General features: G+C 35.2%; 5 protein-coding genes across 9 annotated transcripts in view; 1 reads left to right on the plus strand and 4 right to left on the minus strand.

The window, feature by feature from the left end:
* LOC108460369 (ubiquitin C-terminal hydrolase 12) overlaps nt 1-8,591 on the plus strand; it is a 16,289-nt gene extending 7,698 nt beyond the window's left edge. For 2 of the 5 annotated variants that reach the window (XM_053027156.1, XM_053027158.1), the window contains 13 exons: nt 28-138; nt 1,845-1,900; nt 1,985-2,162; nt 2,261-2,362; nt 2,464-2,535; nt 5,848-5,913; nt 6,072-6,137; nt 6,849-6,935; nt 7,078-7,194; nt 7,803-7,877; nt 7,992-8,075; nt 8,210-8,282; nt 8,487-8,591. In XM_053027156.1, the coding sequence (XP_052883116.1) occupies nt 28-138; nt 1,845-1,900; nt 1,985-2,162; nt 2,261-2,362; nt 2,464-2,535; nt 5,848-5,913; nt 6,072-6,137; nt 6,849-6,935; nt 7,078-7,194; nt 7,803-7,877; nt 7,992-8,075; nt 8,210-8,251 (1,056 nt within the window). In that variant the 3' untranslated portion in view covers nt 8,252-8,282; nt 8,487-8,591. Of the gene's footprint in view, nt 1-27; nt 139-1,844; nt 1,901-1,984; nt 2,163-2,260; nt 2,363-2,463; nt 2,536-5,847; nt 5,914-6,016; nt 6,140-6,848; nt 6,936-7,077; nt 7,195-7,802; nt 7,878-7,991; nt 8,076-8,209 lie in introns of those variants that run through there. The other 3 variants (XM_053027155.1, XM_053027157.1, XM_053027159.1) reach the window with 3 other exon arrangements.
* Nucleotides 3,351-5,561, minus strand: LOC128291778 (uncharacterized). The gene is made up of 2 exons (XM_053027160.1): nt 4,182-5,561; nt 3,351-3,831 (listed from the first exon to the last, which is right to left on the minus strand). Exons 1-2 carry the CDS (start codon nt 4,996-4,998, stop codon nt 3,797-3,799), a joined length of 852 nt encoding a protein of 283 aa, XP_052883120.1. The 5' UTR covers nt 4,999-5,561; the 3' UTR covers nt 3,351-3,796.
* Nucleotides 8,592-24,667: 16,076 nt separating the features above from the next.
* Nucleotides 24,668-25,835, minus strand: LOC108459215 (uncharacterized). The gene is made up of 3 exons (XM_017758567.1): nt 25,781-25,835; nt 25,230-25,724; nt 24,668-24,774 (listed from the first exon to the last, which is right to left on the minus strand). Exons 1-3 carry the CDS (start codon nt 25,833-25,835, stop codon nt 24,668-24,670), a joined length of 657 nt encoding a protein of 218 aa, XP_017614056.1.
* Nucleotides 25,836-51,060: 25,225 nt separating this feature from the next.
* Nucleotides 51,061-51,533, minus strand: LOC108459214 (uncharacterized). Its single transcript, XM_017758566.1, has 2 exons — nt 51,408-51,533; nt 51,061-51,300 (listed from the first exon to the last, which is right to left on the minus strand). The coding sequence occupies exons 1-2, from the start codon at nt 51,531-51,533 to the stop codon at nt 51,061-51,063; spliced, it is 366 nt and encodes a 121-aa protein (XP_017614055.1).
* Nucleotides 51,534-53,669: 2,136 nt separating this feature from the next.
* Nucleotides 53,670-54,449, minus strand: LOC108459212 (uncharacterized). Its single transcript, XM_017758564.1, has 3 exons — nt 54,419-54,449; nt 54,064-54,289; nt 53,670-53,883 (listed from the first exon to the last, which is right to left on the minus strand). Exons 1-3 carry the CDS (start codon nt 54,447-54,449, stop codon nt 53,670-53,672), a joined length of 471 nt encoding a protein of 156 aa, XP_017614053.1.
* Between the last annotated feature and the right edge of the window lie 17,640 nt (nt 54,450-72,089).

The raw sequence follows: 72,089 nt of genomic DNA on the forward strand, positions 1-72,089 counted from the left end.
TGCCAGTGACACTGTCCTTGCTTGCAGATTGAAGATGGGGATATCATATGCTTTCAGAAGTCTTCTCCAATTCAAAGTGAAGAAGCATGCCGGTGTCCAGATGTGCCTTCATTTCTGGAATATGTGCACAACCGCCAGGTATAGTCTGCTTAAACCTATTCATCTAATCTCTTTTTGATATTTTGCAGTTCATAGCTAACTGATTTTATTTTGGTAGGCTGATAGTGTTTTATTATACCCTGTGTCCTCATTTGTCTGAAGCAATAGAATTCCTCCATTTCCCCATTGGTATTAATTTATAGAACTGTAAATAAAGATTTAGAATCTAGTGCTTGAGAAAAAAAGAGATACCTGTACCCAGTTCTGTAATATTCTTTTAATTGATATGAGATCTTTCATTCTTTTAGGGTGTTAATTGATGAATAGATATTCCTTTGGTGTACTCCATTTCTTTCCCTGTTCACCAGTAGCTGCCACATGGAGTAATTAATAAACAAAATCTTTTAGGAATTATTAACTTGCCTCATTATAAGACAAGGAATGATATTCTACTTTTCTTCAAGCTTTATAACCTGGAGAAAGGAGAACTACAGTATCTAACTGCTACTGTTTATTTTGTATATCTTGTCTCCTCATACTTCTTGGCAATGCAATTTGTTCTTTTGCAGTTACACTGTGTTAACCATATCATATAAATGAAATCTAGAGGGCTTTGTAACAAAATCCAGTTTTTTTAGTAGAGTAAATACTTCTAACAATAAATACATAAATAAAAAAATCACCTTGGAAAGAACAATTTGCTAGTCCGAGTGAGAGATTAATGGAAATTATTCATGGTCGTTAATGTTTTGGAGGACGACCAACGAAATGAGAAATTATTGGAAAAAGATTGAAGGATAATTTTAGTTCGAAAATCAGAATTAATTTAAATGGGAAGCTAATTGAATCTGGATTATTAGTTTGTCAGGAAAAGTTCTCAATTTCAGCTCTGGCTTTGAACTCTTTTTTTCCAAGAAATCTTTGGTAGATAGTAGAAAATAGAAGTCTTCTCCCCTCTGCCGGGCCTGGTTCTTTCCCTATTAGTGATGCCCAGAAGAATTTCCGCACCATCCAATCTGCTTGCAATCATCTTGTGTTGATCATTTCTTTAATCTTAAATTTGCAATTTTTCTTTTACTTAATTTTACACTTCCATACATTTTCCATGTTTTTCTGATTGTTTTTCCAACCCCTATTATCTCTAAGAGAAATGTTCTATTTTGTTTTTTTACTAACAACTACAAACAAATTGTTTCCTTCATGGTGTGTTTTGGCTAAAAGGGATTTTATCATCTTTAAAAATATTAGTATTGAGGTCTTTGAAAACAGCATCTCTCACTAATTTTTTGCCTGTAATATAAGGAAAAAGTAAATTGATCTGTCTATACTTTCTTCAATTTTGGCTTATGGAGCCAGTCCTTTCTATCTCATTTTTCTAAGATGGTTAATGGAGTTTCATGGGCTAATACGGGAAGTAGGTAACACCAAAACTTTGTTTATTTTTTTTACATTACTTCATGTGGTCGCTCTTGGTGGTGAAAGCTGATGGAAATGGGGCACATTTATGAGGCAAAGGATATTAATGATCATAAAAGGAAAAGAAAAATGGTCTAACATGTCGAGAGTTGTTTATTTATTTAATTAGCTGGTTACCAAGAAAGTTAGTCAGTTTGATTCGTTCAAGACAAGAAACTTCTCAGAGGCATTTACTATTGTTAACATGATCTTTTTTTTCATACACAATTCAATTTGTGTATAGACTCTTTTAACTCGATAAGTTGCTTTTGTGATTTGATGTTACTTAGATTGTTCGTTTTCGATCATTGGAAAGACCAAAAGAAGATGATTTTTGTCTAGAGCTGTGAGTACTTCTGGTGCAAACTATTTTTCAGATTGATTATTTGCTGTCAGATACTTATACTTCAGTTTCTCTATAACATTCAAGGTCAAAGATACATACTTATGATGATGTTGTGGAAAGAGTGGCTTACAAAATTGGTCTGGATGATCCATCCAAAATCAGGCTCACATCTCACAACTGCTACTCTCAACAACCTAAGCCTCAACCTATTAAATACCGAGGAGTAGAGCATCTTTCAGAAATGTTGATCCACTATAACCAGGTAGCTCCCCTATGGGTTTGACATCTTGCTATGTTTGTTTCATTTATGCAAAAGATACTTTGACTGATATTTTTTTTTTTCTGTTTCTTCATTTACAGACTTCTGACATTTTGTATTATGAAGTTTTGGATATCCCTTTGCCAGAATTGCAAGGGCTGAAAAACCTGAAAGTTGCTTTCCATCATGCTACGAAGGATGAAGTAAGTATAGAATCTGTAGTTACTCCTTCCTATTTCCTCTTCTTTTAGGATCAATTGATATTTATGCACCTTCCTGTTATAATGCTTAGCATGATTTTCAGGTGGTAATTCACAATATTAGATTACCTAAACAGAGCACTGTAGGAGACGTGATTGATGAACTTAAGACAAAAGTAAGTTCTTGCTTCTAATTTTATATTCTAAATAATCGAAACTAAGAAGAGATGGATAGTGCTATTTGTGATGAGGAACTTGTGTGGTTCTGTTTTTGGAATGATTATTTGTTAAAAACAGGCTATTTCAATTATATTTTTCACAAGAAATTACATAAATATTTTTAGACATAGTGAGCCTAACTTAGGAAACTTTACACTAGGAAACATACTAATTTTAGGGATGCTGTACCTAAAAACAGCCCTAAAGTTAGGGATAAAATATTTACAGAATCCTATTTGATACACTCAAATATTCCTTAATTAGGAAACTGAAATCTGACACTCCCCCTCAAGCTGGGAAGTGGATATCATCCATTCTCAAATTGCTTACTAATTTCTGAAACAACTTCCCAGACAATCCTTTGGTAAGTATGTCTGCTAGTTGACCATCAGTGGACACAAATGGAGTGCAAATTAAGCCACTGTCCAGTTTTTCCTTTACAAAATGTCTGTCAACCTCAACGTGCTTCGTTCGATCATGTTGAACTGGATTATGTGCAATATTGATAGCAGACTTATTATCGTAATACAACTTCATTGGACCTTCTCCCAATATTGTTTAGGGACATTTTTTTGGAACAAAAGGGCTCTTGTAATAGCTAAAATGTGACCATTCTTTCTTTCGGCAACACCATTTTGTTGGGGTGTACTAACACAAGATGACTCATGTATAATGCCTCTTTCCAGGAAATATGTTGAGAGAAATTGATTGAAATAATCCTTGGCATTGTCTGACCTAAACCTTTTTATTTCAGCTCCAAATTGTGTTTTGATCATGTTGTAAAAGGTTGGAAAGACAGACTTTACATCAGATTTTTGTTTTAAAAGAAATATCCAAGACACACGAGTACAATCATCAATAAAGGATACAAACCACCGAGCCCCAAAAATAATTGAAATAGTGGATGGCCCCCAAACATCACTATGAATAAGAGTAAAAGGAGTGAAAGTTCTTTTACTGCTTACTGGAAAAGAGGTACGTTTATGTTTTGCAAGTTCACAGATATCACAATGAAATTTTTCAACAGCCAATCCTTTGAACAATGAAGGAAACATAATTTTAAGGACTCTAAATGATGGATGACCAAGGCGAAGGTGATAGAGCCAAATTTGGTCTTGATTGGTTTTAATAGATTCGGATATGAAAGATGAAGGTGAGGAATTCAGAGCACTAACTTCTCCACTGGATTCTTCAAGATAGTATAGGCCATTTACTTCCTTAGCATGTCCAATCATCCTCCTCGTATTCTGTTCCTGAAAAAGACATCGATTGTGATAGAAAACCACTTTACAGTTAGAGTCTTTGGTAATTCTTTGAATGGATAAAAGATTGGTAAATAGGTTTGGAACATGAAGGACATTTTTAAGAGTAAGGGTTTTGTTTATAACAATATCACCCTGACCAGCCACTGTGATCACAGAACCATCGGCTACTGTTATTTTTCTACTACTAGGGCAAGGTGTATATGAAACAAATTTTTGTGAGGAGTGGGTCATGTGGTCTGTAGCTCCTGAGTCAATGACCCAAGAACTTTTGGTGACTGTATCTGAGACTTTAGAATCTTGAGAAGAGGATATACCTGAAAAAGCCAAACTACAAGTACCTGTTGAAGAAGTTTTTTCCAATGATCCCAGCAAATTTTTTAACTTCTCAATTTCTTCTTTATTGAATTCAACAGGTGATTCCTGAGAATTATTTTTTCCATCCAGCTGTCTTGCTGTATATGCTCGTCCTTGTCCCTTTGGTTGTCCACCTTTTTCTGAAAAATTTTTATTTGTTGTTTGTGGCTTCCCATGGAGTTTCCAGCATCTTTCTTTAGTGTGACGGGCCTTTTTACAGTAGGTGCACCATACGGAATCCCTGTTAATAGGCTTTGTACGTTCTGTTTGTCTATTATCTTCACTATTTGGCTGCTCCAGGCCAAATCTCCTCTCACTTACAGCTTTTGTAACCAAGGCTGAACTATCCACTTGACTGTTCTCAACCATAACTCCTCTTCTTCCTTCCTCAGCACGAACAATTGCAATTGTCTCATTTAGTGATGGTAGTTCCTCTTTTCCAAGTACTTGAACTCTTACTGCATCAAACTCAACATTTAGTCCAGCAAGAAAATCATAAATTCGATCCTTTTCAACGAACCTTTTCAGGAGTGCTGCATGTTTACTGCACTTCATCTGAATGCACTGGTAATGATCCATCTCTTGCCATAAACTTTGCAACAGATTGGAATACTCCGTGATTGATCGACTTCCTTGCTTGGTAGATGAAATCTTAGTCTTGATTTCATAGATTTGAGCAGCATCTTGAACTTTAGAATAAGTCTGTTTCACAGCTTCCCATATTTCTTTGGATGTGTTAAGAAACATGCATGTATCACTGATTTCTGGCATCATAGAGTTCCATAACCAAGACATTACCATAGAGTCTTGTTCATCCCAAGCATCAAACTTAGGATCTCCTTCTTTAGGTCCAGTTCCGAGTAAGTGACTCAGTTTTCCTCTTCCCTTCAAGAACGTACGAACCAGTTGAGACCACTTCAGGTAATTTTTCCCATTTAGCCTGTAGGCTACTTGGATGTTCTGAAACTACTTGTTGGGTTTGAGTTGTTCACAGAAACTTCTGAGACATCCCCAGTGTTACTGATCTTGACAGTTTCAGTCATGTTTCGTTTGAACAAATTTTACAGGCTTGAGGGTTGGTTGGAATCAGGGAAAAAAATCGTCAGACAGAGAAAAAAAATCCCAAAAATCGGGCTAAAAAAGCTCTGATACCATGTTAAAAACAGGCTATTTCATTTATATTTTTCACAAGAAATTACATAAATATTTATAGACATAGTGAGCCTAACATAGGAAACTTTACACTAGGAAACATACTAATTCTAGGGATGCTGTACCTAAAAACAGCCTTAAAGTTAGGGATAAAATATTTACAGAATCCTATTTGATACACTCAAATATTCCTTAATTAGGAAACTGAAATCTGACATTATTTCCTATTTTGTCAAGAAATAACTTTTTTTCTAGCATCAAGTTATCATATAAAAAGTAACTATTGTACGAATATGCACTGAAACCAACCACAATCTTGCACATATTTCTTTATCATAAGTATGATGGATCCTTACAATGAAATATCTTGGTTTTTGTGTGTTAATTCATAATCTCCCCCTTCAAGGAGTTGTGTTTGGTAGTGTTTTCCTTATTAACTTCCCATGCAACTTGGAAGTTCATATTCAGTTAAAGCTGTGCTTTTCAATTCTGAAACAGGTGGAATTGTCACATCCAAATGCAGAGCTTAGACTGCTTGAAGTTTTCTATCACAAGATCTATAAGGTAGAAATTGGTCAATATTTGCTTGCTAGTTGTTGTAATTTCAGTTGTATGTACATATATAATTTTTATATGGTTGAATTTTAAGTGTTCTATGGAATGACAGATGCTGTAAACTTTTCTTATGTGACTCATGGTTCATGCACCTCATTTTTTTCCAGATCTTTCCACCTAGTGAAAAGATCGAGAACATAAATGACCAGTATTGGACATTGCGTGCAGAAGAGGCAAGTTTTCCTTTTTCCATCCCTTTTTAGCTGAAATTTCATGGCTAAATTGCCCTTCAACTACTGTTGCTTTTTAAGCACATATATAGAAGGGACTGCTCTTTATTGAGATTATAGGGGTATAGCTTTGGAAGTGGTTCATCAAAAGAAGTAACATACTCTATTGTTTCTACCTGAGTAGATGCAACTGGCAGTTTGTAATATTCTTACCTACATTCTAAAATGAAACAAGTAGAAAGGAAGAAATATATTTTTGTCTTTCCATTGTTTGTGTGGTAGAAAAGATGGAAAAATGGAAAAAACAAGTAATTTGCTTTTCAATCAATGCTTGATAAGTTGAAAAAGGAGAGGAAAGAAATAAAATTTTAGAAAATGCATAACTTTGTTAACTTAAATCTTACATTTTCTTTCCTCTTAACATTCCAAATTGGGATTTGTTTTTATTCATGGGGATGGAAAATGATCTTTGTTTTCTTTTCCCTCACTTTCCTTTCTTGCCCAACACTCTCAAAATCGATTTTCTTTTCTGTTTTTCATTCTCTTCTTTCCATCCATCCACTTTTCTGCTCTACCAAGCACCCTAAGAGTTTATTAATGACTAAATAAGCATCTCTGATATTTTATTATTGATGTCTGCAACATCTACTAATAGAACTAAAGTTTCTTTTCCTTTTCTTTTCTTTCTTTATTATCATTTTTATCAAATCTTAGATCCCAGAAGAAGAGAAGAACCTTGGTCCCAACGATCGTTTGATTCATGTATACCACTTCAAGAAAGAAACAGCCCAGAATCAGATGGTATTCAATATGAATGAACTGATAAATATGGATGATTTGTTTTGACTTTTTAAGATATATGGTGGAAAATGGCTATCTGTTTAATACAGTTTGGATGTTCTAGGAATTTATATTCTGTTTTTTCTTTTCCATTTCTTAACAGCAAATACAGAATTTTGGTGAGCCCTTTTTTTTAGTCATCCATGAAGGTGAAACTCTGGCTGAAGTTAAAGTGCAGATACAAAAGAAATTGCAGGTTCCAGATGAAGAGTTCTCCAAGGTATATCTTTATACATCTCTGCTATTCCATTCTTTTTTCCCTTTACTGCCATAACTTAAAAATTTAGAATTTATATCCTCTCACTTGCAGTTACACTTTTATGAAGGAAAAAAAATCTAGACTGGAGGTCGAACCAGTTGGACCTCGGATTTCCCGTTTAACTAGTTAATTGGCCAGTTCAACCATAAAGCAAATTAAAATATTAATTAAGAAAATTTCGTAAAATGTCATTATGCATATATGACTGACTACATGTATATAAGTATATTAACAACAATGTAGTGGTTCATATATGCACGATGACTATCTGTTGGGCTAAAAATGGAACAATTCCAAACATAAAAAATAATAAATTAAAGGTTCCGTTCTTTTGGTTTTTTCCTGGTTTATCCAGTTCCCGATTTCTCTATTTCTACTGGTTCATCAAATTGTGGTTAAACATATGAGGTTGAACTGCTGGATCAGCCAGTCTCTAGTTCAATTGGCCAGTCTGGTCTGATTTTTTTATCATTGCTTTTCAGGCATGTACACACACTATTATGAATATGGAATTCTGAGCCCAGTTTTTGACTTGTCTCTCTTTATATTTTTCCCATTTCATTGTACAGTGGAAGTTTGCATTCATGTCATTGAGTCGACCAGAGTATCTACAGGAGTCGGACATTGTGTTCAATCGCTTTCAGGTATGTCTTGATTTCTTCTTTATCGTGTTTCTGCACGTTGGATCACTAATTTGTTATAAATTTCATATATTTATGCAAACTGACTGGTGTTTTAATTTGTGCTGTGTAATACAGAGAAGAGATGTTTATGGTGCTTGGGAGCAATACCTTGGGTTAGAGCATAGTGATAACACTCCTAAGAGGGCTTATGTAAATCAGGTAAAATGCAACAATCAGTCCCAACGTTCTATGCTAAGTAACATGCATATTCTAGAATATGTTTTAGTTGCCGTTTTTATTATTTATTTATTTATTTCTAATTGTATGTTGGTGGGCATATATAAAAAATGCAGAACCGTCACACATACGAGAAAGCAGTTAAAATATACAACTAGGAGAAAGCTAATTTGATAGAGAGATTAGCAGGTAAGTTAGTTGATGTGGAGATACCCTTTTCCTTACAAATGATGGCATTGTAGATATCATCATTATTATGATTTTGGAGGAAACCGTTGTTGCTTACAGATAATTTACCCAGTAGGGTTTGATTATTGTTTTTTTGTAGGATAAAATAATATAAATATCAATATATGATATAGTTTTGTTTTCGTTCTTTATGTAATTTAGCAGAACATTGGGAGAGTTTGACGGGATGAATATCGTACCGGCCTCATCACATTCTTTTCCTTCTTTGTTATTATTAATACTAGGAGAATTAGTGCTTAAGGATTTAAAGCGTGCGTGGAATGTGTACAGCTCCCCGTTTCTATGCTTAGTTTATGACATCCTACACTTACATGTCATCATTTCATCTGTTAAAGTTTACCACAAGTTCTTGTGTCATATCATAAAATTCATTTTAGTAGTTCATGTACATTTGAAAATCTGGCATTTTAATCCCTACATGAGTGCACAAATGGATTTGACTGTAAATTAAATATAAAAGGTAAAAACAGTTTTGAAGAATGAGAAGAGATAAGAAACTTATTTTTCTTTTACGACTTATATTTGTTTTTTGTACGTTTGTAGTTTGGTTCATGTCACCTGCCACTGTCCTTTCATTTGTGTTTAAGACCAGCAAGCTCTTTAATTTGATTTAAGGTCACGTTAGTCACTGTTAAGTCATTATTTCATTAACTGCAAAGTAAGCGTGCAGGGATTAAAATGTTAGTTTTTCAAATGTACAGGGACTAAAACGAAACTTGTTGAAATGGTATTAAAACTTGTAGTAGACTTTAACCTATTTCAACCTTGAGGAGTCTAAAATGAGCTTTTTGAAATGTACTAGAACTTCTAGTATACTTTGAGAGCTCTAAAAACTTCCGCGACTATGCAATAAATTTTTTCTTTATGTAAATACAAGTTTTTTGTTTTTGTTAAATTAAACCATGGTCATATCTAAACTTGTTCATAGGTTGGGTTACCTAAGCTTGAAGTTTTGCCTGAGATTTGAAATTTGAGTTCGAAATGGACTTGAACATTCTAGGTTTGAGTTTAGTTTAATTTGATCTGTTTCTAAATTCATAATATTTTATATTATGTTATTTTTATATATTATGTAATTTATAATACATTAAAATAATATTAAGATAATTGTATAAAAAATTAATAAATAGAAAAATAAAATCATTAATATTAAAATAATATAATATAAATATTTGTAAAAAAGTTTTAAAATATAATATGAGCGAGTTTAAAATAGGTTTGGGTTAGTTTTTTGTAAATATGAATGAGTTTGAGTAAAATTTTATATTCATATTTTGAGATTGGACAAGAATAAAATATATTAAAATTATATTTAGATTCGACCTGACTTAGACCACGAGCACTTCTAGGTCACTTTAACTATTTGAAATTAATTGTTTTAGTTTATTTTGTTCTCTTGAATGTTAACATGGTTTGTTATGTAAGTTTTTTTTTTTTGTGATTCAAATGTAAAATGTTATAAAATAGTTATTAACGTTGTCGGCCATAACAAATTTTAAAAATCTTGAAAATAATAAAAATTCATAATTTAGTTTTTGAAATTATAAAAATGTAATATTATAATCGCAACAATTTCTTGAAAATTTAAAATATTCATAAATCTAAAAGTAGCAAAACAAATTTACCTAAAATTTCAGCGAAACCTAATATATATATTTATATATATTATTAATTGTTAAGGCATAATCAACAAATTATTCTTGTTTGCAAATTGACATTATTATTTCCCGCTTTGTATTATTAATTTAGTAAATAACATGTATTTTATGCCTTACTATAATTCTATTAATTTAACAGCTTTTCCTGATAGTAATAATGGCATAATCGAAAGCTACGAAGATATGATATAAATTAGATAAAAAAAAGTAGTTCTCTCATTCTGTTAATTATCTTCAATTTACTTTTAAAATGAGGATTATTAACAAAAAAATTAGATGAGAAAAAAATTGGATATACTTTGTTCATCTCAAGTGAAAGAGAAAGGACCATAGGGTAGAAAGTTATGCAGTTGACAAGATATTATGCATTTTTCTAAAAAAATTAAAACTTGATAGGTTTTATGAATTTTCAATAACTTTTGTATAATTATAATTTTAAAAAAATATTTTTATGATTTTAAAAATAAATTATGATTTTTGTATAATTTTAATATATTTTAAAATTTAACGTCAAAAAATTTAAAAGTACTATATTGATATTTTAACTACACTGCAAAGGCTAAATTAACAATTAAGCTTGAATAAATGTATCACGTCATTGGACATTCGTTGATATTTATTTCCAAGTTAATATAGAGATGACTTAAATGAGCAATTTCAAATACTTAAGTGATCAAAGTATAAGTTTATGATTATATATCTCTACTTTTCTTTATATATTATTATTGAGAACATCAAAAGTAATAGAAATAAATCATGATATCCTTTTAAGTCTTGAAAATTCTCTAGTTATATTCTTTTATTTAAATTTAAATACATAAATATTTAAACGTGATTTTAATTTATTTTAAAATTAATAATATATAAATATAAAAGTTATGTAAATTTAAGAAATAGTTTTGTTATTTCGTGCAATGTAGGAAACAATTGTGTGTATTATTGCAATAATACTTAAAATATGATAAATATATTAAATTATAATATTTTTAACAAATAAAATATTTAAAATATTTCTTAAGATATGTGCAACCTAACCTAATCAAATCAATTATTGAATTATTTTCATTTCCAGTAATGATGTAGTTTATCAATTAGGTCAAATTTCCATAGAAAGATAAAGTAATAGTAATATATGCATAGTAGGTTTAGTTCATTGTAATGGGATATGACTAAATTGAATAGAGTTGTGATCAGTAATTTAATTATTTGGTTGAATGAAATGGAATGGAGTTGTAATAGCATTCTTATGTTTTATTGAATGGAATAGATGTTGTAATAGCGTAAGGAAAAAGGCTTAAATGACTAAAGTACCCTTAGCAAAATTTTTTTAGGTAGACGATTATTGTTATTGTTATTAAATTTTAATAAGATTATTATTAAATATATTTTAATAAAATAATTTAATCATATTTTAACATAATTATTATTAAATATAATTTAATAAAATAATATATAATTTAATAACATTCTCAAATAATTATTAATATGAATTAAAAATCATAATATATAACCTACATTATTATTTTTAAACCGCAATACATATTTAATGTGTTAAAATATCATTAGTGAAACAAATAATTTAATTATTTTTAAAATAAAAAGTAAAATATTAGAAGTAATAAATAGCTTGAGAAATATATTTTACATCCAAACATAATGTTCATATATTAACAAAAAGTTACATGGTGCCATTAGCTTATATGCCTTAATCTATATGTTAAATTTTACAACATCAAAAGGTTACAATATTGTAATGGCATTCTATCATGTCATTATACCACCCAAATATTACATATACAAAAAATTACCAAAACATCACTAACACAACCTGGTTTTTAATGGTTAGAAAAAAATCTTCTCACCTATTCCAATTGCACAAAATAAGGTATACTAAAGAAAATAAGCATTTGTGTTAGATGGTCTAGAATTTTGATCAACGTGCGGTAGCACTTTCTTGAATGACCATTTCTAACTTTTGTTGATTAGCACTTCGTAGGCAATGCTCCTACTTATTTCAAGGCCAACTATTCGTATATTTTCTGCCAATAACATGGCAGCATTAGTAAATGAAGTAGAAGAAATATGTTCACTTGCATCATAAATCTTTTTTTTTCTTCTTTGAAAATGTGGAATCATCTTGGTCTCAAGATGGTTGCGATTGTGTAGTTGAGAGATCCATCTCATCCAAAGAAACATCAGCTTCGCATCCACGAAAATCGTTTCTTTCTTCATGAGTATTCGCACTAGCTACATCCTTAACATCTATTTCTTCAATAATATCAGCGGTTGTTTGAGCATATTTCTCAATGGCTTGATCTATTGCGTAAATGGCAGTAAGTTGGTCATAATAAGGGAAACTGCAATGTCTGAATTGACTGGCCTTTTTTGTGACTCTATAAAAAAGGAGGAATCCATATTAGATATAAGTTTGGTCAAAACAAAATAATAAAGACTTGAAATAATTCTTACACTTATATATAAGTTCCAAACAGCATCTTCAGCATAACAAGTTACCTCTGTTCATCCCAACCAAGCCGCTGTTGTCTTTTCCACTGAGCATATTATAAACAATTGCCCAATCCCTTTTCAATGTCTTAATCCTTGATTCAAGATTAGGTTTAGCCTTCAACATAGCATGGGCTAAAACTTTTTCTAACATTCTTTCCAGCTCATTTAAATAACTGACCTTGAATCTCGTATCTACATTAAAGGTTCCAACATTGTGCAAGTCGACCATACATGCAATCAACGCAACATCTTCTTCTGGAACCCATTTCCTTTTGGTTCCTTGAGAATTTTAGGAAGAAACACTTGATTGTAAAAAGCCTGACATAACTATCTTAACAAGAAATGCAAATTAAAATTAAGTTCAATGTTATGAATAAAAAAGTAGACACTTTATAAAATTATAACACATGAAAAATCAAAAGAACGTAAATTAAATTTGTAATTTAACAAGTCTAGTACAATACAAAAAGACAATTCAAACACTGCTAAAGTTTTATAAACTAGATACATGAAATAACATAAACAAACTAATCTTCTACTATTTTACCCTAAACCTAACTAATTTCTAGATGCTTGTCATTCATAGAACATTTGGTTGGCTAGTTCCATCCTCCAAGTAGCTAATGCATCTGATGGATGAATATTTACGATATTCGGTTTATTGTCATCTATCACATTACTAGGAAATCCTTCTCCCAACTCCGCTTCAATAGGATCAAGACTCATATAGGTTCGAATAAAATTATGGGGCAAACAATATGCAATAATGATTCTATTGTGCACCCTCACAGGATAGAATGATGGACTCCTAAGTATTCCCTATCTAAGTTTTAATAACTCAAAGAATCTTTCAATAACATTGTGTGCTGAAGCATGTTTCATATTGAAAAATTCTTCTGGAGTACTAGGTTGGTAACCCTAATGCCACTCATTCAAATGATATATTTGTCCTCTAAAAGGTGCAAGAAATCTCTCACAATTTGTGTAACTAGCATGGTTAACTTTTCCAAAATAGTTTGATCTTAAAAATTAATTCAAATTCCTCCAATTCTGCACTTTACCATGAGGAACTTTTAGTCCATATCTCCTATAAAGACATATCCAAGAACCCGTCCATCAATAACAGAACCTTCCCAACCAGGAAGAATATAAACAAAATGCATATCAGGTGTACAAACACCTAACATATTTGTTGCTATGCCACCTTTTCGTGTTCAATATCTAGGTTTATCAACTTTTGGAACTCTAATCTTGATGTGGGTTCCATCTAAAGCACCTAAGTAATTCTACAAAAAATAGTTTAAAAACCTCAAGTTAGGATACTATATTTAAATCCAAATCAAGTGAATTATGTACAAACTATATATGGAACTCACTTCAATACCTTAAACCATTTCCACCTTAGGTTTGTAGAATTGCTGTAATTGACTATGCCTTTTTAAATAACACATCTTGTAAGCATATGGCAACATTTAAAACAATGTGAAATGATCTACTAATGGTTTCCCTGGACCTATTAAAGTGATGCTTGATAACTCGGTTTTTAAGATGATAAGAAATGATATGTAATAACGTTGTCACTTGCTCATCAACAAGCATGTTCCTTAACAACTTCAATCCTTCTAAAGTTTGTAATATCTCACATAGTTTAAAAAAAGTAACTCTATTCATCCTAACTTGTTCAATATAGATCTTGTCACTAGCATGTACAAGTCTTTTCACATAATCTCGTTGTGTATAAAAATCTAAAATATATGATCTAATCCTTGGTCTATAAGTATGTAGACTAGAGACGACACCCAATGTAACTAAGAATCAACTCACAACTGTACACATTTGCAACCATATTGTCAATGCAAGACCAATTCTTTTTCGCCTCTCACTTTGTACTATTAAAGGAGAACGAGTCATTACTGCAAGATATTAAAATGTTAGATATCTTCAAATCAAAGTATAAATTACTCTCAAAACAGGATGCTAGTTGGATGTTGGAATCAGGAGTTCCCTGAAATCAAAACATAAGGATTTGTTCATTTTGCTATTGCAAACAAAAATTCATGTTCACATAAACATGACTTTTTATCTTATCTTTAGAGATGTTATGTCAGACACTTTATTCCATGGTATTATCATCTATTATGTTTACCACTTCTTTTCTATTATATTAGTGACTTTCTCCTTTATTATTTTCTATTATTTATAATCTCATAAACTTGATTCATTGTTTATAAGTATAACTTGAATGCTCCTTTTATTTTATACCATTGGATTGTACATACCTTAGGATATTGGAAACTCAATGGAAAAACCCAACTTAAAGCATCATGAAATGAGTTTATAAATTTCACTTCTTCATGTTGAACAACTTTTGTTTGAATCAGGTAATGTGGAACTGGAATTAAGATCGAAGGTGCTATTAGGATTGAGAAATTTTAGGTCTATACAAAAATGCTATCTATCTATGAGGAATTTCTACAAGTTTTCTTTTAAATTCCAGTTATTGATGAAATGCCAAGATTATGATTAAAATAGTAAGTTCCAAGGTTGAAACTTTAAAGGGTGAAGTTCTATAACCAATTAAAAGTCAATAATTGCAGTAGTGTATGATGTTATTAATTTGTCCATTTTATCTAAACTCCCTCAACTTTTATGTCTAATATAATATATTTGAACATGACACCGTATGAAACATGTTTTTTGGTGTATTTTCCCACACCCAAACAGGCATATCAAACACATAATATGGTCGAATGATTGTAAATTGCAAGTCGCCTATATATTTATATAATTCTATATACCCTCAGCAATTGTATATATTTGAATATTATATTAAAACATAAAAACACTTTTAGAATTATATAATTATTTTAGTCATTAACCAATTAAATTGGTTTGATTGACTTGTGATATTTAAAATATATTATCTATACTTCTATTCTATATATTAAGCTTTTAACTTGGTATCATGAGTCAATTAAGCACCAATTTAGTTGGGAAAAGATTAATATATTATTTCTTTAATTGGTAAAATATTAATTACTAATAATAATTCTCTTCCCAAATCTCGAGCTTGTCACTCAAAAACCCTTATCCCATGCCCTTCATAAAAAAAAAAGAAAGTGAATCCAACAGGCTATTTGACTCCACATTGTTTTTAAACAAAACAAGAAGTTCAAATTAAACCTAGAAGAAGTACAAAAAAATTAGAAAAATTTGATAGGGTATTTAAGTTCAAACCTGGGTATTAAATTAGATAAGCCAGCAAGGATAAACACCAAAGAAAAGCTATAAGAAAAATGGGTAATAACTCATTATTCTTAAATGTCATCATAACCAATCAAATATAGTAGCAATTGAATTGAAAAGGAAAAAAGAGTTGCAAATTTTCAATGAAAGAAGAGAAATATAACAACATTATTTTAAGAAAATGGACAAACAATAGTGATGTTTTGAATATATATTAAAAAAGCATTAAAAAATATATTAGAATGAATACAGAAAACAAAACTCATCAACCACCTCACTAAAAGCTACTTGTTTGCAAACAGGAAAATGACTTGCCAACCATTTATGGATTAATGGGTTCTTTGTCAAAAATAGCAAAAACTTCATAATCAATTAAACAAAGAATGTAGATAGATCATAAAATTGAGAACAAAAGCTCACCTAATTTTAAAAAAATCAGAAAAATGGGAAAAAAATGAGCAGAGATAATTATAGGCAGATGAATCGACTACAAATTTGGGGAAATTTTTTGGCAGATTAGAGGTTTAGATGGAGACGGAAAAAACCCTTTTGGAAAGACTTTAACAGTCTTGTTGTAACACCCCAAACCCAGCCTAAACGTTATGGACGAATTTGGCAATGTCATATGAAAGGGATTTTGAAAACGGAGCTAACTCGATAAAACACTTAAGCTCATAAATTGCTTTCATTTAATTCAAAACATATATTTTGTAACACCCCATACCCATACCTGAGACCGGGATAGGATACGAGGCATTATCGAAATTTTTAGAATAATTTCAATTAATTTATATCATGTAGTATTCATTTTCATGTTTCATATAATATCCTTTTTATATTATAATTCTCGTATTATATCAAATATTCTATCTGTTGAATCATTGGAGTTCTGATGGATTTTTCAACATTACACTCATAGTGTACATTTCCATATCCCGTCAATTCATATTCAGAAATAATCCTTAGGATGTTTAATCATCAAGCACTCTCTCGAGTCACATCTCATGTAACTGTAGGGAATCAGGATTACCTTTTCAGGTCAAATCCTACCCACCTTAAGTTATCATAAGGAATTATATATCATGTAATCGTAGCGAATCAGGATTACCCTTTTTAGGTCAAATCCTATCCACCTTAGGTTACCATAATGAATCATATATCATGTAACCGTAGCGAATCAGGATTACTCTTTTCAGGCAAATCCTATCTGCCTTAAGTTACCGTAGTGAATTAGGAATAAATCCTATTCACTTTAAATTACCATAGTGAATCAGGAGCAAATCCTATCCACTTTGAGGTATTATAGTGAATCAGGAACGAATCCTATCCACTTTATATTCTCAAGAAGGCTTTTGTCAGATTAACCGTCCGGGTTATGTATTTCTGCAACATATGCAGGAACTCTTTCATTTGGGAAATCACCTATATCCATCCGGAACCCAATACTAAAATAGATTTTATCCCTTTCAAATAGTTTCAGAACATGTATTATTTCTTTCATTTCAACATCCATACATTTCATATATTCAATTCAAACATCATGTAAAATACAATAGAATATTTAAATTGACAAATTTACATGCTCATTCAAGTTATATGAACCTACTTGACTAAATTGCAGAAATACCAAGATTTAGGGGCATTTTTGTAATTTACCATTTTCCCAATTTTCACCCGATCTTAAATTAATAATTTCATTCAATTTATTAATTTAGATAATAAAATAATTCATTCCCTTCAATTTGGTCATTTTTGAATTTTTTTACAAAATTGCCCCCTAAAGTTTTACTTTTATTCAATTTAGTCCTTGAGCCTAAAACATGCAAATTAACCGTACTAGCTGAATATTTATATATATTTTCCTCCTCCTCCTATCCATTCCACATTCTTAATGTATATAACATGCTTATAAGTAGCATTATCTATAATTTCACTATTTACTTATATGTATATTCAAAGCTGTCCATACGTGTCATAGTCACTAAATTATTTTTATCTTAAGATAAAGAACCCCAAATTAAGATATGCTAATTTTACATGAAACTAGATTCACAAATATTCTTACCATAAAATTTTCAGAATTTTTTGTTTAGCCAATAAGTACAGTTTATTCTTTAAATTTACCCCTATTCTGCTGTCTGACAGTTCCGACCCTTCTTTGTTTAGAATTAATTATCTCCTTGTACGAGATTTGGATAATGATATTGATTATTTATATTGAAAATATACTCATTAAGGAATTTAAACATATAAATTTAAGCCCTTAATTATTTTTCTCCAATTTTTGATGATTTTTCAAAGTCAGAACAGGGGAACCTAAAATCATTCTGCCTTGTCTCACAAAATTTATTATATCTCATAATTAAAAATTCCATTGCTTACATAGTTTCTTCTATAAGAAACTAGACTCAATAATATTTAATTAAATATTTTATTCATCCTCTAATTTAATTTCCACAATTTATGGTGATTTTTCAAATTTAGCCTACTGCTGTTGTCCAAAACTGTTTTAGTGCAAGATGTTTATTTACCATGTTTATAACACCCTTATTTTCTTTCTCTACACTATTTCTCATTACCTTCTCTTCACTAACATATTAAGAACATAAAACCTTATATAAGAAAACTCTATATTAACATCATTTCCATGCTTTTTCAACAGTATCAAACTTTAAAATATATTGAAATCTTGATGTTCTTACCTTTTCTCATTGATTTCAATCTTTAACTTGATTTTCTCTCTCCTCCATCTTCTATTTCTTGAATCTAACTTGATATTCTATCATCTTTCTCTCTTGATAGCTATGGAAATTCTTTTGATTTCTAAGTGAAAATAGTGGATTTTTGGTGGAAGGACCAAATTGTAAAGAAAAGAAAAGAAAATTTTCTTAATTTTCTTCTCTTCTAACATTGGTTGCATGGATGGAAAGATGATAGAAATTCTTCATATTTCCTTCTTTATATATTAAATAATTAATAATAAAATAATAATAAATAGTAAAATATCTCATTAAAATATTAAAATAATATTTATCTTAATTAAATAATTATAAAATATCATCAATATCATCATTACTTTCTAGATTTCTCTCTCTTCCAATTGACCATTTTTCCCTTTATTATCTTTTAAAATTTCATCCTTAAGTCATCATTTAATTTGGTAAAATTACAATTTAGTCCCTCATAACTCTTCACCTATTCAATTTGGTCCTAATTCATCCATTTTTCTTAGTTTCTAGATCATTCCACCCTTAAAATATTTACAGTATTGGCCTTCAACTTTTTCATATTTACATTTTAACCCCTCAAGTTTTGATTATTTACTCTTAGGAACAAAATTTTTCACACTTTTACAATTTTGTTCTTTCCTGAATCAAGATATCATAATTTAACTTCCCTTTTTGTCACTTATTTCCTTATTTTTCTATATAAAGGATAATATCTTACTATAGAAATTTTCGGGATATTACATATTCAATTAGTCAACTTGCCTTTAATCATATCATTTTAGCGGAAGCTTAGGAAACTCATCATGTTTAAGGAAAACAATTTGTATTTTAAGTAAATCATGTTTTATGTAGTTGTAAGCAAGTTAAAATCAAAAACCCAAAACCAATGCCAAACAGTTTAAAAGAGTTCAGAAAGTCCCAGAAAATACAAACTCTCCAACTCAAAGCCAAAACTTTAAGTAAAACCATAAAACAAAATCGTCGAGTCCTCTGCTGCACCGATCCGCCTAACTTTGTGGATTACCTGAACAGATTAAACAAAAAAGAGTGAGTTTACGTAAACTCAATGTCTAACCCCACAGAATTAAGCATGCACACAACCAGAAAATCAGAAACAATCAGATAAAAATTCAGGCCTAAGCCCATTACAGATACAGATACACAAATCATAATCGGAATCCTACCCCCATCCTCTACACACTATATCCGACCATCCCTACACACCAGTGGGGTTTAAAAAACCCATCCATCCTTACACACCATATAATACCGATGTGTCACATAATAGATATAATGCAGCCATGTTGCTAGATAATAGGCATAAATTGCCTTTCAGAACACTTCCTTCATTATACATCATCCAAACCCCCAAAATCAGATACAGAACATGCATATCAAACTATCAGATAAAACATGCTTATATAAACAGATATCAGATATGCATAACTTAATCATGCTCAGAACAGAATCTCAGTCTAACAATACACATGATTTCAGGGTTTAGTTAGCCTTTACCGACCTTATGGTTGGCCCACAGTCGATTAGGACGAGTCGTGCGACCCTACGGAATATTTCAGTATAATGGGCCCACATGCCTGTGTGGCCCACGCCCAACTTGGCCTAGCCCGTGTGGCAGATATGGCCACACTGAAGCCACCACACGGCCGTGTCTTGCGCATGGCCATGCTTTCATCAATCACACGGTCGTGTCCTTACACATGGCCTACCATACGGGCAACCACACGCCTGTGTGGCATAGACATGGCCATTTTTAGCTTTTTCCAAAACTTCAATTTTTGCGTTTTGGGTACACACCTGGTACGATTTTGATGCAAAAGCATACCCAGGCCTTCAAAACATACAAAAAGGCATCCAATTGCCCAATTAACAATCAATTTACGAATCGATACCAAAACCCAAAATAACGCTCAAGACTTACCAACCCACTAACTCACTAACAGCAAAAAGAAACTGCTAGCATATCCCTAATTTCTCTCCACTAATCCACTAACAACCCACTTACTTAGAATTTTAGTTCCACCGAAACTCTCTTAGTCAAACGAGCAAAAATAAACTCTCTCGCTCGCGCAAGGATTCGAACACAGGACCTCCAACCTCACAACCCCTTACCACTTGAACCAGTAAGCTCATTCTAATGTGGAACTACAGGCAATTTAATCTAAGCCCAATGAGCAGAGATAGGGCTTAATTCCAAAAATAACAAAATTTGCCAAGGGTAAGCCTTGAACCCAAGACCTCTCACACACTTTCAAAACATTTAACCACTGAAGCAGATACACATTTTGTGTCACATTTTCACAAAAGCAGAAATATAATATTCAAGGCGTTACAACTCTACCCCCTAAAAGAAATTTCGACCTCGAAACTTACCTGATCAGAACAGATGAGGATACTGCTGACGCATCGAGTCTAGGGGTGTTCAGTCGGTTAATCGACCCAAAATAACATTAATCGAATTAACCGACTCTTTAAAATTTTTAACCGTTAACTGGATCAAAATTTTTTTTAAAAAATTAATCGAACCAAAATTTTTTTGGTTAATTCGGTCAGTTAACCTAATTAACCGAAAATTATATTTTTTTATTTTTGATTAAAATAAGTATAAAATTAACCGATTAACAGAATTAATCGAATTAACCGAATTACCCGAATTAGTCAAATTAACTGAATTAACCGAATTATTTGTATAAAATTATATGTTTTTTATTTTTATTTATTAAATTATTTGTAATTTTTATGATTGGGTTGGGTACTTGGGTTAATATATATTAGATTGGGTATTTGGGTTTATGTTGGATTGGGTTTGAGTGAATAGTGAGCTATTTATATATTATAATTTTATTTATTATTTTTCAGTTAAACTAAAAAAATTCGATTAACCGACCGGTTTCGAACCGAATTAACCGTTAACCAAAAATTTAAAAAATTATTAACCGACCCCCGACTGAATTAATTCGATTAATCGACCGATTAACCGAATTCGGTCGGTTAACCGAATTTTTTTGGTTTTACCTGAATTTTGTACATCCCTAATCGAGTCCTTAGGTTTTCACGTGGCCTCCTCAGTGCTATGATTCCGCCACAGCACCTTTACTAAAGGAATGGACTTTTTTCGCAGAACCTTGACATCGCGATCCAGAATCTGAATCGGCTCCTCTTCAAAAGTCAAGTCCGACCTAACCTCGATCTCCTCAACCGAGGCAACATGGGATGGATCAGAACGGTACCACCTCAACATCGAGACGTGAAACACATCATGAATACAGTCCAACTCAGGGAGTAGCTACAACTGATAAGCAACTGGTCCCACACGCTTTAAAATCCAATACGGTCCAATAAACCTAGGGCTCAACTTGCCCTTCCGACCGAACCTCAGAACTTTCTTCCACGGAGAGACCTTAAGAAACACAAAATCCCCCACAGAGTACTCAATCTCACGTCTCTTCAGATCTACATATGATTTTTGCCTATCAGAAGCCACTTTTAGACGATCCTGAATCAGTCAAACCTTATCCTCCGTCTTGGAAACCAATTCAGGACCCAAAAATCAACGTTCGCCTAACTTAGTCCAACACAGTGGAGTACGATACTTACACCATATAGAGCCTCGTAAGGTTCCATTTGAATGCTAGACTGGAAACTGTTATTGTAGGTGAACTCAGCTAATGGCAGATAATCCTCCTAACTACCTCGGAAGTCGATCACACAACTCCGAAGCATATCCTCCAGTATTTGAATCACCCTTTCCGATTAACCACCGGTCTGAAGATGGAACGTAGTACTGAATTCCAATCTCGACCCCAGAGCTTCATGTAACTTCTTCCAGAACTGAGATGTAAAATAAGGATCTATCTCTGTTAGAAATAATCAACACTAGAACCCCATACAGCCTAACTATCTCGAAGAGAAAAGTCCATCTGAACCGGAATGAAGTGAGCCGACTTGGTCAATCAATCCATGATGACCCAAACAAAATCCTTTTTTGTGGGTGTTAAAGGCAACCCACTAACGAAGTCCATCGTTCCTCACTCCCATTTCCACAAAGGAATTTTAACTGGTTGCAACAAACTCGAAGGTAACTGGTGCTTAGCCTTAACCTGCTGACAAGTCAAACAGCGAGCAACGAAATTGGTAACCTCACGCTTCAACCTCGGCTACTAGTACAACTCACAGAGATCGCGGTACATCTTAACCACCGGGATGCATAGTATAAGGGCTACTATGCGTCTCCTTCAAAATCCACTGCCTCAAATCAGAATCATTTGACACACAAATCCAACATCAAAAAGACAAAGCACCATCACTGTTCAACCCAGTTGGAAGTAGTACCACTCTCAATTTGGTGGAACCACACATCTAGAGTCTCATCCACTAACTGTTTATCTCGAATCTGCTCAATCCAAGTTGGCTTAACTTGCAACTTGGCCAATGGACTCCCATCATTAAACAAACTAAGGTGAGCAAACATCTCTCTTAGATCAAAAATCGCTTTACGACTTAGAGCATCGGCTATCACATTCGCCTTACCATGATGATACTCTATCATGCAGTTGTAATCCTTGAGCAGCTCAATCCATTGCTCCTGCCTAAGTTTCAACTTCTTCTGAGTAAGGAGATATTTGAGACTCTTGTAATCGTTGTAGATGATACACCTCATACCATACAAATAATGTCTCTAGATCTTCAACACAAAGACCACTGCAGTCAACTCAAGATCATGCGTCGGATAGTTCCCTTCATGTGGTCTTAAAATGACGGGACTCATAAGCCACAACCTTATCATCTTGCATCAGAATGCAACCCAATCCAACATGAAACGCATCACCGTATACTACAAACTCCTTTCTAGATTCAAGCTATATAAGAACAAGAGCCTGAGTCAGAGCCGACTTGAGCTTCTCAAAGCTCGATTGCTGTGCATCAGTCTAGAAAAATAGCACACCCTTACGCAGAAGTTTAGTAAGAGGAGCTGTAATTAGAGAGAACCCTTCTACAAAACGCTGATAATATACCGCCAAACCCAGGAAGCTACGGATTTTGGATACATTCTTAAGCTGTTTCCAATCAAGCACAGCCTTGATCTTGCGAGGATCAACTCAAATTCCTTCAGTAGAAACTACGTGCCCCAGAAAAGTCACTTCACGCAACTAGAACTCACACTTCCTTAGCTTAGCGTAAAGCTGCTTCTCACGAAGAATTTGAAACACTACTCTAAAGTGCTCATCATGTTCATCCTCCGTCGTAGAGTATACCAGAATGTCATTGATGAAGACCACAATGACCTGATCCAAATAAGACTGAAACACACGATTTATCAGATCTATAAATGCAGCCGGTGTATTCGTCAAACCGAATGGCATAACTACGAACTCGTAATGTCCATAACGAGTCCTAAATGCGATATTGTGAACATCAACTTCCTTAACCCTCAACTAATGATATCCTGATCGAATATCAATCTTGGAGAACATAGAAGCCCTCAGAATTGATCAAACCAGTCATCGATCCTCAGAAGCGGATACTTATTTTTTACAGTCAGCTTGTTCAGTTGTCGATAGTCGATGCACATCCTCATTGTCCCATCCATTTTCTTAACAAACAAGACTGGTGCTCCCCATGGAGACACACTAGGAAGAATGCAACTACGGTCCAACAACTTCTGTAGTTGAGCCTTAAGCTCTGTAAGCTCTTTTGGTGCCATACAATAGGTAGCGATGGACACCGGAGTTGTACCCGAAAGAAGCTCGATCCCAAACTCAACCTTTCAGTTTGGAGGCAATCCTAGTAACTCCTCAGGAAAAACATTTGAAAAATCCCTCACAGTTTTGAAATCTCCCAAAGAAGAACCCCTATATTCAGAAATACTGACATAGGCCAGCAACACCTCACACCCTTTCCGTACCAATTTCTCAGCCACAAGTACAGATATCACATTAGACAAATAATCCCGACACTCTCTGATCACAACCACCATTTCATCCACCTCAATTCTTAAAACAACCTTCTTAGTCGCACAATCCAGACTAACCCAGTGCTTAACCAACCAGTCCATACCCAGAATCAGATCGAATTCCTCAAATGGTAACTCCATTAGATTAGCCAGAAATACCGTCTCTTGCACTACTAAGGGAACATCCCTATATAGTTTGCTAACCTAAACAGACTACCCCAACGGACTCAATACAGTGACCTCACTCATAGTGCTCTCAACTGTAATCCCCAGGTTTCCAGATGCAGTACTAGCTATGTAAGAGTGAGTAGACCATATGTCTGTCAAGGCCAAGTAAGGTACATCAAATATAAAAAAAACGTAAGCATCTCTATCCTCTCAGCGACGTGTAACATAAACCAAAATAGGCTGCCTCGCCTCTGTCTAACTAGTACCTCTGCCCGGTGCTCTGTCTATGACCCAAACCATTCCACCCCTAGCCTATCATGACCCTTAGGTGGCTGCTGAATTGCCCTCTGTGACTGAACAAAACTTAGAGCTTGCGTCTGATCTGCCCACTGTGGATAGTTTCTAATACGGTGCTCAAGAGACCCACACCTCAAACAAGCCCCAATCTTTCTCCAACAGTCGTCCGAATGGTGTCTCCCACAATCTCCACAAGGCAGCATCCTAGTAGAAGCAATAGGGCCACCCACTCTAACTGGCCCATCAGATCTAACCTTTTTCTTAGGCCTCTGCATAGAACTCGAGGGCTCCGAATCCCTCTTGTTTTTACCTCTCTCCCTATCTCTATTCTGGCACTTCGCGCGCTTAACATCCTCGGCGATCTCTGCCTTCTCTACCAGAACATAAAACTTACGCTCCCTTTGCGGAGTAATTAGAACCCTCAGATTATCCCTTAGGCCATCCTCAAACCCAGCACACCTCTCATACTCGGACACCACTATGCCTCGAGCATAGCGACTCAACCTCAAAAATTTGCCCTCATACTCGGCTACAGATCGATCACCTTGTGTGAGATTCAGAAACTCACTCCTGCGAGCATCGACATAGCTAACTCCCACATACTTTCTTTGGAATATAGTCTTAAAGAATTCCCAAGTCAAACGATTCGGCTGAGTGCCATCCTTAACCGTCAACCACCACTGGTAAGCCTCATCGCGAAGTAAGAAGACTGCACCTTTCGATTTCTGCTCGAGCGTACAGTCCATATCATCCATAATCCTCTCAGTGGCCTCCAACCAATACTCAGCCACACTAGGGGCAACTCCTGTGACACCCTTAAACAACTCAGCTCCATTAGACCAGAGTTGCTCAATTACCGACCTTCGGCCCCAGATCCAGAATTAGGCCTAGTGACCCTCTCCAATATCCTCAGCATGGTTGGGACATTGCGTCATCCCCAACTGAACGACTCTTAAACCCAGTCTAAGTAGCAGGTGACACAGGTGTCTCACTAGTGTCCAGATTTGGCATGCTGCCTAGAGATGATGACTCAACCCAAGCCTTCCTACAGCCTTTACCTCGACTTCGAATACGACGTCCACGAATACCCGTACCGTTATTGTAATTTTAAAGTTTTATCTACATTAAAAATTTTATGCATCAGTTTCAGTATTTATTAACAGATATTGTATATACAATTTAGCAGAAGTTTAGAAGTGTTTCAGATGTTTCATTCTATTAACTATCTTAGTATAGTTTCAAAGAGTACTAACTACAGTATTTCAAAACAGTTTAATCTAAGTACAGAGATACTTACAGGATCGGCACCGGAGGCTCGGTGTTCCACGTACTTAATCAGAGTGTTTAAAATAATTTGAAAACCAATTCTTTAAAACCAAATTTTGGAACCCAAAATTCATAGCTGAGTTTTTCAACCTGACTTTAATACCACAAAATGTAACACCTCAAACCTAGCTTAGACGTTATGGCCGAATTTGTAACGCCCTCACGCCCGAGACTGTCGCCAGATTCAAGCTTGAGGTGTTACTAAACTTAATTCATCAATTTAACAGCTCAAACAATTTATTTTTAAAATTTCCAGACAAGCTGGCCAACTGCATCACAGTCGCTTAAAAATTCATATCTCGAGTTCTGAACCTAAAAATTAAAATCTGTAAATTTTCCCTAAAACTATACTCATATATATATTTAATAATTTTTTTTCTAGAATTTTTGGTCAAGCCAATTAGTACAGTTTATTAGTTAATATCTCACCTATTTTAGGGTTCGACTACTCTGACCCCTGTGTATTACAAATCAGATATCTCCCTGTACAGAGTTTCAATGACTATGCTGTTTGTTTCTTATAAAACTAGACTCAATAAGGATTTCATACATGTAAGATTAAACTCCTAAATGTTTTTTTAAAATTTATAGTGAATTTTTAAATTCAAAATAGGGGATACAGAGATCACTCTGACCCTATTCCACCAAAACTTAAATATCTCACAAAATATAACTCATATTCCTATTTTGTTCCATCCATATGAAAATAGACTAATCAAGCTTCAATTTCATAACTTAGTCATCATTTAATTCTATTTACACTATTTTTAGTGATTTTTCAAATTTACATCATTGCTGCTGTCAGATTCTATTTTATGGCAAAATTTACTTTACTATGTATTTTCATGGACTAAATAGCATTTTAAACATACATAACATCAAATATGACTTAGATTGGCCATTCCAATGGCTAATAATTTACAAACCCTTTTCTTGTCAAACCATAGCCATATCATAAGATCATTTACACAAAGTGAGTATTTTTCCATACATGCCACATTCAAAATACACAAGCCATTTTACCAATTTAGGCCTTCGGATAGTGTGGACGAATCTTCGACCTATCCCGATTCTCAAGTCGGCTTGTCAACAACTACAATGAATGAAAAGGAGGGGGTAAGCATAAATGCTTAGTAAGTTCACATGCAAATAGCAAGTAACATAATCATGAAATTCCACGTAAAACATCATTTGCATAAACAACACCAAGACATTCATGTTTCATTTGCATTTAATATCTTTCTACGATTTCATCATACCAAGTTCTCAACCCGAGGATTTAAACACATACCTACCAAATTTTCTCATTCACCACACTTACCAATATGTCACCTTCATTTTAGGCATTCTTCTCATTCACTTAAGATTCACTCGTTGAACACATCGGAATATAATTCGAATACGCGGATTTCATGAATGTAAGTGCCATACCCGCAGCTAGACAAACTCAATAGCCTGCGGAACTTATGTAGCCAAGCTACCATGTAACCCGCCCATAAGTGAACTCGGACTCAACTCAACGACCTCGGGTGTTCGCATCCATAAGTGAACTCAGACTCAACTCAACGAGTTCGGATGCCTAGTTACAACTCACGAACTCGGACTCAACTCAACGAGTTCGGAACTCAAGTATCCTAGTGACATGTCACTTGTATTCTAATATATTCCTAAGGTTTAAACGGGCTTTTTCCTCGATCTCACATCTTTGCCATCTTCCACGGAATATCGGAACCGATACTCGGTGATAGTTCATACTCATCAAGTAATTCACATAATTACATATTATTCAACAATAACCACAAAACATAACATTTCATGATAATAACAAGCATCATACCATATAAACAACATTAAATTGCTCAAAATGACAATTATGTTACTACATTTACACATGAACTTACCTCGATACAAAATATTAGCAATCGAGCCTATTCTTCGTAAACTTTATTTTTCCCTCGATCGCGACTTGAATCTCGTTTCTCTTGATCTATAATGCCAAATTAATCTTATTTAATAATACATTCATCAAAACAGCATTTAATACGAACTTTGGAAAATTACATTTTTGCCCCTAAACTTTTGCATAATTACACTTTTGCCCCTAGGCTCGGGAATTAAACTTCATCCCTTATTCTTATGTTTTATTACATGCTGATCATTTTCCCTTCTATGGCAACATCAAATTCACACTCTAACATGTACTTATGACTATTAGGTATTTTTACCGATTAAGCCCTTTTACTCGTTTTTGCTTAAAACCGAGTAGCACAAGTTGTCTAACATAATTTAAAACCTCATATTCTATCATAAAACACCAAAATACTCAAATTTCACCTATGGTTATTTTTCCAAATATGAACCCTAGGTTGAATTATTGCTAGCATAAGTTAATTCGAGCTACCGGGATTTCAAAAACATAAAAATCATTAAAAACGAGGCATGAAATCACTTACTATGAAGCTTGAAAGTTGAAGAAACCCTAGCTATGGGGAGAGGTAAAATTCGGCAGCAACAATATGGAGAAGATGATCATTTTGTGTTATTTTTCTCGTTTTATTTCATTTAATATACAAATGACCAAAATGCCCTTACTACTAAACTTTCCAAAAATTCCATCCATGTCCAAATTTTTGTCCATAGACTTAGAAATTGGTCATTTTGCTATTTAAGACCTCCTCATTAATATTTCAAATAAATTTCATACTAAAAACTCCTAGAATGCAAGTTTTGCAAATTATTCGATTTAGTCCCTAATTTCAATTTAAGCACTTTAGGCATAGGATTTCATCACGAAATTTTCACACAATCATGAAATCATATCATAAACATAAAAATAATTATAAAATAATTATTTCTATCTCGGATTTGTGGTCACAAAACCACTATTCCGATTAGGCCCTAATTCGGGATATTATAGAATTTGGCGATGTTACATGAAAGAGATTTTGAAAACGGAGCTAACTCGGTAAAACACTTAAGCTCATAAATTGCTTTCATTTAATTCAAAACATATATTCAATTAGTCGACTTGCCTTTAATCATATCATTTTAGCGGAAGCTCAGGAAACTTATCATGTTTAATGAACACAATTTGCATTTTAAGAAAATCATGTTTTAGATAAAACGATCGTAGTTGTAAGCAAGTTAAACCAAAATCCCAAAACTAATGCCAAGCATTTTAAAAGACTCCATAAAGTCCTAGAAAATACAACCTCTCCAACTCAAAGCCAAAACTTCAAATAAAACCATAAAACAAAATAAAACAATAAAAGCAGGTGGTCACCGTCGAGTCCTCCGCTGCACCGATCCGCCTAACTTTGTGGATTACTTGAATAGATTAAATAGAAAAGAGTGAGTTTACGTAAACTCAGTGTGTAACCCTACAGAATTAAGCATGTACACAACCAAAAAATCAAAAACAGTCAGATACTGATTCGGGCCTAAAGCCACAGATACACAAATCAGAATCGAAATCTTACCCCCATCCTCTACACACCATCTCCTACCATCCCTACACATCATGTGGGGTTTAAAACACCCACCCATCCTTACACACCATATAGTGCCGATGCGGCACATAACAGATATAATGTAGCCATTCTGCTATATAATAGGCGTAAGTTGCCTTTCAGAACACTTCCTTCATTATACATCATCCCAACCCCTAAAATCAGACACAGAACATACATATCGAATTATCAGATAAAACATGCTTATATGAACAGATATCATATATGCATAACTTAATCATGCTCAGAACAGAATCTCAGTCTAACAATACACATGATTTCAGGGTTTAGTTAGCCTTTATCGACCCTACAATTGGCCCATAGTCGATTAGGAAGACCTGTGCGACCCTACATAATATTTTAGTATAATGGGCCTACATGCCCGTGTGAGATGCATGTGTGGCCCACAGGCCTAAATTGGCCTTACCCATGTGGCCCATACGGCCTGGCCTTATAATCTACACGCCTATGTGAGATGCCTGTGCGGGCCCACATACCCAACTTGGCTAGCCAGTATGGCCCACACGGCCACACTCGAGCGACCACACGGTCGTTTCTTACGCACGACCATACCTTCATCAATCACACGACACGACCTACCACACGAGCAACCACACACTCGTGTGGCATCGGTAGTGGCTATTTTTGGCTTTTGTCGAAACATCAATTTTTTCATTTCGGGTACACACTTGATACGATTTTGATGCAAAAGCACACCCGAGGCCTTTAAAGCCTATGAAAAGGCATCCAATTGCTCAATTAGCAATCAATTTACGAATCGATACCAAAACCTGAAATAACGCTCAAGACTTACCAATGCCAATATTTGTCGCTAACACAATTCAAGCAAAAGGAGCGATACTCACTCCTCACAGCCTTCTCATTCACCAGAATAATTGCAGAAAAATCAACCCTCACAATTACACCTATAGAAACTAACTCATAACGCAATAAAACCCTTACCTACACCACAATACAGAGAACGACACATCAATGATACGTATTTTGAAAGGGAAAATTCAATAGGAATTAGGAAAGGAAGAAGCCGAAAATTGGAAGTGTAAACAGAGAAGGAAAAAAAAATAAAACGTTAGAGAGAGTAATTTTGGGGAAACAACAAAAAGAAACTCTAGCAAATCCCTAATTTCTCTCTACTAACTCACTTAATCAGAATTTCAGTTCCACCTAAACTCCCTCAGTCAAACGAGCAAAAATAAACTCTCTCGCTCACGCAAGTATTCAAACATAGGACCTCCAACCTTTCAACCCCTTACCACTCGAACCAACAAGCTCATTCTGATATGGAACTACAGGAAATTTAATCTAAGCCCATTGAGCAGAGATAAGACTTAATTCCAAAAGTAACTAAATTTGCCAAGGGTAAGCCTTGAACCCAAGACCTCTCACACACTCCCAAAACACTTAACCACTAAAGCAGCTACACATTTTGTACCACATTTTCGCAAAAGTAGAAATATAATATTCATGGGTGTTACACTTGTTTTTAAGGTAACTAAAAGAGGTAGAGAGGAAATCGAAAGGAATAACGAAAGAGATAAATGTTTACCTAAGGGAGGACAGCTAGTGGCCAGAGGCGAAGGAAGTAAGAGAGATCGGGACTGATAGTGGCTATCGGTGTAACGCCTCGATTTTTGGGCCTGGAAGTATTGGGCCTTGTGTCTGGGTTCAGGTGGAAAACGACCCGAATAATTTGGATGTTATTATTATTATTTCATATGTTTAGTTTAGTAATTAAATAAATTACGAAAGGTTTATGGTGTGGGAAAAAAGGCCCAAGAGTAAATTTAATTGGAGGCAATTCCTGAATTTTAATTTTGGGAGAGAGGGTTCTGGTGATATGGGCTTTTAAAGTTGAGGTGGTAAAATAGGACACAAATAAGGCCTTGGTAAAGTGGCAAGGTGGCGCCACTAAGTTCCTAAAAAAAAGGCGTCTGGGAAGGAATTAAAGGTCCAGGGTCCAAGTTGCAAGGTAGGCATATTGTTATTTTTTCTAGGCATGTGCCGGGCATGTGATCACTTAAGTGAATTTCAGCAAGGGCCTTAGGGAGGTTGGGCCGATTGTTTTAGTTGATATTAGGGTTAGGTTCTTTTCTTTTTCTGTCTTGGAGAATTAGGGTTAGCCACCTGAAAGCTTTCACTACCATTCATCTTTTCTGAGTTCTCACAAAAGCCGAAAACGCAAATTCTTCCTCCTTGGTGCCGATTTCTTCTTCCTCTCTTTTTCCTCCATTTTCTTTCTTCCTTTTTGCTTTTTCTTCTAGCCGAAACCTTTTGATCACCTTACTCACCTTCTCTGTCTATCCCATCCTCCACAAAACCTCCATAGCCGATTGCCATAAAAGCTGAAATCCCAAAAACTCACTTCTTGTGCCGATTTCTCCAAGCCAAAATCCTTTAGTTATTTTTGTTCTTTTTGATCAATTTTCATCTTCTCTAAACCCTTAGTATCTATCGGCAACATTACTTCAAAGTTATAGCCTCAAATCGTCATCTTCTTCGTCACTTAAAAAGTCGAAATACCATAGATTTAGGGACTTATAGCCGAAACTTTAGATCTCCTGGATTCGAGTTCTACTATCATTTAGAGGATAGATCTACATCATATCTATGTAGAAATCAAAAAGGAATAAGTGGTAAGTGCTCATCACCTCAGATCTATCTTATTTTACAATTTAGAAAAGCTGAAGTCCCTAAAATCTAGGGAGGCTGTCGATTTGGGCATAGGGCTTTAAGGGTCTTTAATCGACGATTTATTTTGGTGATTAGTGTCTTCTAGAGGTTTGATCGAAGGCTTGGATCTTTGGAACAACTAGATTTAGATCTAGTCATCGGTTTTCGGCAAAAAGGTAAGATTCTAAAGGCTTTAGGGGCATGGTTCGAATATGGGTTGATGAATATTGGGATTGGTTGTTGTGGGTTGCAATTTAAGAGTTGTGGTAATCAATTTTAGGACATCATAAGGGATCTCAGTAGCAGTCGTCGTGAAACAGGTGTGTATCGAACACCCTCTCCTAGTTCAATTCGGTAAAAGCCGAAATGCTGAAATTCTGGCATTTCGTAGGCTTGTGAGTGTGCAAGTGCTCGCAAGACGTTTAGAAATCATTAGATCTGAAATTAAAAAGTGGTAAGTTAGTCGTGTGCAAAATTTCGTGCACTTCGGTAATTGGGCCTCGATAGGCTAAAACTGGGCCCAATGGGCTTACGGGCCAATACGGGTAATAATAATAATAAATGTATAAGATAAAAAAAATAGGCAATAAGTATGTTCTGTTAGACTGTGGAATCGAAACTGCTTAAACCGGTAAACTGGTCATAAAACTTGAATTAAATGGGCTTAAATTGCTAGTGGACACTGTAGGGCCCATTAGGGGTTTTAGGGCCCAATGGTTAAAATTGTGAAATTGAGACAAATAAATTATTGCGATGACAAATGAGCTAGTAAGGACAGTAACATTCATGAGAACCCTCAAAACTGATAAAATTACTGAAATACCTTTATAGGTGGAAAATTTACAGATTTACCCCTAGGAGCAAAATTACTGATATACCCATAGGGTTAAGGTTGACCTGAATGCATGTTTGACTGTTACTATTTACTGCATGCCATGTTATTATTATCTGATGCATGGGACTGGGTTATTGATGGAGGAAGTACTAAAAGTGGCTTGTCCACGTACTGGAGGCTTTGCTTCAACTTACTAATATCTGAGCAGCAATGCTACAACTGTGGAGTGTAGGGTTGGGTGGGTTGAGCTATTCCCCACATGGAGTGTAGGGCTGGTACGGGTGGAGTGTAGCGGTTGGTTATAGGCTGGGTTGGGCTTGCATACACGAATATGTCTGTTCTGTTCTGTTCTGGAATGGGCCTATGGGCCATACTGTTATATGAAAAGGGGCTAAAGCCCAGTTTACTGTATTTTGAAAAGGACTTCGGCCCAGTACCCGCTGTTATCTGAATAGGGCTTTGGCCCAATGGGCTTGAGCTGACTTGGGCTTTGGATGGGTTTTCCATACACACTGAGTTTTCCAAACTCACCCCCTTTCTCTTCCATCCTTGCAGGTGAGCCCTAGTTGGTGGACTTGGAGTCTGACGATTTGAGTTGCCATGAAGATTAAATTTCTGGTTTTAAATAAGTTTCAATTAGCTTCCTTTTAAATTTCGCATTTATTTTTTATTATTTCTATTTTGGTTAAAGTTGTAATAAGGCCGCTCTATTATTTTTATTTTGGGTTTTTAAATTACTTAAATCGTTTTCAACTTGAGATTCACATCACTTAAATTGATTCTTTAAAATTGGATAGCCCTAGGGCGCATTTTATAAAAGTTACTTATTTTCCAAATATCACGATAACCGAGCAAAGCTTCTACAACGTAAATGTTTTCAAAGAAAATAAATATTTTAAATAGACTTAAAGTTAATTTGTTGTTCGTGGACAAGTAATAAGCTTAAAGTGTGGCAATGAATGTGTGCATGTCTAGGATTGGATCATGGAAGAGCTAGGTACTTAAGCAGTCTAATTGACTCACCTCCTCTTTTCTTGAATCCTTCCTGGTACGCAGCTTCCATTCACTTTAATTTAAAACGAAAATATTCTTTAAACACTAAGAAAGATTTTAGATAAAACATGACTTCTCTAATAACGCTTCAATGTGACACGTCAGATTCGATCGTAACGTCTAGGCCTGGTTTGGGGTGTTACAATCAGGCTGAGTGAGAGCTTTCCTGAGGTGAGAAAATGGGAGGGTAAAATGGAATTCTTTAGGCACAAATCAACTATTCAGTGGGGATGAAACAGAATAGGAATTCCCCATATTCCATGCATAAACCCGTAATGGAATAGACTCGTAACAGGCACTCCATTGAATCAAACAATGCTTTGTGGTGGGCCCATAGAATTAAGTTATAATGGCTATATCATTACATTCAACCAAACATGAGATTAATTGTGATAAAAATTAAAGTGAGACTAATAAGATATAAAACTATAGTTAAGATGATTTAGAAATGAAATAAATTTATTCAAATTGATTACATTGATTGAATTATTGATAGAGTCTAGAGAACTCGATATAAATTTTTAAATGATATTAAAATTTAAAGATGATTATCATTTATATTTTAAATTACAAATTTTAATATATTTATGATTATTAAAAGTAAAAGATAATTAATGCTAAAATAATTTTATACTTTTAACTAAATATTTAACTAAGTCTTAAAAATAATTTTATAGACGATAAATCATGTGCTTTAAGTTAAAAAAAAATATTATTTTGAGTGGATTTCTTCAAAAAATCATATTGATTTTGGTGTTGAAATGTAGCTAGTGGATTGTCTCCCTTCCCACCCCCACCTAAAATGCTCTTCCATGTAGGCAGACAATTTTTTTAAGGGTAAACTATAGAATTAGTCACTTTTTTTTTGTCTCAAATTACATTTGAGTCACTTATGTTTGAAATGTTACGTTTTAGTCTACAAAATGGTCACTCTATCGCTAAACTCTTTTACCTCCCTAACAGCAGTCCTACATGGTAGTCCAAATGGGTTTTAAATGCCAACTTGGATATCCAGTTGCTGGGATGAAAATAAGTTTTAATTAAATAAATTTAATTTGGACTGCCACATAGGAATACCGTTAGCTACAATGTTGAAAAACTATAGACTACTCCTTTCAAACCTAAAAGATAAGGGGAAGGCGAATAAAATTTCAGTCTCTCTAGTAAAAATCTCTGTACACCAATATTTTTTTTTAAATCATAGTTTAATTAAGCTTGATTGACCAAAGATTTCTGGATAGTAATGTAATTCAAGCTTCAAGCTCTAAATTCATGGTATCTACGATTTGGAGCCCTGGTCAAGTAATTTTTAGGCTTTCTTTAAAGTTTGGTTGCAAAAGGGGATCAATCAAGGCTTATTTGGGTCAAAACAGGGTAAAAAGGGAAATGAGTGTCGTGACACTGACTGATGTTGTGACACCGAGAACAGATTACTCTAATTACATGTCCAATGTCACGACACTAATTTTTGGTGTTACAACTCTGAGGACAAATTCCCAAAACATGTCGGAAACATCTAAAATCAAGTCCAGACTATCATAAATCATTTCATAACACTTCTGAACATTTTTAATACTCAAACTATGCCAAATGGTCATTCAAAAAATTCATATAATACATGAATATATCCATTCATGGAAGATTATCCGAAGGTACAAGATGATATTAGGCACGCATGACATAGTTTTGGAACCACTTAGTTACTTTACAACAAAAATTCATATGGTTCTAATCCTATGTACTTTCCAATCTATTACCAAAATCTAAGTTCCATAAACTTCAATCTTTGCTTGAGGATGAGGATGGCTAACTTCAAAATATGTCTTCAAAATGATTTTTACCTACGTGTTCAAAACAAAGCGTTAAGCTTGTAAAAGCTTATAAGTACTTAGAATTCTAACTTATCTCTTTATTCAATATAGTATATCAATAAATAAGTGCTAATAAAAACTACTTAAAGATAAAGATTGATATGGGAAACAAGGTTAAATAGCATCATTTCACTTACCACATTATCTTCATACATTTTCATTCATTAATCACTCACTTTTCCCATTGCAGACTTGAGTGAACAAGAAGGGTATATGGAATACAATCACGAAGTATACGAGCACGTAAGTGTTAGATTATCATGAACATTAATAGTGTTAGAACACAAGCACGCTAAGGAATTCCTAATGGAATGCCATCTATATCCCACAAGTTCAAAACTTGTCTACAAGGACTTTGACATTATTATAAATCCAGTATTTATCACAAGCACAATCAAGTTTCATAATTTCATAGTCACACATAACTTTCCAACATGTTACAATTAATTCATCAATAACCACATTCATTTACTATTTCCTTGAATTATTCACACATTTATTAAGTTACAAATACTCAAATTTATGACATTAACGCTTACATTAGCATAAAATTTCAAAATCCTAATTAAGTACGAAAAATTCTAAAGTACTTACAAATTTGGTTAAATTGTACTTCCTTCAAGCTTTGTCTACTTGCTTTCCCTTATTTAAACTCCTTGTAGATTCTTTCTTGTCTTTTTCTTCATTTCATAGCAATATCATAAAATATAAGATATCAATATTCTTGATCCACAACACTTTTATGCTCAAATAATCAAGGTAAACATGTTTCTATTCCTAAATCATGAAGATCTTACATTAAAAACTTAGTTTATCACATTATCTATATTTTCTCTCCCTTCAAACATGTACTCCCCACTTCTAACTTGAAAACTAAGCTTGCTAGGTTGTGCGTAACTTTTTTTTTTTTTGCTATGGTTTCTATGGAAATTTGATGGTTTTGATCTTATAAAGACCTTTAATGGAGATGGAGGACCAAATTGTAGAAGAAAAAAATGTATCTTTCATTCCAATTATGGTAACATGAATGAGGAAGAAGATAGAGAACTCTCTCCATCCTTCCTCTAAAATATCTTTAATATTTTAATAAAAATAATTTAATAATCATAATAGTAATGGTGATGAAAATAAAATATTATTATAACTAAAAAAACCTATCCTTCATACTTATCCAAATGATCTTGGTGAAATTTCTCTCTATGTCCTCACATCTTTCATCACTAATTCAATTTAATTCTTTTGTACTTTTAATTTCTCACTTTGACCCCAACACTTTGTAAAACCTTAAAATTTAGTCTATACCCCAGATTAAGTTTTCTCAATACATTAGTCTTTTGAATTTTCTCTGGTTTCCTACCACTTTCTCCACTAGCACTTACAAATCATATTTTATTTATTCTAAAAAAATTGACTCGTAATTGCTCAAAATAATATTGTCACGACCTCAAATTTTTCAAGGATGTTACATTTCTCCCCTCCTTAAAAAAATTTCGTCCTAAAAAATTTACCTGATTCAAACAACTGCAAATGTTGTTGTATTATCACTTTCTCATTTTCCTAACTAGCTTCCTCTATATTGTGATGTCTCCAAAGTAACTTTACCAAAGCAATTTGTTTATTCTTAAGCTTTTTAACTTTTTGGGTAAGAATCTTGATTGGTTCTTCCTCATATGTCAAGTCTAGTTGAACCTTAACATTTTTTGGTGTAATAACATGCGACGGATCCAATCTATACCTTATCAACATAGAAACATGAAATTTGTTGTGGATTCTTGCACTTTGGTGGTTATGCTAACCGATAAGCTACTGGTACAAGACGCTTCAATATTTCATATGGTCCAATAAACCTTGGACTTAACTTTTCTTTCTTTCCAAATCGAAGAACCTTTTCCCATGGTGATACTTTCAAATCCCACACTATACTCAATGTGTTTTCTTTTAAAATTTGCATAAGACTTCTATATTTCAGAAGTTGCCTTTAAATGGTCTTAAATCAAATTCACATTTTCTTTAATTTATTTAATCCATAATGGCAAGCCCATGTGGAAGATGTTAACAAGCTTGAGCGTTACACTTCAAGGACCCCAATGAAGCTTACACGCCAAGCCATGTTTAATCAGTTGACTTGCGGTGCATATTTGGAAGGGTTTTAGGCATTTTTAGGTTAGTATGTATCATATCAATTGAAGAACTATCTCTTATATTCTCAATGCACTTTGAATCACTTGATTTAGTGTTTGGGAACTCAAGTTATGATCGTTTTAGTGAAGACTGAGCAAGTAAAATTTTTGAACGAGATTATTATGGCAATTAAGAGTTTCAGACTTTTAATTCAAGTATTCAGTTTTTAGGTTTAATTTTTATTATATATGAGCACTATATTGTATTTACTAATTTTTATTATTTATTTATTTATTTATTCCAAATTTGGATAATTTTAAGTTATTTAGATGTTTTATGTCAACAAGAAAGTTTAGTTTAAAACTACTTCTTATTTAAGCTAATTAAAGTTTCAGTATACTTAAGAGTTTTATTTGGATTTACTTAGCTAGCCTATATAAATACCTTTTCAGCGTACACAATTCATTATTCAACAACATTTTCTTTTAAGTTAATAAATTCTCTTTGAGTTTTTCTCTTCAAGAATTTCTTTTGAATTTTCTTTTAGAATAGTTTTAACAATTTTTAGATTGTGGGGATCACCTTCAAGATTTTTCTTGCCAAGCTTCCTTTCTTGGAGGGGAAATTAGAGTTGTTTGAAGGATGTTGTGGATTCATCTTGTTTCCAAGTGTGGCGCCCCAAACCCGACCGAAATGGTCTGACCCAAATTTTGAAAGTCATATTAGCCACTGAAGTGACTCTCCATTTAAACCACCACAAAACACACTAACCAACCAATCACACCACACAATTAATCAAGGAATATTTAATAAAAACCTAATATTATGCTTCCATTGCACTACTTTGATCAGCAATCAGCAACAAGACTAATTCACAATTTAATATTTAACAGGCAATTACCTCAAAAAATTTAGTTAAACATACCTGCATGCAGTAGGGTAATTTTAAAAGGCTATATTTTTAAGGACTTGGAAAATCGTTGTAATAGCCCGATTTTTAGTGGTGACGGAACAGTAATTTTGGGACCACAAATTCTGTTGTCTCAACTCTTAAATATTATTTTTAGAATATTTATGAAGTCATTAGAGTCGTATTAAAATTTGATTAAAAAATTTTAACATTTAGATAGTTGATTAAGGAAAAATGACTAAACTGAAAAAAGTGCAAATTTTAGTAAACCTTGAATTCTATTGATTTGGTAGCTTAATTATGATAAAAGGGACTTAAATAATAATTAGCCCATTAGGATATTGATGGAAAATAATAGGCTTTTAAATTGTGGATTTATAAGGTTATAATTAAGGGTGAATATGTAATTTAGTAAATTAATTAAAGTTAAATAAAACAAAAGCAAAATTTTATCATCTTTTTCATTCTTCCACCAAAAAACCTAAAGTAATTCACCATTTTTGGAGCTTCAAATTTGGCAAAGCACAAATCCTTGCATGTGAGTGATTTCTTTACTTGTTTTTTTTTTATTTATAATTTTTATGTTTTTGAGATCATTGCAACTAGGTCCAGCTAGCTCGTGCCTTTGTTTTAGAATCTGTCAAAAATTTTAGAAGTTTCCATTGATGAATCTTAAATTTTTTTGATGAATACCATGTATGTGAAGCTTTGATTGTGTTGTTTGATGATTTTGTAAAGTGATTTTTGTTAGATTTTGATTTTAGGATTAAATTGTGGAAATGTCAAAATATTAGGGTCTGATAGTGAATTTAATGTTCATTAGGGACTGTTTAAGCGCCTAGTATATTTTTATGAAATATTGACTTGAAAAAAATGGTTAATTTGATGAGTTTCTAGCTAAGGGACTAAATCGCAAAAATTGTAAAAGTTTAGGGTAATTTTGTAAATTCAAAAAATAAAAGGGTATTAATTTTAAAATGGATTGGAATGTGAAATGTAAGCTGATAATTGAGGAATTTTATATTTTAGATCAAGATCTCGTAAATACTCATGGAAAAGGAAAAATTACGGAATAGTCTTTGAACTTCTGCAACTACTACAATTCAGTCCAGGTAAGTTCGTACGGTTTAAGAATTTAAATTCTATATGAATTTTTTAATTGTATAACATGGTATAATAGATATATTCAATTATTGGTGATGAAAGGTTAATTGTGAAATGTTATTGAAATTGATGTTTGGATCAGTTTGAACGCGAGATAAAGTACAGTCGAGATAAGGTGTGTTATGGGGGATTGGAGTGGAGATGGCTATGGACTTATGTATATATGTTTCCCGAGTACACCGAGGTTCAGAATTTGTTGCGAACTCTTGTGTTATAATCTCTGTTTTGGTGTGTTTCGGTTGGACTAGCTTTTACGAGCATTGGTGTGTTTTGGAGGGATTAGCTCTTACGAGCGTTGGTGTGTTTTAGATGGATTGGCTCATATGAGCATCTAGTTTGTTTTGGTAGGATTTTTGATGTAATCCTATCCATAAGACGTTCATCGAATTGAAAATCTCAGTAAGGTATCTTGTTTCATGATCTTGATAGAATTGTTATATATACATTGAGTATTGAATTGATTGTTGGTGATTTATCGATTGAGGTTGTGAATTATAGGAAATATTCATAGTTGGCTTATTATTATTTTAATTTTTGTACTTATTTCAGTAAGATTTATCGTTTTAATACATCGAACTTACTAAACCTCATTTAGCTTACTTGTGTTAATTACCGTTCTTGGATACTCGGAAGGTTGGACGATCAGATCGGCACCAAAGTCACACTATCTAGCTTAATTTAGTAGTTTTTGGAATGTTTGTTTTGGTTTATATGGCATGTAATAGGGTTTTTTATTATTATTACTAAAGTTTCGGAATAATTAAAATGCTAAGTATGATATTATGTTGAAATTTCCAACTTATATAATGTATGTGATTGAGGTAAGGTTGTAATGAAAATATGAATGGTGTGTGTCAATGATATGTTGTGATTGAAGTACCATGATAGGTACATTGGTTAGGTATTAGAATGGATGCAATGATAAGTTGTGTTTGATTTTTTATTTTGTTTTGTAAATGTATATTCTTGTGATATCAATGAGGATAGATTGGCTAAGCACTTAAGATGTTTATTTGACATGTTTTGGTGTGTTTAATGTCATTTTAAATAGTTCATTTGGTTGGTAAATGGTTTTCTTAGAGCCCAATTAAGCTTGAAATGGTAAACTTGTTATTTAAGGTTCATTTTAGGTCCACACGAGCGTGTGACTTAGCTGTGTGTCCCCCATAGGTTTCATTGCATGTAAGTCAGGTAGCACACAGCCTAGCACATGGGTGTGTAGGGCTATTACAAGAGTTACACTACCTGAAACACGGGCGTGTGACATAGCTGTGTAACCTTACTCAGAGAGTTAAACGGGTGATGACACGACTGTGTGTCCCTATTTCGATTGTTGCACGGCCTGAGACACAGGCGTGTGTCTCAGCCGTGTGAGTTACACGGACGTGTGACCCCTGCAGTCCAAATTTTCTAACTTTTTCTTAAACTTTCCAAGCATTTCTAATTTATTCCCAGATTGATTCTAAAGTAATTCTAGGGCCTCGAGGGCTCGATTAAAGGACGCTATGCATATGATTGAATGTAACTAAATTATGTTTGCATTGATGTATAAAATGAAAAAATTAATGTTCCATTTGTACGGTAATGCTCCATAACCCTATTTCAATGATGGATATGGGTTAAAGGTGTTACAACCGTTTAGTTTAAAAATGTAAATAAATATAAAATGTAATATATAGTAATATGTTGGGAAAAACTCCATTTCCTAAAGTTTAACAATTGCATTATAGGACTAAACGTATAAGCCTTATTTTGGAAAATTTAGTAAAGCATATCGCACAACTGATGTGATGTGAATCGTGATAAGTTTTATAATTTATGAATGTCCATTCTCAAAAACTAACTATTATCATGACAAAGGCAAGCACACCTTATCAAACAGTAGTATAGCTTATGGCAAGACCGGGATGTCGAACCCAAAGGAACTAAAAGTACTAGTATTAACTTTATTTTTATTATCTAGCCTAAAAATAAAGGGGTTTATTTTATCTAAACTAATTACTAAACTAAGAATGCACAAGAAGTAAATTGGGGAAATAACTTTTGGGAAAACTGAATGATTTGGACAATACCTAAGGGAAAAATCCACCTAGAGTTCACTTGTTATTAACTCTGAATCAAACGATTTATTCACTTGACTTGATCCGTAGAAATCCCTAAGTTATATTATTATCTCTCTTGAGACCAACAACATCTAACCCTAGGTTGATTAATTGAAATCTCTTTCTAATTAAAACCCCTAGTGTTGCATTAACTCGATCTATGGATTCTCTTATTAGGTTTCACCCTAATCCGGTAAAATTATGTCACCCTATCTCTAGGCGTGCAATCAACTCCGCTTAATTTTGTTAGATCTACTCTTAGACAGTGACTTTTGCTCTTCTGAATAAGCACATCGATACTTGAATCAATATCCTGGAATATTAAAGCAAGAATTAAGAACTCATAATTAAGAACAAATCAAATATTTATCATACAATTCAGATAATAATAACAAGATCCGTCTTAGGTTTCATTCCCCTTAGGTATTTAGGGGTTTAGTTCATATTTATGAAAGAAAACATCTCAAAAGAATAATGATAACAAAACATAAAGAAAATCGAAGAACTCTTGAAGGGAATTGAAGGGAGATCTTCAGTCTTGAAGGTGAATCCGGCTTCTGAGATGGATCAATCGGCTTTCTTTGAGTAATTCCTTGCCTCCTACTGCGTGTGTCCCCTCTAATCCTCCTCTAGTGTGTTTAAATAGGCTTTAGAATGCCTAAAAGCCCTCAAGAGTGGCCTTTTTCTGAATAGGACTAAACTTGGGCTCGACAGGGACAAGCCCGTGTGACACGCCCGTGTTCGATTGCTTCAAACCGTGTTCAAGTCTATTGAATGGACACGGGCATGCGGTCTGTCCGTGTACAGAAGTCCAGGCCGTGTTGATTTCACATGTTGGTCCATTTTCTCCGTTTTCGGCCCGTTTCTCGCTCTTTTTACTCTCCTATGTTCACCTAAGTATAAAACATGAATTTAAAGGATTAGGAGCATCGAGTTCACCAAATCTAAGGATAAATCATCCATAAATGTGCTAAGCATGGGATAAAAATATGTATAAATTGCAGTTTATCAACAACCTCCTAATGTTATTAATCAATTAGTTAGTAGGCATTTAACAGTTTGCATGACTTGACCAAATTTTGTGTTATATCTCATGCCTACCAAACACATGTTTGTATCCAAATCACACATAAAATATCTAAGGCTTACCTCAATGACTAGGAACTCTTCAACCTACGCTTACAAGTTAGTCGAGCAATTATTCAAACCAATTATCAAATTATCATAATCCATTATTCAATCATCTATCTAACGCAATAATAAAAGTTCCAAATTAAAACAATTAAATAATCTATAGTGTCCAATTACAACCCGACAATTATAACTAAGTCTAATTCTAAATCTCATAATTTGGTCCCATATAGCCTTCCTCATTGGGTTTGGGAACACAATGACATACTCAGGTATAGCCTCGATTTGGATCACATGGATGACTCACTTCCACACCTCTTCAGAAGCTAAGTCATTGCAATATTATAATAGAGTGGGTGAGCTTATGAAAGCTCAATGTGTGTTTAAAGACACTACAAATAAACACATCAGTTAGTTTAAAGGGTGACAAAATATAACAGTTCACATATTATTGTAGTCTACATAAAATAGTAACTCACACAACACAACAGTTCTCATAACATAAGCAGTACACAACAGTTCTCATAAAATAAGCAGTGTACATATAATAAGTAATTCACATAAAATGGTCAAATGATATAAATTATCAATTCGCATAAAACATCTATTCATATGAAATAACAATACATACCAAATGAAAATTCATTCCAATTAGTAGTTCATAACACATAACAATTCATACAAAATAATAGTTTATACTCCATCATAACTCATATATTTCAAATAATGATAAATTGGAATTTTTGTGATTATGAAACCCATATGGGACACCTATAAGCGGACTCTATCACCACACATTGGATAAACAGATCTTCAAAACACACCACATGACTCATAAAGTCCTACGCTATCTCCATGTAAGTTTAGCAAGTATGTTCACACTCTCCAAACACACCACGTTATCTACGGTGAATGGAGCTATGCTCGACATTCCCTTATCTCTCCAAAACATCTCCGAGCCACAATGCCCATCACAATAAAAAGGGTGAGTACTCACAATCCTATGGCATACCAACTATATTCAATGGTGAAGTCACAATGCAAACATATCTCTTTTAACACATTCACAATATTCAGTATAATAGGGCACACAATTAAGCAGAGCTCGCACAACATAGCACAGTTGTAATGCCCTGAATAATTTATTTTTGTTTCTGTAAATCCAAATACAAATGTGTATCTGTTTCAATGGTTAAGGTTTTGGGTGTCTGTATGAGGTCTTGGGTTCAAGTCCCACTTTTACCAAATTTTGTTATTTTCTTGATCCTAGCCTTATGCCTAGTGGGTAGGCTTGTGTTATATTATTTATAAACTTATATCAGAATGAGCCTGCTGGTTCGAGTGGTAAGGAGTTAGCTTATTGGAGGTCTTGTGTTCGAATTCTCGTGCAAGCGTGAATATTAATTTTTGCTCCAGTTGTCTGAGAGAGCTTTGGTGGAGTTAGAATTTTAGGGGAGTTGAAAGTTAGCGGATTAGTGGGGTGTTGGAGGAAAATTAGGGATATGTTAGCATATTTTTAATTTTCTTTAATTTTTATTTGCTCTTTCAAAAAAAATTTCCTCCTCTGACATTTTTTCTATTTTTTTTTCTTTTCCCATTCTCGAACTTTCGTTTTCTTTTTTTATTATTGTCAGAATTCTCCTTTCAACTTACAGTGTTTTAACTTCTAGTCTCTGTCATGCTGCTTCGTAGGTAAGGGTTGTCGAGGTGTTGATGGGGTTTTGATTTTTACCTTAGTTTCTGTTGATGTATGAGTTTAATTAGGTATACCATTTTGGTAGGTACTCTTCAGGGAAACCGAGACCCTTTAGTTGCGTAGTGAAGTTGATGTAACATGCCAATTTTAAGAGGTGTCGAAAACAGTGGTTTGAGACCACCAAAATCGACAAGTGAGCTTGTATATTTTATTATTTAGTGTTTAAGAGCCAAATATGATTTTAGGAAGACTTCTGAATTAGTGAATTGTATTTTAGAAGAATTTATTAGGTTAAGTGGTTTCGAAAACGAGGTATCGAGACTTCAATTTCATAAACTGAGCCGTAAATTTTTTTTATAAATATTTACGGAGTGTCATTGAGTTGGTATTAAAGTTTTATTAGAAAATTTTAACGTTTAGTTAGTTAATTAAATAAAAAGGACTAAATTGAAAAAGGTGCAAAACTTGAAAATTAAAGAATTAGTGATTAATTGGTTCAAGTAGTAAATGAGAGAGGATAAAAAAAGGCAATTAAACACTTATTAGAAGGCTGAAACAGCATGTGCAGAGAAAATTCTTGAAATTTGATGAATTAATGGCAAAATGGTCATTTGGGAATTAAAACAATGAATGAATTAAAAATCTAGACATTTCTTCATCAATCTTCAACCAAAAACACCATAGAAGAGTCTCCAAAAGCTGTTTTTTCATATTTTTACATCATGTGAGTTCAATGCTTGCTTTGTTCTTGGAATTTTTATGGTTTTAAGACTTTTACAATTAGGTCCAATTATCTATTTCCTTAGTATTTGATTTTATGAGTAATTTTGAAAGTTACCATTGATGAGTGTTGGATGTTTGTGATGAATTAACATGGATTTGGAGTTTAATTTATTTATATGATGATTTTATCAAGTGATTTCAATAGAAAATTTATTTTAGGACCAAATTGTGAAAAATGTTAGATATTAGGGTTTGTTAATAAATTTTATTTATCAAAGGCTATATGATATCTTAGAATAATTAGATAAATTGTCAATTGAGAAAATTAGTTCAATTGATAGAATAATTAGTGAGGACTAAAATGCAAAAGCTGTGAAAGTTGGGGGTAATTGTTTAATTTTGAAAATTAAGTGGTATTAATTGTGAAGTAAATTTAAACTGAAATATATGCTAATGAATGAATAATTTTACATTTTAGATCAAGAGCCCGTAGACAAATGTGAAAAGAGAAAATAGTAAAATAGTCCTAGAACTTCTACACATCTTGCAACTTAAATCAGGTAAGTTTGTATGGTTAAAGTTTATTAATTATATTGAATTGATGAACGATATTATTTATTTAGTATATTTTTGAAAAAAATGAAATATTATTAAATTGTGAATTGAAATAATCATTCGGCTAAAGTGGAACGCGGGATTGAGTACAATCGTTATATGGCAAAGGACGAATTGACGATAATTTACCCAAGTAAATCGAGGCTCAACATTTGTTACGAACTTTCGTGTTTAATTTATGTTTAGTTTTTATGAGCTTCAGTTAACTCATATGAGTTTCCGATTAACCCTAATGGATTTCAGTTTAGCTCTTTTGAGCTTTAGTTCAACCCTTATGTGTTTTCGTTCAGCTCTTATGAGCTTCCGTTCAACCCTCACGGGTTTTCGTTTAGCACTTATGTGCTTCTGTGCAGCCTTCGGGCTTTCCTATATGATGTACTCATATTCGTAAGACGTTCTTCGACTTGACAAAAGTGGGTAAGTGATATTTGGAATTAATGATTGAATATTTAAAGTTATTATTGATAATAACCTGAAATAAGTGAATTCATCTATTGAAGTTGTGTTTAGCAGGAATTGTATATTGAATTATTTATTTGAATAATTTGTTATAGTATGTTCATTAAGATTTATGTTTAAAGCTAACGACCTTACTAAGCTTTTTTAAGCTTACTTGTGTTGTTTAATGTTCTTTGTAGACTTTTGAGAAGCTGGGAGATCGGATCACACTATCCAACTTGCTCCAGTAGATTTTGTTATACATACTATGGTTTATATGGCATGTATAGGGATTGGAATGGTTTTAAGCAAATTTGGTTTGTTTAAATATTAAGAGTTACACTTTGTTTATGTTTCTAATTAGCTTATATATGTATGGACTAATCATGCATGAGGTGAGTTTAAAATGATTTAATGATAGTTAATTAAAAGGCATATTAAGGTATGGTTGTAGTTAGAAAATTTAGTTAAATATACAAATATGTATACATGAATAACTTGGTAAGTTTAGATATTGAATATATGTGATGATATGTTAGATATGAAGCTTGATTTTTGGCTTAAACGGAAGGTATTATTGTGATATGTGTGTATGGAAATGGTTGTGCCTCGGTTGATACCAAAATTAGGTGAGAAAAGTGGCCTTAAAATGGCCAATTTTCGTCCACACTGGCAGAGACACGGGCGTCTGTCTCAGCCGTGTGTGACACACGGCATGGCACATGGGCATGTGGTCTAGTAATGTATCCCTGCACCTTAAAATTTCAAAACAGAATGCTTGGCCGTGTAACCCATGTACCTTGCACATAGCCTATCATATGGGCATGTTGTTGGCCGTGTGACCCAAGTCAAAGAGTTACATAGGTAAGGACACGGGTTGGGACACGACCGTGTGTCTCACATAGAATGCCCACACAGCCTAACACACGGGCGTGTCCCCTGGCCATGTAAACCACATGTGCATGTGTCCCTTCCTCTTAAGAAAATTTTAAGATTTTGCGAAAAATTCTCTGAGTTTTAGATTTAGTCCAGATTCACTTCTAAAATCGATATTGGGCCTCAAGGGCTCATACAAGGGACAATATAAGTATTTTATGATTGGTTTCTGATAATGCTTCGTAACCTTATTCTGGCAACAGATAAGGGTTATGTGCGTTACATTTATCAGTATCAGAGCTTTGGTTTAGCCGATTCTCAAAACGAATGTAGTGTGTAATGTGTTTAGAAATACATGCTATATAAATCTATGATAGTGTGATGTGTATGATCCGATCTAACCCTTTTTTTTCTTATAGATTTTAAACATGTCGGATAAATCTGAAGATGCAGAACATGATGAGGCTAATAGTAGAGTACAGACATCTGAACATGGGACAAGTAGTCATCTGGCTCAGTAGCAAGAACTTAAAAATATGTTCTTTGGGTTTATGAATCAATGGTTTAGTGAATTTATGCAAGAAAGAAACTTGTCTCAACAGCCTCCTTCCCCTACTGTACCGTCTGTAGAGGCTCAAGTTGCACCTCTACCTCCTCTTGTGATTGAATCCAGTAAGCGTACTCCGATAAAAAAACTTAGAAAGTGTGGGCTTGAAAAATTTCAGGGTAGATCGGATGATGATGAGGCTGAAGAATTTCGGTAACACCCCAAACCCGGCCTAGACGTTATGACCGAATTCGGCAATGCCACATGAGAGTGTTTTGGCAAGCCTTTCAACACATAAAAATCATTCCAAATATTATCTGCTACTCAGTTCGAAAGAAACCACAAGTTTATTAATTGGCTTGCAAACATTTCTTAACTCGCGGAAGCTTTAAAATCCGAATACTTCTTGTTACCGTATTACTTACGAAAACCTTAGTTATTTAAAAACATGCTTTGGCGTTACAATTCATATTCCAAAATCATAGTTCAAAAACCCAGATTAAAACCAAAAGTCCAAGTCCAAAATTACATCAAAATTCTCAAAAATAATGATTAAGCAATAGTCGAAAGTTCATAAACCAAAACATGTGTGGTTGTGGTCACCGTCGAGTCTTCCACAGCACCGATCCGCCTACTGTTGGGATTACTTAAACAGATAAACAAATAAAGGGCGAGCTTTCGCAAACTCAGTGTGTACATCCCCACAGTTCAGCATGCATAATAAAATAGCAGAATACAACCATAATCTAAGCCTGTTCCCTTTATAGAATTAGTAAGGCCTTTGGCCCATCCAGAAACAGAATCAGATCCAGACTTAAGGCTTTAGCCCTTCACAGATATAACGTGCATATCAGATCAAAATATCAGAAACATGCCCACCAACCCTGCACACCAACTCCGTCCAACCCAACACACCATGTGGGGATAAAATCGACCCACCCATCTCTACACACCAAACATGGGGATAAAATCAACCCATCCAACCCTACACACCATAGTGTACCGTAATGTAGCACATATCATAAATATGCAGCTTAGCTGCCAAATAACGGGCTTATGAAGCCCTTCAGTTCTTCCTTCACTTCATCAAACCCACCCCAATGCAATGCATCATACAAGAATGGTAGGCTATAGTGTAGATTAACAATCATATACTCGTAATCAGATCAAAACATATACATATACATGCATCACAAAATCATATCACAGAATAGGGGTCTAAGTACTGCTTATCGACCCTACAACAAGTCACAGTTGTCTTGGGCGACCAGTGTAACCTTACGGTATATTTCAGAAAAATGGGCTCATACGCCTATGTGGCCTACCGATGTGGGTCCACACGCTCGTGTGGCCCACACGACCCAAATTGGCCTTGACCGTGTGGATCACACCGCCTGGAAAAATTTCCCACATGCCCGTGTGGTTCACCTGTGTGGGCCTACACGCCCGTGTGGACCACACGGCACAATTGACCGAGCCTGTGTCTCGCACATAACCTACCAGCCCTTACACGGCCGTGTCCATCGCGCCCGTATCGTGTGCACACGGCCTGGTTTGTCCACCACACACCCATGTACTGACACACGGCCTACCACACGGGCGACCACATGCCCGTGTGGTATTGACAGAACGCTTTTTGGCTTTCCCTAAAACTCGTTTTCTGTGAAATCAGAGTACACACCTGTTACGATTCGATGCTTAAACGATCCCCAAGCACTCCAGAACCTATATTAGACCAATATATCACTCAGTTAGTTCCCTTACTTCAACATCTAATCAAGACTCCCAACTGTAAACCTAATTAACTAAGCCAACAATGATTCGAGAAACTTACCGCGATGAAAATGATAACCAGCAATCACACACAGGAAACCCGATTAAAACCTTCAAATAGTACCGAAAACCCATCGAACACGATGCGCAGGAAAAAGTTGAAGAAGGATCGAAACAAGAAAATAACAAAAACGACAACAAGTTAGGGAAGAGGAAATGGCAGAGAAAGGAAAAGAAAAGAAAAGAAAGCTTCTAGGAAAAAAAGGAGAAAAACAAGAATAGGATTCTATCAGATTTCCCCCCAACTACCCACTACCTACTCAAACTCAACTTCTTCAGTATTTGAAAATCACTAAAATTCCTTTGCACAACCGAGTAAAAATAGAAACTCCCCTGCCCATGCAGGGACTCGAACTCTAGACCTCTAACATATTAACACACCACTTAACCACCAAACCAGCAGACCCATTCTGATATAATTTTAGTTACATTTAAACTTAAGTGTACTGAACCAGAGTAAGGCCTTATTCGTAAAAATACCAGAATTTTCCAAATGCAAGGCTTGAACTTGGAACCTCTCGCACACACTCAGAACATTTAACCACTGAAATAGATAGATATTTATGTCACAGAAAACAAAAGTAAATATATGAGATTTGGGGGCGTTACAGCTCTACCCCCCTTAAAGAAAATTTCATCCTCGAAATTTTACCTGATCAGAAAAGGTGAGGATATTGTTGACGCATCGAATCCTCCACTCTCAAGTGGCCTCCTCAGTACTATGATTCCGCCACAACACCTTCACTAAAGGGATAGATTTCTTATACAGAACCTTAACGTCACGATCTAGGATCTGAACCGGTTCCTCCTCGAATGTTAGATATGGTCTAACCTTAATCTCTTCCACAGACACAATATACGTGGGATTAGAGCGGTAGCGTCTCAGCATTGAGATGTGGAACACATCATGCATGCGCTCTAACTCTGAAGGTAGCTCCAACTGATATACGATCAGCCCCACTCACTTTAGAATCCGGTATGGCCCAATAAACTGAGGGCTCAGCTTGCTCTTAAGACCGAACCTCAGAACTTTCTTCCATAGCGAACCTTAAGAAAAACCATAGCCCCTACAGAATACTCGATGTCCTTCCTCTTCAAATCAGCGTAGGACTTCTGTCTATCAGAAGCCACTTTCAGACGATCTCGAATCAAGCGGACTTTATCTTCAGTCATTGATACCAACTCCAAACCCAGAACACTCGCTCACCCAACTCAGTCCAACATAAAGGAGTGCGACACTTATGACCGTACAACGCCTCGTAAGGTGCCATCTATATACTAGACTAATAGCTGTTGTTGTAAGCGAACTCAGCTAGAGGTAAGTACTCCTCCCAACTACCTCATAAGTCAATCACACAACTCCTCAACATATCCTCTAATATCTTAATCACCCTCTCTAATTGACCATCTGTCTACAGATGGAAAGTAGTATTGAAATCTAATCTTGATCCCAAAGCCTCATGAAGCTTCTGCCAGAATCGAGACGTAAAACAAGGATCCCTATCAAAAATAATCGAGACAGGTACCCCATATAGCCTCATAATCTCTGAAATGTAGAGTTTTGCCAACTTTTATACGGAGAAGTCTGTCCTCACAGGGATGAAATGTGCAGTCTTAGTCAATCGGTCCACGATAACCCAAATAGAGTCCTTCTTAGTGGGTGTTAGGGGCAATCCACTAACGAAGTCCACCGTTACTCGCTCTCATTTCCATATCGGTATCTTAACTGGCTGCAGTAAACCCCGAAGGTAACTGATGCTCAGCCTTAACCTGCTAAAAGGTCAAACAGCGAGCAACAAAGTCGGTAACCTCACGTTTCAAGCCTGGCCACTAGTACAACTCCTGAAGATCTCGGTGCATCTTGTTCCCACCGGGATGCATAGTATATAGACTACTATGCGCCTCCCTTAGAATCGACTGCCTCAAATATTCATCCTTCAGTACACAGATTCGTCCTCAGAAACACAATACCCCATCATTATTAATTCCAAAATCAGTCGTAACACCATCCTCTACTTGACGAAAACGCAACTCCATAGACTTATCCCCCTTCTGTTTATCTCTGATCCCATCAATCCATGTCGGTCTAACCTGAAGTTCTGCCAACAAACTCTCATTGTCAAAAAGACTTAGTCGAGTGAACATCGCTCTCAAATCAGTCACAGACCTATGATTTAACACGTCGGCCACCACATTGGCCTTACCAGGATGGTACTCAATACTGTAGTCATAATCCTTAAGCAGTTCTACTTATCGACCCTGCCTAAGGTTTAACTCCTTCTGGGTGAGGAGATACTTAAGGATGGTACACTTCTCACCATACAGATAATGCCTCCAGATCTTAAGAGCAAAGACTATTGCAACTAGCTCCAAATCATACGTCAGATAATTATCCTCATAAGTCTTGAGCTGATGAGACACATACGCAACAACCTTACCATCTTGCATCAGGATACAACCCAGACCCACATACGACGCATCACTGTATACTATGAAATTCTTACCAGGTTCAGGCTGGATCAGAACAGGTGCCTGAGTTAACACGGTCTTAAGCTTCTCAAAGCTCTCCTACTGTGCATCAGTCCACACAAAAGGAACTCCTTTACGCAATAACTTAGTCATCGGTGCAGTAATCAAAGAGAACCCCTCTATGAAGCGACGATAATATCCTGCCAGCCCTAGAAAACTGCAGATTTTTGACACATTCTTCTGCTGTTTCCAACTTAACACAGCCTCAATCTTACAAAGATCCATACGAATCCTCTCAGTAGAAGCTCAATGACCCAGAAATGTCATTTCTCGAAGCCAGAAATCACACTTGTTGAACTTCGCATACAACTCTTTCTCACGAAGAATCTGTAGAACCACTCTTAAATGCTCATCATGCTGATGCTCTGTCTTAGAGTACACCAGAATGTTATTGATGAAAACCACCACGAACTGATCCAAGTAAGGATGAAATACATGGTTCATCAAGTCCATGAATGCAGCTGGTGCATTAGTCAACCCAAAAGGCATAACTAGGAACACGTAATGTCCATAACGAGTCTTAAATGCCGTCTTATACACGTCGACCTCCTTTACCCTCAACTGATGATAACCAGATTGCAGATCAATCTTAGAAAACACTAAAGCCCCTCTGAACTGATCGAACAGGTCGTCTATCCTCGGAAGTGGGTACTTATTCTTGATCGTTAACTTCTTCAAATGACGGTAATCGATACACATCCTCATTGTATCGTCCTTCTTCTTTACGAATAGAACAGCTGCTCCCCATGGAGACACACTGGGATGGGTGAACCTCCGATCCTACAACACCTGAATCTGAGCTTTAAGTTCAGTCAGCTCTTTCGATGCCATTCGATAAGGGGCGATAGACACCGGAGCTGTACCCGAAAAAAACTCAATCCCAAATTCTACCTCACGATTCAGAGGTAATCCCAATAGTTCCTCTAGGAAAACATCAAAAAAATCTCTTACCGCTCGAATGTCCTTAACCGAAGAGTCTCCAGAATCAGCAACACTGATATAAGCCAAATATGCATCGCACCCCTTCCTTACTAACGTTTTTGCCACTAATGTCGATATCACATTAATCAGATAATCTCATTGTTCCCCAATCACAACTATCTCAATATCCTTCTTGGTTCTCAAAACAATCCTCTTTGTAGCACAATCCAGACTCACTCGGTGTTTGACTAACCAGTCCATACCCAAAATCAGGTCAAACTCCTCAAATGGAAGCTCCATCAGATCAGCCAGAAATACAGTCCCTTGGGCCTCTAATGGTACATCTCTAAACAGTTTATTAACTCCAGCAGACTGCCCCAACAAACTCACCACTGTTATTTCACTAGAAGTGCTCTCAAACGGTAACCCCAAAGTCTCAGACACCGCACTAGCTACGTAAGAATGTGTAGAGCCTATATCTACCAATGCAAAGTAAGGTACATTAAAAATTAAGAACGTACCTATGATGATGTCCGGAACATCTCAGTCCTCACGACAACATGCAGTATAAACCAATGCAGGCTACCCCACCTCAGTCGATCCAGCACCTCTGCCCGATGCTCTCTGTCCTCGGCCCATGCCGTTACCACCCCTATCCTGACCTCAGCCCCTAAGTGGCTGCTGAACTACCCTCGACGACCGTGCCGTCTCAGTAGTCGGAGCTTGCATCTGATTAGTCCTCAATGGACAATCCTTAACACGGTGCTCAGTCGATCCACATTTAAGACAGGCTCCAGTAGGCTTCCAACACTCGCCCGGATGGCATCTGTTACAGAGCTGACAAATTGCCACCCCAGTAGGTGCAACGGTAGATCTAACTCTCACGGGCCCATCAAACCTGGCATTTTTCCTAGGCCTCATCCCAGAATTTGAAGGCTCCGCATCTCTCTTAGCCTTCCCTCTGTCACGGTTTTGACGCTCAGCGCGTTTTACTTTCTCAGCAATCTTGGCCTTCTCGACCAATACAACAAACTCACGCTCCCTCTATGGAGCTATCACCACCCTCAAGTTATCCCTGAGGTCATCCTCAAAATGGATACAATGCTCATACTCGGTCGCCACCATACCTCATGCATAATGGCTCAGCCTCAGAAACTTGACCTCATACTCAACCACTGAACGATCTCTTTGAGTAAGATTCAGGAACTCACGCCTCCTAGCGTCGATATAGCTAGCTCCCATATACTTGCTCTAGAAAGTCGTCTTAAACAGATCCCATGTCAACCGGTCGGGCTGGGTGCCCTCCTTAACCGTCAACTGCCACTGATACGCTTCATCACGAAGCAAGGAAACAGCCCTCTTAAGCTTCTGCTCAATAGAAAAATCCAAATCGTCCATAATGCATTCCGTGGCCTCCATCCAGTACTAGGCCACATTAGGAGCAACTCCAGTGATGCTCTTAAATACCTCAGCCCTATTGGACCGGAGTCATTTTGTAACCGATCCACGGCCCCCTGAGCTAGCGTTGGGCCCAACGACCCTCTCCAGAATCAGTAACATGGCTTGGGACAATGCGTCGTCCCCAGTTGCATGATCATGAGACCCTGTCCCAGATCCAGTCTCAGTAACAGGGGACACCGGCGTCTCACTAATGTCCAGATTCAGAATCGTATCAAATACGAAGGCCTCAGCTTGAGCCCCTCTACGGCCCCTACCACGGCCTTTAGTACCCTGTCCATGAGTACCACGTGAGCTCATCGTAGTTTTGAATTAATCTGTATTAAAAATTTTATGCAAATCAGTTTATAATTTTTATATTTCTTAACAAATATTTTATGCAGTAAAGTTATCAGATTATTCAGAGTTTGTTATCCCAAGTCATAGTTTACTACGGTTTTCAGTCTACACCACCTAGAGTGTTTCAATAAAGTAAAGTACCTACAGTAGATTCATAGCGTACATCAGTATTCCAAACAGATCCAAAACAGTATATTCTAAGCATGATATCAGACAATTCTAAACAGAGTTTCAGAAACTTACAGGATCGGCACTGGAGGTTCGGTGTACCACGATTTATCAAAAATATTTCAGATCATTTTGCAAATCATTTCTTAAAAACCCAATTTAAAACCCAAACCACAGCTGAGTTTTGCAACCTGGCCTTGATACCACTAAATGTAACACCCAAAACCTGGCTTAGACGTTATGGCCGAATCTGAACATGGGACAAGTAGTAATGTCCCAATTCATCTGGATCAGGTGCAAGAACTTAAAAATATGTTCCTTGGGATTATGAATCAATGGTTTAGTGAATTCATGCAAGAAGGAAACTTGGCTCAACAGCCTCCTTCCCCTACTGTACCTTCTGTAGAGGCTCCAGTTGCACCTCCACCTCCTCCTGTGATTGAATCCAGTAAACGTACTCCGATCGAAAAACTTAGAAAGTGTGGGGCTAAAGAATTTTGGGGTAGCTCGGATGATGATTGGGCTGAAGAATTTCAGTAACACCCCAAACTTGGCCTAGACGTTATGGCCAAATCCGGCAATGCCACATGAAAGTGTTTTGGCAAGCCTTTCAACACATAAAAATCGTTCCAAATATTATCTGCTACTTAGTTCGAAAGAAACCATAAGTTTATTAATTGGCTTGAAAACATTTCTTAACTCGTGGAAGCTTTAAAATTAGAATACTTCTTGTTACCATATTACTTACGAAAAGCTTAGTTAAGTTTAAAAACATGCTTTGGCGTTGCAATTCATATTCCAAAATCATAGTTCAAAAACCCAGATTAAAACCAAAAGTCCAAGTCCAAAATTACATCAAAATTCTCAGAAATAATGATTAAGCAATAGTCGAAAGTTCATAAACCAAAACATGTGTGGTCGTGGTCATCGTCGAGTCCTCCACAGCACCGATCCGCCTACTGCTGGGGATTACCTAAACAGATAAACAAATTAAGGGTGAGTTTTCACAAACTCAGTGTGTACATCCCCACAGTTCAACATGCATAATCAAATAGTAGAATACAATCACAATCCGGGCTGTGCCCTTTACAAAATCGGTGAGGCCTTTGGCCCATCCAGAAACAAAATTAGATCCAGACTTAGGGTTTTAGCCCTCATAGATATAACGTGCATATCAGATCAAAATATCAAAAACATGCCTCCCAACACTACACACCAACTCCGTCTAACCCAACACACCATGTAGGGATAAAATCGACCCACCCATCCCTACACACCAAACATAGGGATAAAATCAACCCATCCAACCCTACACACCATAGTGTACCATAATGCGGCACATATCATAATATGTAGCTTAGCTGTCAGATAACGGGCTTATGAAGCCTTTCAGTTCTTCCTTCACTTCATCAAACCCCCCCAACGCAATGCATCATACAAGAATGGCAGGCTATAGTGCAGATTAACAATCATAAACTCGTAATCAGATCAGAACATATACATATACATGCATCACAAAATCATATCAAAGAGTAATGCTTACCGACCCTACAACAGGTCATAGTCGTCTTGGGTGACCCGTGCAACCTTACAATATATTTCAAAAAAATGGGCTCACACGCCCATGTGGCCTGCCCATGTGGGTCCACACGCCCGTGTAGCCCACACGGCCCAAATTGGCCTTGCCCGTATGGATCACATGGCCTGGCCCAATTTCCCACATGCCCGTGTGGTTTATCCGTACGGGCCCACATCCTCGTGTGGCCTACATGACCTAATTGACCGAGCCCGTGTCTCGTACATAGCCTACCAGTCCTCACACGGCCGTGTCCATCACGCCCGTCTCGCGTACGTACGGCCTGGTTTGTCAACCACACACCCATGTACTCACACACGACCTACCACATGGGTGACCACACGCCCGTGTGTCGTCGACAGAACACTTTTTGACTTTCGCCGAAACTTATTTTTTGTGCAATCAAAGTACACACCTATTACGATTCGATGCTTAAATGATCCCCGAACACTCCAAAACCTATATTAGACCAATATATCACTCAGTTAGTTCCCTTAATTCAACATCCAATTAAGACTTCCCTTAATTCAACATCCAATTAAGACTCCTAACTGTAAACCTGAGTAACTAAGCTAACAACGATTCGAGAAATTTACCATGATGGAAACAATAACCTGTAGTCATACACAGGAAACCCAATTAAAACCTTCGAACACTACTGAAAACTCTTCGAACACGATGCACAGGAAAAAGTTGAAGAAGGATCGAAACAAGAAAATAACAAAAATGACAAAAAGTTGGGGAAGAGGAAACAAAAGAGAAAGGAAAAAAAAGAAAGCTTCCAGGAAAAAAGGAAAAAAAAGAAGAATAGGATTCTATCAGATTTTCCCTCAACTACCCACTACCTACTCAAACTCAACTTCTTCAATATTTGAAAATCACTAAAATTCCTTTACAAAACTGAGCAAAAATATAAACTCCCCTGCCCACGCAAAGACTCGAACTCCAGACCTCCAACATATTAACACACCATTTAACCACCAGACCAGCAGGCCCATTCTAATATAATCTCACTTACATTTGAACTTAAGTCTACTGAACCAGAGTAAGGCCTTATTCATAAAAATACCAGAATTTTCCAAATACAAGGCTTGAACTTGGAACCTCTCACACACACTCAGAACATTTAACCACTGAAATAGACAGATATTTATGTCACAGACAACAAAAATAAATATATGGGATTTTAGGGCGTTACATTCGGGGTAGATCTGATGATGATGGGGCTGAATAATTTTGAGGTATATCGGATGATGATCTTATGAAAGTTGAATATTGGCTTTAAAACACGATAAGCACTTTTGAGTAAATAGCTTGTTCTTTCGAAGATTATCTGAGATGTGTTGTCTCACTAATGAAAGATGAAGCATATAATTGGTGGATGACTATAGTGGATGTGGTGCTGAAAGAGAAAATCACTTGAGAATTCTTCCAGAGTGAATTTAAAAAGAAATATGTTGGCAAAAGGCATCTAGACAAAAAGAAGAAGTAATTTCTTGACTTGCACCAAGGAAATCGATCTGTAGCTGAGTATGAGAAGAAATTTGTATATATCAGCAAATATGCCCGGGAAATTGTATCAACCAAAGAATAATTTGTATTCAATTTGAAGAAGGGTTAAATGATGAAATTAGAATGATGACTGGGGCTACAGAAATACGAGAATTTGTTGTCTATCATATCGTGCTCTGAAAATGGAAGAGGTGTATAATAGAAAAATGCAACAGGATAGAATGAATAAAGAATCCTGCAAAAAAAGTTCTTCCAAGTCATTTTCAGCTTTACCTGCAAAAAAGTCTAGAGATGATTTTAGTCGAGCCATTTCAATGTCGGAATGATCAAATAAAAATAGGGCGACTCAACCTGATTTTGGGGTATCTACTAGACCTGCTGCTAGTGTGGGCAGTGTACAAAATACTCTCAAGCCCAAATGCAAATATTGTGGAAAATATCATCTTGGTGAATGTAGAGGAAAAATGGGGGCTTGTTACAAAAGTGGAGCCACTAACCATTTTATTCAAAACTTTCTTCAATTACAAAAAGAAGAGGAAGAACAGAAAGAAAAACAGTTGGCCGCTTCACAACAAAGTAGATGTTCAGGCCAAAACAGTATTATTGGAACTGCTCGCTCGAGTATGAGAGATTCTGCTGCTTGGTTAGAGGCTAGGGCACCTTCACGTACTTATGCCATTCAAGCGAGGGAGGAAGCTATGGCTCCAGACGTGATTGCTGGTACATTCTATCTTTTTGATGTTACTGTATATGTATTAATTGACCCTCGGTCCATGCATTCTTATGTTTGCACTGCATTAGTAACAGAAAAGAAATTGTCTATTAAGTCTACTGATTATGATATTCAAGTCATAAATCCATTAGGCCGAAGTGTGACAGTTAATTTAATGTGTTAAAATTGTCCACTAAAAGTAAAAGGCTATGAATTCCCTGTTGATTTGATGTTGCTAACCTTTCAAGAATTTGATGTTATTTTGGATTAGATTGGTTAACAAAGCATGATGTTGTAATAAATTGTCGAGAGAAACGAATTGATCTGGAAGGCAAGATAGGGAAGATAATTTCGATTGAGTCAGAGAATCTGAATGATATTATTAGAATTATCTCACATTTTTCTACTCAAAGATTGTTGCGTAAAGGTAATGAAGCATTTTTAGCCTACATTCTTGATACTCGGGATTCTAAATCGAAGTTAGAACAGATACCAGTTGTTAGTGAGTTTGCTGATGTGTTTCTTGAGGAATTTCTGGGTTTACTACCTAATCGTGAAGTTGAGTTTGTAATTGATAACATCATACTGTATGGTACCAGCTGAGTTAAAGGAGTTAAAGATGCAGTTACAAGAGTTATTAGACAAAGGGTTCATCAGGCCGAGTATGTCTCCTTGGGGTGCACTTGTCTTATTTGTGAAAAAGAAAGATGGCTCCCTGAGGCTATGTATTGACTACAGACAGTTGAATAAGCTTACAATTAAAAAGAAATATCCTTTGCCCTGTATTGATGATTTATTTGACCAACTGAAAGGTGCTGCAGTATTTTCGAAAATAGACCTCAGATCCAAGTATTATCAGTTGAAAGTTAAAGAGTTTGATGTGCCAAAAACTGCTTTCAGAACTCGGTATGGTCATTACAAGTTTTTGGTAATGCCATTCAATTTGACTAATGCTACTGTTGCTTTCGTGGATTTAATGAATCAAAATTTTCAAACTTATTTAGATAGATTTGTGGTTGTGTTTATCGATGATATATTGATCTATTCTAAAGACAGAATCTGAACATGTGCAACACCTGAGAATTGTGCTACAGACTTTGAGAGAAAAGTAGTTGTACGCAAAATTTAGCAATTGTGAATTTTGGCTTCACGAGGTTGAATTTCTAGGTCATATCGTATCAGCTGAAGGGATTCGAATGGATCCGAGCAAAGTATTTGCAGTAGTGAATTGGAAAACTCCAAAGAATATTATACAAGTACGAAGTTTTTTGGGTCTAGTAGGTTACTATCAACGTTTTGTCAAGAATTTTTTGATGATTGCTTTACCATTGACCCGATTGTTACAGAAAAATGTTGAATTTGTATGGTCTGACGAGTTTCAACAGAGTTTTGACCAATTGAAGAAGATGTTGACAGAGGCTCCAGTTTTGACTCAGTCAGAATTGGGTGCACTGTTTACAGTGATACGTCTCTAAATGGTTTAGGTTGTGTACTGATGCAGTCAAGAAAAGTAGTAGCCTATTCTTCTTAAAAATTAAAACCATACTAGAATAATTATCCTGCACATGATCTTGAATTGGCTGTAATTGTATTTGCTTTAAAGATTTGGAGACATTATTTATACGGCGAGAAGTGTTATGTGTTTACAGATCATAAAAGCTTAAAGTTTTTGATGACTCAGAAAGAGCTGAACTTGAGATAGAGATGGTGGTTAGAATTACTAAAAGATTATGATTGGATTACTGACTACCACCTGGGAAAGGCTAATGTGGTTACGGATGCACTCAGTCGAAATTCATCTTTGTTTGCACTTCGAGCAATGAATGCTCACTTATATCTTAATCAGGATGGTTTTGTATTAGCTGAGTTGAAAGTAAAACCTATGTTCCTTCAACAGATTCAGGAATTGCAAAATGAGGATCTGAAATTGGTGCTGAAACGACAGATAGTTCGGGACAATCTGAGTTCAGAGTATAGCATTGATGATAATGGTATGTTACGATATCGTAATAGAATTTGTGTTCCAAATAATTCAGATTTGAAAAATGATATTCTTTTTGAAGCTCACAATAGTATGTACTCCATTCATCCGAATAGTACGAAAATGTACTGTGATTTGAAACAGATGTATTGGTGGTCTGGTATGAAATGAGAAATTTGTGAGTTTGTAGCTAAATGTTTGTTTTGTCAATAAGTTAAAGCAGAACATCAGGTACCAACAAGTTTATTACAACCTGTCATGATTCTTGAGTGGAAATGGAAACATATCACGATGGATTTTGTATCCAGATTACCTGTAACTTCGAGAAAGAAAGATTCGATCTAGGTGATTGTTGATAGATTGACTAAGTCGGCACATTTTATCCTGGTCAGAATAGACTTTTCACTTGAGAAGTTAGCGGAATTGTATATATCGAAGATTGTGAGATTACATGGGGTCCTCACATCTATTATTTCAGATTGGGATCCGAGGTTTACTTCGAGATTTTGGAGTAAGTTACAAGAAGCTCTGGGCACTAAGTTAAATTTTAGCACAACATTTCATCCTTAGACAGATGGGCAATCAGAACGAGTAATTTAAATTCTGGAAGATATGTCGAGATGTTGTATACTCGAGTTTGGTGGCAGCTGGGAAAAGTATTTACCTTTAGCTAAATTTTCATATAACAACAGTTATCAATCCAGTATAAAAATGGCACCATTTGAAGCTCTTTACAGGAGGAAATGTAAAACTCCATTATATTGGTCTGAATTAAGTGAATCTAAGCTAGTGGGGGTTGATTTGATCTGTGAAACTGAAGATAAAGTTCGAATCATTCGGGACAGTTTGAAAGCTGCTTCTGATCGTCAAAAATCATATGCAAATTTGAAAATGAGAGATATAGAATTTTTGGTTGGTGATCGAGTGTTCTTAAAGGTCTCTCCATGGAAAAAGGTGTTTTGGTTCAGTAGAAAAGGAAAGTTAAGCCCAAGATTTATCAGACCGTATAAAATATTCGAAAGAATCGGCCCGGTAGCTTATAAATTAGCTTTGCCTCCTAAACTTGAAAAGATTCATAATGTGTTCTGTGTATGGATGATGATACGGTACCGATCAGATCCTTCACACGTGATTCCTCACAGTGAAATTGAACTATAACCGAATATGACATATTCAGAAGAACCAGTAAAGATTTTGGCCTAAGAGATTAAGGAATTGCGAAATAAACAAGTACCATTAGTTACAGTTTTGTGCACTACAACAAAACAGGTTTCTAGCGGCATTTTTAGTGGTGTTTGAATGAAAAACGCCACTATAGATCAAGCATTAGCGACATTTTTCAAAAAACACCGCTAAAGCACGAGCATTAGCGGCACTTTTTAACAAACGCCGCTATAGGTTCACCTTTAGCGGCGCTTTTTAAAAAAAGCCGCAAAACTTATGCTCAACGCCATTGTTTTAATTGAGCTTCAGTGGCGTTAGCGGCACTTTTTTAAAAAGGCCGCTATAGATCAAGTATTAGCGGCGCTTTTTAAAAAACGCCGTTAATGCTCGATCTTTAGTGGCGCTTTCAAAAAAACGCTGCAAAAAATTTTATTGAGCTTTTAGTGGCTTTAACGGCGCTTTTTTAAAAACGCAACTATAGATCAAGTATTAGCGTTGTTTTTTAAAAAGCGTCGCTATAGTACACCTTTAGTGGCGCTTTTTAAAAAACGACACTAATGCTCGATAAAAAAATTTTGCAAAACTCCGTCATTCTTTTAATGGCTTTAGCGGCGCTTTTTTAAAAACGCCGCTATAGATCGAGTATTAGAGGCACTTTTTGAAAACGTCGCAAAAAATATTTTATCTGTCTATTTATAATTTAACTGGTTTATTTATATTAAAATACAATTTATTTTTAATTGAATATTTAAATTCTTGAGAAAAATAATGACACGAGAAAAAATTTGAAAGTAAAAACATAGAAAAATATTTGTTAAAAATGAAAAAAATTAAAATACTATTATTTAAAATAATTTTAAAGATTTTTGGTATATGACTGATTGTTTTTAATTTATATGTTAAATATTTTCTTATATAATTGTAAAAGAGATAGTATTAATTTTAAAATATTAAATTAATTATCATTATAGTTTACGGTTTACGGTTTAGGGCATATGGTTAAGGGTTTATGGTTTATGAGTTACTATTTTAAGGTTTATGGATTATGGGTTTAGGGATTATGGTTTAAGGATTGGGGTTTATGGCTTAGGGGTTAGGGGTTAAAGGTTAGGGGTTCAGGGTTTATGTTTTAGGATTTAGGGTTTATGGTTTAAGAATTAGAGATTAAGGGTTTAGGGTTTAGATTAATTAGTGTTTTTAATTTATATGATAAATATTTTCTTATATAATTGTAAAAGAGATAGTATTAATTTTAAAATATTGAATCAATTATTATTATAGTTTAGGGTTTACGATTTAGGGTATATGGTTAAGGGTTTAATGTTTATGAGTTACTATTTTAAGGTTTATGGATTATGGTTTAAGGGTTGGGGTTTAAGGTTTAAGGGTTAGGGGTTCAAGGTTAATGGTTTATGTTTTAGGATTTTAGGGTTTAAAGTTTAGGGATTAAGGGTTTAGGGTTTAGATTAATTAGTATTTTTTAATTTATATATTAAATAATTTCTTATATAATTGTAAAAGAGATAATTTTAATATTAATATCTTAAAATTATGATTATGGTTTAAATTATTTTAGAGATAATAGATAAACTTTATATATATATATTAAATGGTTAAATGATGAAATTTTATACAACCAATTAATGCTTTTATTTTCAAAAATATTTAATCTAAACCATTTGATATATTTAAATATTATATTTAAAAAAAACATTGATAACAAATAAAAATGAAATATAAAAAGGAGATTAGTGGCGTTTTCATGAAAAACGCCGCAAAAGATATGCAATACCGACGTTTTTAAAAAACGCCGCAAAAAATCATTTTACTTAAAAAAATGACGCCGTTTTATCCCCAAATTCCCCCCTGAAACCCTTAATTTTCCCCCCCTAAAATTGATATCCTCAAAATACCCTTTAGGTGTTTCTCTACGCCGCTTTTGCTACTTTCCAATTTTCCCAAGAAAATAGTTCTCTTTTAAAAATCTCAAATTCTTCTTGCATGCCTGTGCTCCACTGATCTGAAACTGTCATTGTAACACCCCGAACCCGAGACCATCGCCGGTGTCGGACGCGAGGGGTTAACGAGCCAAGTCCTCTTAAAGCACCGACCAATTTGGCATTTCCAGACAGGCTGGAAAACTGCGTCACTGTCGCCTTAAAAATCATATCTCGAGTTTCAAAACTCGGAAACTGATTCTGTAAATTTTCCATGAATTTATACTCATATATCCTTCCATGGATTTATTTCTAGAATTTTTGGTCGGGCAAATTGGTACAGTTTATTAGTTAAAGTCACCCATTTTACAGGGATCGACTGCTCTGACCTTCGTGCGTTACAACTTGAATATCTCTCTGTACAGGGATTTAATACTGGTGCCGTTTGTTTCTAATGAAACTAGACTCAAAATAGAATCTGCACATATAAGGCATGACTCCTAATTCTTTCTGGATAATTTATAGTGAATTTTAAAGTCGCGACAGGGGACCCAAAAACCGTTCTGGCCCTGTCTCACGAGAACTTTAATATCTCTCGGTATACTGATCATATGATTGTTTCGTTACTTTCATATGAAAATAGACTCGTCAAGGTTCGATCACATAATTTATTCACTATTTAACACCATTCCTACAAATTTTTGTGATTTTCCCCATACACGTCACTGCAGCTGGCAGCATCTGTTTTTAAGGTAGGCTTTACCTAATTTATAGTCTCCATGGGCCAACTATGGTCTTGCCATACATGGGTCCACATATGATCATATTTAGCCATTCCAATGGCTGATCATGTGACCAACACTCCCATTCCAATCCATAATCACATCATGAAACCATATATAATTACAAACCACAAATGGTCTAATTCCATACTCCACTATTACGAACCATTTTCGCATGGCCGCATACATATACATCACAAGTACTTAAAATAACCGAGGGTAGTCCTATACATGCCATATCTGAACTCAACTAAAGGAGTACCAAAAGGGCTTTGATAGTGTGGTTGACTTCAACTTCTATGATCCCGAATCCGATCGCTAACGAGCAAAATCTATAATCGAGAAACAAAGAAACGGAGTAAGCAATTTATGCTTAGTAAGTTTGAGCCATAATATACAAACAACCAAAGCATAGCATTCAAGTAGCTAAACAATAATTCATATGCACAATTTCTCAAAGACATGCTTACTTCACAATCCCAACTCTTATATTCATACACAAATAACGGCCTAGTTAATGCCGATAGCTCATTTATCATTAGAGCGAATATTCAGACAAGATTTACGCATAGTGTGCAAAGCACACACAAAACATACCTTGTTGGGGATTTCACAAATGCAATAACTGAAAATTTTCCAGCAGCTTATAAATTTCAAATCACATACCTTCGGAGTTTATCCGGATATAGCTACTCGTTCAAAACACCTTCGGGACATAGCCCGGTTATGGTAACCCGCACAAATGCCTTCGGGACTTAACCCGGATATCACAACTCGCACAATTGCCTTCGGGCTTAGCCCGGGTATCATAGCTTGCACAATTGCCTTCGGGCTTAGCCCGGATATCATAGCTCGCACAATTGCCTTCGGGCTTAGCCCGGATATCACTCGAACATTCATACACATCTTTGTTTCATTTTCACAACAAAACTTTTATGCACAATTCACTTAACAAAAATATCATTTCGCTCAATGGCCATATACAAGGGCGAATTTCGATTGCTTATTACTTCATTCAATCGAATCAAAATCTAAGTTTCGATACTCGAAAACTTACCTCGGATGTTGTCGAACGATTCCGATGGCTATTCGACTACTTTTTCCTTCCCTTTATCGGATTTAGCTCCCTTTTGCTCTTGAGCTTAATGAATACAAGTAGAAGTATTCAATATTTCTATCAATAATGTTTACTAGTAAATCACATTCGGCATCTCATATCATCTCACTTTATTATAATTTATCATTCAACCTTTGAACCAAAACGCCATTATATGGCCACATATACATACATCCATATATTTAAGCTCAAGAATTTTAACATAACATCAAGTGCTCAAATTACTCATGTGGCCGATTACACATGGTCATAAATACACAAAATCAAAAATAATTTCAAGGTTTTTCACACTATACATGTACTAGGCCGAATGTATATGCAAATTTCACAACATTCTTCAACAAATTTCTTCTTTAAACAAACATATTTATCACTTTCTTCATAATCAAAATATCATGTGCAAACATATATACACATATAGGTGCATGGTCAATCTCAAGGTGTTCATAACCCTCTAAAACACAAATTTTACCAATCAAGTAACAAGCATAAATCATGCTCATGAATGCATCATGGCGAATACATCACAATCATACCCCATTGAACTTTGGTCATGGTTAAACAAAGAACTCAATGTCTTACTCAAGATTGCTACAAAGAAATTTCAAGAGTAGTCAATCCATCATTGCATGCATCATTAGCAAGCTTCACATTTAGCATGCAATGGCTTTAACACAATATCAACCTTGGCCAAATACCATTTTTCATGGCATAACAAGGATTTGAACCATGGCTAACATGCACATCAAGTTAGCAACCAAAACAAGCATGAATCTCATGACACAACCTCATACATACCTTAATCTTGATGCAAGTTTAGCCAAATCTCCTTCTAGATCTCTTCTAAACAAAGAAAATGAAGCAAAATCTCTTCTTCCTCTTAGGAATTTCGGCCAAAGGAAGGAGGGAAAAGATGAACAATTTTTTGTTTTTTCTTTCTTAGTCTTTGCTCAAAGAAAGGATGAATGACAACTTTTTTTCTTTCTTTCTCTCTAGCTACGGCACCATGGGGGCATCCATGCTCTTTTTTTTCATTTCTTAATTCTTTCTACATAATGCACTAACTAAACATGTTGGAAACATGTCCCTTGCCCATAATCTAGACATGGTCAACACTCATTCAAAATAAATGGAGTATTTGACATGCAACTCCATTTATTTTGCTTCATTCCTTTATTAACCTCTTGAAATTAGCTACATATTTTTAAATCCTTTCACATGAGTCCTTTTTCTTTCAATTCACAATCAAATTAACTAAATCAAAGAATTCAAAATTCACACATGAGCACACACATATTATAAGCATCAAAATAAATTTTAAATTATTTTTATGCCTCGGTTTTGTGGTACCGAAACCACATTCCGACTAGGGTCAATTTTGGGCTGTCACAGTCATGCTCTTTCTTTTTCATTAACCCATTGCATTATTCCACTTCACTTTGTTCTAAATTTTCAGATTTCCATCTGGGCTTTTATCTTCCCCTGTTTTTATTTTGTGGGTTCTGCAGACAAGATAAACCTGTTTGTTTCATTGTAAAAGTTGTTTACAGCATTAATTTTCCCGAGAAAGCTTTTCTATGGGAAGTTTTTTTTCCTCCTTTGGAGATATAGTGTCTTGTTAATTGTGTAGACACTCAATTTTGCCTGAGCCCAGAAATAAGTCCAAAAACAACAATAATAAACCAAAAAAAAAAACGAAGTCCAAGTTTAGTCCAGAATTACAAATATAATTTGGCCCGATTGGAATGACCCATTATTTGAAAAGATTTAAGGTTCATCTACAAGCTTGACTCATATGGAAATATAATCTTCAATGATATGCAATCTTAGATATGATACAATCTTAGATATGATTGCAATCTTAGATATGATATGCAATCTTAGAAGATATGATTTTGTAATCTTAGAGATTTAATTTGCAGATACCTTTTAATCTTAACCGTTGATGTAATTGATTTGTACCGTTGGATTTGAGGAGGTTCAACTATAAATAGAGGCCTCTCCCTTCAAACACACTGGAGTTTTGGGAAACAATAAAAATTTTTTAGAGCTTTCACTCAAATTTCTCTCCCTCTTACGTTCTTATTTTCTACGGTTTGTTCTTATTTTATTCTTTGTTCATCTTCGTTTTTCAACCCTTTTTATTTTGATTTAATCCATGTTTCCTGTTTTTTTATATTTTTATTTTTAATAATTTTAGAATCATATCAAACTCTTTCATTTTTAATAATTTTTTAGTATTACTCTTAGTAAATTATTTTTTTAATTTTATTCAAATCATTATTTTAAAATATATATTTCATTTAATTGTCATATTTTATCCAAAAGTTTTTCTAAAATGAGGCAATATTTTTCAGATTTAGGAATTCGGAAATAGTGCCCTAACATGTGAGTTGCGATTTCCGCTTGTCTAAATGCCTAAAGTATCCTTCTAAATAGATTTTGTAAATCACGAGATAATTTCGCCATTTAGAGTTTCGAATATAGTGTCCTATCATGTTGGATGTGATGTTTGTATTCTTTCTGAGCTAAGGAATCTCGATTTTTCAACTTAAATAATTCGGTTTCAAAAAGGATCCTATTTTAAATCCTTTCAAATTTTTACATTAAGACGTAAAACTATTCAATTTGGTACCAATTTTGGGCGTTGAGGGTGCTAATCCTTCCTCGCACGTAACCGACTCCTAACCTATTTTCTTAATTTTCGTAGACCAAAACATTTTATAAGGTGATCCAATCACACCTAAAAAGGTTGGTGGCGACTCCCATTTTCGTTTTTCAAAAGTCGATCCCCATTTTTCAAACATCCCTTTAAAAAATGGTTTCGACAACTTGGCGACTCCGCTAGGGACTTAAGAGAGTCAAGCTAAGAAATTGAGTATTTTCTATCTTAATGTCGAAAGTTTGGAAAATTTAAAATTGGATCCTTTTTATATGTGTTTGCTGCATATGTTTGTTACCTTATTGCTGTACATTGCATTTGCATGACCGTTGTGGTACACCCTTAAGTGGGAGTGAGAAGCTATGCTTTCGTAAGGTTTTCACCTTCGTATGAGCTAGTGGATTGCTTCCGGGATACTGTACCTATGTCTTCGTGAGATTTTCATCTCCGTATGGCCATAGGGAAATGTGTCCCCCTGAACTGAACTTGGTCTATATGAGCCTGTAATGGGTGAAGACCAAGAAATTTGCTGGTTCAGGTACCCTGGCTTTAGAGCTAAAACTCATATAGTGAACTTTAAAGAGTTTAGGAAAAATAGTGATAGCCTTTAGTAAGCTACCCTTGTAAGTACTTGTTTATCATTTTTTTTATGATACTAACCTATTTTTATTTTGCTATCATTGCATGTCATTTGGCATTTAAAGGTGTTGATTCATGGCTCGATTTCTAGATTAGAAAGTTGTGTAATGAGGAATGAATACCTTGATAGAGTGGAGGACAATGCTTCTGTCTGTACCTGGTCAGAGAAAACCCAGTTAGAGAAAGGAGATAGTGCCACTAAGGGATATACGTCAAAGTTATGGGACTTCACCCGTATTAATTCGACGCAGAATGAGTTTCAGGAGCTGAGAAACATTTGGGCCCAATAGGATGACGGGGCTAAGTAGCTTTTCTATCAGAATTATGGAGACCTTCCCTATTTTCTAGACGTCAAAGTAGATAGGCACTTGTTTCGAGCTATGGTATAGTTCTGGAACCCTGCTTATAGTTGCTTTACATTTGGTGATGTTGATCTTGCACCTACTTTGGAGGAGTATACGACTTTACTGCGTTGCTCGAGGATTCAGGGTCACAAGGCTTATATTAGGCCTGCTAGTCTTCCAACTTTTGCAAAGAAGTTGGTGATGGTTACTGGGAAGAGTGAGCAGTGGGCTGTAGCTCGTATACAGCAAAAGGGTGATAGTAAGTGCATTCCATGGGCCGTTTTGAGGGATTTGATATCGATACATCCAGACGTAAAGAAAAGGGTCGATGTCCTGGCTTTGAGTATTTATGGCATGGTGATTTTCCCAAAGGCGTTGGGGCACATAGATGAGGCAGTTGCGGATTTGTTCGATCGCATTGGTAAGCAGAATACACCGGTACCAGCAATCCTAGCTGAGACATTTAGATCTTTGAGTGCATGTTGGAGAGCCGGCGAAGGTAGATTCATTAGATGTGCACAGTTGCTGTTGGTTTGGTTCCACAGTCATTTTTGGAAGCTTGATAAGGTTCCTTGCTGATTATTCTTTGAGGGTTATTCTCCCTTAAAAGAAGCAGTAGACATGCCGAGGAGAGATGACATTTTAGAGGAGATGTGGATAGACATTCTTTAGAATCTTCGAGAGGAAGATGTTATGTGGCAGGCTCCTTGGTTGGTTCCTAGTGAAGTCCTTTACTGCTGTGGCAGTTTTGATTGGGTCCCTTTGCCAAGAATTTAGAGAGTTGTTGGATATGCACCATTGCTTGTTCTAAGGCAATATAGAGTGAGGCAGTTCATACCGGTTACACAGGGTCTAGCTCAAAGTGATTTCTCTTATAAAGGAGATCACTATAAGAAGAAGATGCGAAAGATTTCTGAGGCTTGGAAGAAGCCTTTCTGTATGAAGATCTTGACCGAAGGCTCGATGTCAATCCTTGAGTATAAAGGGTAGTTTAGTAGGAGAGTCAACGATAATGTCCCTGGGCCAATTTTAGGAGTGGCTCGATCATTAGAGGAGAGCTTACGAGTGATTCCATCAGAGTTGGAAGTTATGAAGCAAGAGTTCGAGAGAAAGAATTTAGAGATTGAGAAGCTCGAAGAGGAAAAAATGTGCTTAAGTCTCGACATCGATGTTCAAAAGATGGAAGTTGAGAAGGTGAAAAAGGAAAAGAGAAAGATCGAGATGATTTAAAGATGCACTACAAAAAAGCCCAGGTAACGTTGAAAAGGTTCGAACTAGGGAGATCTCCAGAGCAGTGGCAGTAAGAGATTCAGGAAGAAAGAGCCAAAGCCGAGTATTGGGAGAAGAAGTTCCAAGAGATGCAGTCGCGTAATCAGGCCCTAGAGAAGGAAAATCAAGGATTAAAAACTAAGGTGACTGAACTTGGACGATCTCTTCATCATCACCGAAGTCGTAACCTCGCAATCGAGTTAAAGGCAAGCTTGAATAAGATTGAGGAAATGAAACACGATATCGAAAGGTTGGAAGCAGCACTATAGGGCTGTGAGCTACGGATTGAGTAGCTCGAGGCAAGAGAAGAATAGTGGAAGGGAGAACTTCACCATCTTCAGGATCAAGTTGGAAATAGGGATTTTCTCATGGGAGAAGCCTTAGTTCAGATTCGAGAGGTTGCTGAACACTTGCAGGATTTGGCAGTACAAGCTAGAACGCTGAGTATAATGTATGATTCATCGTCAGACAGAGGACGAGAGTTAACATTGTTATTAGATAGGGTTAACACTCTAGGCCTACGGGCGAAAGCATATTTGTAATCCGTTTTATGAAAAGATTTTTGTTCCTTAAATAACGTTTTCTAAAATGAAATTGAATCAGAATCGACATCTTTTTG

This window comes from Gossypium arboreum, chromosome 4 (genome assembly GCF_025698485.1).
Source record: "Gossypium arboreum isolate Shixiya-1 chromosome 4, ASM2569848v2, whole genome shotgun sequence".
Classification (NCBI taxonomy): domain Eukaryota; kingdom Viridiplantae; phylum Streptophyta; class Magnoliopsida; order Malvales; family Malvaceae; genus Gossypium; species Gossypium arboreum.

Coding starts and splice junctions, on each gene's coding strand:
- LOC108459212 (XM_017758564.1), bottom strand. CDS start 54,449: ATGGGCCGAGGACAGAGAGCATCGGGCAGAG. Junction 54,290..54,418: donor ACAGAGAGCATCGGGCAGAG/GTGCTGGATCGA, acceptor TTGCATTGGTAG/ATATAGGCTCTACACATTCT. Junction 53,884..54,063: donor CTGATTTTGGGTATGGACTG/GTTAGTCAAACA, acceptor GGCTTATATCAG/TGTTGCTGATTCTGGAGACT.
- LOC108459215 (XM_017758567.1), bottom strand. CDS start 25,835: ATGCTGAGGATATTGGAGAGGGTCACTAGGCCTAATTCTGGATCTGGG. Junction 25,725..25,780: donor TTCTGGATCTGGGGCCGAAG/GTCGGTAATTGA, acceptor AGGGTGTCACAG/GAGTTGCCCCTAGTGTGGCT. Junction 24,775..25,229: donor GAATAGAGATAGGGAGAGAG/GTAAAAACAAGA, acceptor TGGCCTTGACAG/ACATATGGTCTACTCACTCT.
- LOC108459214 (XM_017758566.1), bottom strand. CDS start 51,533: ATGACTGAAGATAAAGTCCGCTTGATTCGAGATCGTCTGAAAGTGGCT. Junction 51,301..51,407: donor GGGCTATGGTTTTTCTTAAG/GTTCGCTATGGA, acceptor ATCGTATATCAG/TTGGAGCTACCTTCAGAGTT.
- LOC128291778 (XM_053027160.1), bottom strand. CDS start 4,998: ATGGTAATGTCTTGGTTATGGAACTCTATGATGCCAGAAATCAGTGAT. Junction 3,832..4,181: donor GGAAAAAACTTCTTCAACAG/GTACTTGTAGTT, acceptor TGTCTTTTTCAG/GAACAGAATACGAGGAGGAT.